Source organism: Mus caroli, unplaced genomic scaffold (genome assembly GCF_978045245.1).
Source record: "Mus caroli unplaced genomic scaffold, Mus_caroli_1 scaffold_16, whole genome shotgun sequence".
In the NCBI taxonomy this organism is placed as follows: Eukaryota; Metazoa; Chordata; class Mammalia; order Rodentia; family Muridae; genus Mus; species Mus caroli.
In genome coordinates this window covers 66,166,307-66,237,759 of record NW_028227271.1, presented here as the reverse complement: position 1 = coordinate 66,237,759, position 71,453 = coordinate 66,166,307, and the positions used below count along the sequence as shown (strand labels likewise).

The 71,453-nt window shown below is 46.2% G+C and overlaps 1 protein-coding gene, 1 long non-coding RNA gene and 2 pseudogenes across 3 annotated transcripts; 2 read left to right on the top strand and 2 right to left on the bottom strand.

Annotated features, from left to right (window-relative positions):
- Positions 1-27,653: 27,653 nt before the first annotated feature.
- Odf1 (outer dense fiber of sperm tails 1) lies at positions 27,654-34,774 on the top strand. Its single transcript, XM_085831649.1, has 3 exons — positions 27,654-28,083; positions 31,867-31,876; positions 34,279-34,774. Exons 1-3 carry the CDS (start codon positions 27,774-27,776, stop codon positions 34,736-34,738), a joined length of 780 nt encoding a protein of 259 aa, XP_085687775.1. The 5' UTR covers positions 27,654-27,773; the 3' UTR covers positions 34,739-34,774.
- A 3,391-nt stretch (positions 34,775-38,165) lies between these two features.
- Positions 38,166-59,006, bottom strand: LOC147000785 (uncharacterized). The gene is made up of 3 exons (XR_015045509.1): positions 58,890-59,006; positions 57,480-57,682; positions 38,166-38,423 (listed from the first exon to the last, which is right to left on the bottom strand). It is a non-coding gene; the product is annotated as an uncharacterized LOC147000785 (long non-coding RNA).
- LOC110310738 (ferritin light chain 1-like) lies at positions 44,212-44,775 on the top strand (annotated as a pseudogene).
- On the bottom strand, positions 46,865-52,760 carry LOC110310807 (protein SET-like; annotated as a pseudogene). Its single transcript, XR_015045619.1, has 4 exons — positions 52,726-52,760; positions 51,150-51,289; positions 47,667-48,107; positions 46,865-47,463 (listed from the first exon to the last, which is right to left on the bottom strand). The product of XR_015045619.1 is annotated as a protein SET-like (transcript).
- Positions 59,007-71,453: the final 12,447 nt, after the last annotated feature.

Genomic DNA, 71,453 nt, shown 5'->3' with positions numbered 1-71,453 from the left:
ATGACAGACTGTCACCTGGAATTACAAGCTCACCTCAGTGTTTGTCAGGCTGCCTTATCATAGCAGTCAGATGTACCACATAGTACCAGTGGGTTTTAAGGGTATGGAAGATTTTGTTTTATTTTTAGTTTATATGTATGAACATTTCCCTGCACATGTATGTGGACTATGCCCGGTGCCCACAAAGGTCAGAATATGGTGTCTGATCTGTTGGAACTGGAACTAGGCATAACCATCATATAGGATCTGGGAACCAAACCCTGATCCTCTGTAAGAGCAACAAGTGCTCTTTAATTTCTGTGTTGTATTTAATATGAAGGGACTGCATGTGCACAGACATGGATTCTTTTTTAAAGAGTGGAACTGTGATGTTCCTATTTGACCATGTTCCAGGAAAGACATAGAAGTATAAAGTATGTGCTCAATAAACTCTTGCCAGTTGAGGAAATGAGTCAGGGCCACTCTCTGCACAGTGTGTGCTATCATAGCCTCCACTGTGCTGAAGGCTCACCCAGAGCTCGAGAGTGCGCATGTGTGTGTTTGAGTTTCAGAGACAATATGGTCTCAGGACTCAGATTCTTGAATTTTGAACCTCAGCTCTACCACGTACCAGCTATGTGGCTTAGGGAAACTATGTAATTTTCGATGCCTTGAGGATCATGGCAGCACTGGCTTTGTAGGTACGTCTATAAGTTATATTCGTTCTATTTTTAGACCTGATGTAAGTTATTTAACACACAATTGAACCCCATCATCTGTCATCTCTGTTCCCTGTATGGTGTGGGTTTTGTTTTGTTTCTTAATTCATGGTGTGGGTTTTGTTGTTGTTGTTTCTTAATTCACGGACACAACACACTCCACAGTGCTTCAACCACCCCGAAAGGTGGCACACACCTATAAGAGACCATGGAACCTAAAAGGGGCGTATGCCCACTCCCACCTTCCTCCCCTGATGCCTGAGCTTAGAGCTGCCACCAGGCTACCCTTCCTTTAGAGGCCTTGCTCACCACTTTGGAATTTACCATCTGTTCTCTGTATGTAACCTGACACACATACCTGAACCTAAGGTCATACCATGTCACCACATACACACACCCAAGACTCTGCTAGAATGGTCATCTTGTGAAACAACCCTCTTGTTCTCTGTCCCACTGACCCAAGACCCAACATGCACACAGTACTTAATCACAAGAAAGTCTAAAGGCTCAAGAGAAGCCTTAAGAGCAAATTGGGGGAGGGGTGGATAACAATCTGACTTGACAAAAGCTTGTTATTTAAAGTTGGCACAGCCAGGCAGTGGTGGTGTACACCTTTAATCCTAGCACTTGGGAGGCAGATTTCTGAGTTCGAGGACAGCCTGGTCTACAAAGTGAGTTCCAGGACAGCCAGGGTTATACAGAGAAACCCTGCCTTGAAAAACAAAACAAAACAAAATGAAAGTTGGCACAATAATTAGCATCTACAAAAGAAATGCAAATTGGAAAAAAAATAGTACAAAATTCTGTAAGGTACCCTGGGATTTCAGCTGAAAGTCTGGGCAATTCATGCCCCTTCTGTGATTGGCTGATGGGTTACCCATAAAGTGGGACTTCCTAAGACTACACTGATCAGGTGGCTGTGGTTTATTACAGCGCTGGAGGTCAGAACCCAGAGAACCCTCCCCTAGCATCCTGCCTCCCCAGTTTTTGGCTTACTGCCTCTCTTTGACATTCCCTGGCTTGAAGAAGCCTCCTTCTGTTACTCACTGGGCGAGTCCTTTGTTTTGTAGGACAGAAATTATAGGTGGATGTAAGAAAGGGGGAGGAAGGAGAAAGAAAGAAAAATAGCAAATGTCTTCTCTTATACTGAAAATCTAGGTCTAAGTACATAGATGCATATACACACAAGCACATGACACTATAGTCAGTTCTGAAGGGAAAGCCTGGGGTCCAGTGGCCTCACATGCTAGGCTCAGTCACCCATCCCCAATGCCAACCAAAGAGGTGGGTGGAAATTCAGTGCGGTCACATTGGGAAGAGGTCTAATGATCCACGTCCATCTTTGGTATACTGAGGAGAGCATTAGGCTTAAATAGAGGAGGGACTGGAGGGAGCGGTGGGCGAGAGCTGTGCAGAACTGAGCAGTTCTGTCAAGGTGAGCTCCCAGTGGCCATTCCTCAGCTCTGCTTCAGTAAAGTGAGCAAAGCACTGAAGTGGTTCTCAACCTGTGGGTCGCGACCCCTGTGCAGGTCAAGTGACCTTTACACACAGGGTTAACTAAGAGTATTGGAAAATGCAGATCTTTACATTACTATTCACAACAGTAGCAGATGACAGTTCTGAAATAGCAATGGAAATAATTTGAATGTGAGGAACTGTATTAAATGTTGCAGCATTAGGGAGGTTGAGAACTTTTCTTTTCTTTTCTTTTCTTTTCTTTTTTTTTTTTTTTTTTTTTTTTTTTGGTTTTGTGAGACAGGGTTTCTCTGTGTAGCCCTGGCTGTCCTGGAACTCACTTTGTAGACCAGGCTGGCCTCGAACTCAGAGATCCTCCTGCCTCTGCCTCCCAAGTGCTGGGATGAAAGGTGTGCGCCTCCACACACGGCAGTTGAGAACTTTTCAAAGGTGCTTTATCACTCTAGTCACTTACCCGGAGCAATCTGGCTCTCAGAGGATGACTCCTCCTGGGCTGGAGAGATGACATCCACATGGCTCACAACCATCTGAAATTAGTCGCCCTCCTCTGGCCTCTGAGGGCACTGCATGCAAATGGTGCACAGACAAACATTCATACACAAAATATAATAAAATATTTTTAAAATGCCTCCCCCAAAAGAAACAAACAAACAAAAACTCTAGAGCTGGTTTATTACAGAAAAGAGGGGCAGCAGGCTAGGTCTCTCTCCCAGGCTCATTTACCTACAAGGTTTCCTGGAAAGGGAGGAGGCTTTCAGTATCATGGATGTGCCTGCCCTTGTGTTAGAAGCCCCTCTGTGTGGAGACCTCAGCATGCTAGTGGGTTCAAAGGAAAGCCTACTCACACTCAGGATTGGATCTGGGGTTTTGGTCTTTGTCTTACTTAAGATTTCATTGCTGTGAAGAGACACCATGACCATGGCAGCTCTTATAAAGGATGGCATTTAACTGGGGCTGACTTACAGGTTCAGAGGTTTAATTTAGTCCATGATCATCATGACAGAAAACACGGCAGCATGCCAGAAGACATGGTGCTAGAGAAGCAGCTGAGAGTTCTGCATCTTGATCTGAAGGCATAGCTTGAGCATAGGAGACTTCAAAGCCCACCCCCACAGTGACTTACTTCCTCCAACAAGGCCACACCCACTTTAATAAGGCCACACCTTCTAAGAGTCCCTATGAGCCAAGCATTCAAACACATGAGTCTATGGGGGCATACCTATTCAAGCCACCACAGTCGTAACCGGTGAGCCTATGCAAGAGGCTGCTGCAGCTGGCCCCATGAGCTGCATCTCCCAGTTCCAACTCTGTGTCCACACAGCCTTCCGTCTTCATCAGCAGCTTCCTTCTCTTCACAAACTTTCCCCTCTTTAATTTTATTTTTTAAGAAGATGATTTTTATTTTATGTGTATGTTTGCTGTATGTATGCAAGCATGTGTGTGCCTGTTGCCCAGGAAGACCAGAAGTCAGCAGATCCCCTGGAACTGTAGTTACAGGTCGTTGTGAGCTACCATGTGGACTCTGGGAACTGAATCTGGGTCCTTGGTAAAAGTAGTGAGTGCTCTTAAGCACGTTTATTTTATTTTTTAAGATTTATTTATTTTATTTATATGAATACACTGTAGCTCTCTTCAGACATATCAGAAGAGGGCATCGAATCCCATTACAGATGGTTGTGAGCCACCACATGGTTGCTGGGAATTGAACTCAGAACCTATGTGAGAGCAGTCAGTGCTCTTAACCACTGAGCCATCTCTCCAGCCCTCCTTACTTTTATTTTTAAAATTACATTTATGCATATATGTATGTATTTTGTATGTATGTAATATATATGTATATATAGGCATCCACATGCCCCAGCAGGCTTGTACAGGTCAGAGAACAACTTTCAGGAATTGGTTCTCCTTTTACCATGTGGACTCTGATAACTGAGCTCAGATTGTGGCGTGACGGCAGGCACCTTTACCAGTTGAGTTGGCTCCAATTTTCCCTCTTTAAAAAGGACACCAAACAGAATGGGTGACAGTCCCTTTGGATGGTTTTATAACTCGATTTGCCTGTGTCAGAGACCCTGCTTACAAATAGATCACATTTGGAATTTCACAGATATGAATTTCAACATATCTTTTGTGGGAGCACAATTTAACCCAGAGAGATGGCATTGAGCCACCATCTAAGTCTGAGTGGCCTTGAATGGAGCGGTGCTGCCTCAGCCGAGTCAAAGGAGCCTCTGGGGTGTAGTGAGGTAGTCCGGCTTGTTGATATTTTGCTTTTGTTTTTTGTTTGTTTATTTTTCAACTTGACAGAAGCTAGAATCATCTGTGTAGAAAAACTTCAATTCAGAAATGTCAGGGCTAGAGAGACAGCTCAGTAGTTAAGAACACTAACTGCTCTTTCAGAGGACCCAGGTTCAATTCCCAGCACCCACATGGCAGCTCACAACTGTTTGTAACTTTAGTTCTAGGTCATCTGACACTCTCACAGAGAATGCACATGAAAAATAAAGGGGGAGGTTCCATTATAATGCTTATAGACAAGTCTGTGGAGGATTTTCTTGATTGCTGATAGGAAAGGGCACCCTACAGGGTAGTACTAGAACCTGCTGGAGTAGTACCAGAACCGAGGTGATGGCCCTGCGTGCTATTAGGAAGTGGGTTGAGCAAACCACAAGGAGCAAGCAGGTACCCAGCTCTCCTCCACAGCCTCTGCATCAGCTCCTCCTCCAGGATCCTGCCTACCCTCAGTGATGGAGTGTGCCTTGAGATGTAAAAGCAGAAATATACCCTTTCCTCCACAAATTGGTTTGGTCATGGTGTATTATGACAGTAATTGAAACCCTGACTAGGACGCGGGCCCTGCACTTAGCTGCAGGAGAACCCAGGAAACAGCTGCTGTAGTGGTGTGAATTTGTTAGCTAATAAGGGAAGCAGGTACCCTTAGGAGCAAGCACAGTGTAGGAAGCACAGTGTAGGAGTTCTTCACAGTGTAGGAAGCGTCCCGCCCTCTGAAAGGCAGTTCACTGCACTTTATTTCTTTTTCAGCTGAAACTCTTTGGAGGAACTTATAATGAGCTAGTCAACATTACTAAGATACTCTGACTCATATCGTTTTAGTCTGGTTAGAGTAAAGTTGGCTCGTTATAATACCGAATTACACATATCTAAAACATGTGTCTTCCCCCACCCTCCGCCCCTGTACTTTCCTTTTGACCTATGACCTCAAAATGAGCATGCTCAAAGATGTACGCCTGGAATTGCGCATGCCCAGAACTGTGCCCCTCGTGCCTATGCACGCTCTTTTACATTACTCTAAATGGACCCTTCAAGCTTCTCCTCGTCAGTGTGAGCAGCGTTTGGGAAAATAGCCCCATTTCTGTCCTTACTGGCTGTAGATGAGACATCTCTCTCCTCTTTCCTGTTCTGGCTGTGCATGTGGTGTTTGTAATCACTGGGGTGGGCCCCCGACATAGCAGACACATTGTAGTACACTTGTTACTGTTTGCCACTTCACAGAGCAGAAACAGGCCTAATGGCCTGGTGAGGTCAGCAGACTAGGAATCGATCCCCCGAGGACTCCAACGGTTCTGAAAGATGGGACTTGTCTGCGTCACTGTCACCCCTGTTAGTCCTCCCTGTCCTGTAGCTGGGTAAGAACCAGCCAATCAGTGGGTATGGTGACAGTCCAGTCTCTGTGGGTCACGTGGTTTACTCAGCCTTAACTATCGTCATCACAGGAAAACAGGAGTGAAATGTCTCTCCCCTTGGTCAGACTGTTACAGTTCTTGGGTTTTGTGATGAATGCCATGGTCAATTGAGGAATGATCTGGAAACCACACTAGGGAGCCCTGTGTCAAAGATAGCAATTGCCCGCCCCCCCCCCCCCCCCCCCACTCCAGCCCTACACATCAGGACCCCAGTCTAGGCATGGGCTCCAGCTTTCTCAGTTAACTCCCAGACAATGTCTAATAGATTTTAGTATCTCCATTCTGTTTCCAGTTAAAAGAGCTGAAGCCCATGGCCTAATTGAATCTCAAGTAAGTGATGGTAAAGTCCCTGCTGCAAGACACTGCAGCCTCCCAGCACGCGCAGACACACACACACACACACACAGAGAGAGAGAGAGAGAGAGAGAGAGAGAGAGAGAGAGAGAGAGAGAGAGAGAGAGAGAGAGAGAGAGAGAGAGAGAGAAACCCTCACTCAGAGAAAAACCCTCACTCACTCAGCAGAGCTTAAGCTCAAAATAGAGCAATGGCCTTCACCTTGAGAGAGCGCCCCCTGCTCTCCAGGTACCTTGCCTCTCCCGAGTGGTACCACAGGTTTGGCTCATTGCTCACTGACCATCAAAGCAACCAACAAAGGTCCTCCCCTCTGCTTCCCTTTGTTTACCCCGGCCTCCGCCTCCGGTACTCCGCCTCCGCCACACCGCAGGCTTACCCAGCACCTTTTATTTTTAGGACCTCAAAATGTTCAGAACAAGACATTTTTTTTTCTTATTGTCTTGTGTTCATGACTGGGAAAATGGAAATCACGGACTATTATGAGCATAATGACTCCAGTGATTATGCAACAAAGAGCTCAAGATAAAGTACGGGAGGAGAGGCTCCTCCTGGCTCCGGCCGTGGGGGAGGGATCTGGCTGCCAACAAGAATAAACCCAGCTGTACTTCAGCTTCCAAAGCCACTGTCCTAGCTCCTGCAGGGGACTTGTTGGTCAACTGCTTCTTCCTAGCAGGGACCTGAGTGACAGTCAGGGAGCCATGGACTGTCTGGACTTAAGGTTCATCCATGGTAGCCATTTCATCAGTTATTTTAAAAGCATTGCAAATCAGAAGAGCAGTTCGGCACGTTCTCTGTCATTTTTTCTACCAGAGACATATTAATATGGATGTGGCTAGCAGGCTCCAAGCTTTGAATTGCTCTCATTAAATCACAGCTGGCTGGGAACACGCGGCAGTCCTGCGCCTTTATTTCTTAAGCCGATTTTATAATGAAATTAAAATGGACTCCTCCTGACATCCCTTCCCTGGAAGCCAGCAGCTTAGCCCTCTGGGGGAGTGGGTTCTGATGACGATCTATTCTCAAAAGAAATGCATATGCGATTTTAGTAATTAAAACATTTAATTTGGTGATTACCTTCACAAAAAAGAAACTGCTGGAATTGTCTCGGTAAGGGACTGTTCCATCCAGCTGTTACAGCTGGGGGGCTCTTCCGTCCCCACACTCCACTCCCTCTTCCCTTTAAGAGACCAGCCCACCGGCTTGGGATGATGTCCTGGGACCACTCACCACATCCGGGTTTTCTGTGAGGAAGTATGTCTAACCAGATAGCCCCAACACTATTATTTTCCTCTGCTGACATGCATAGTTGGTTTCTGAGACATAGTATCTATTTTTTACCAAGAGGTAAGGAAAAAGCTGATTCATTGTACCTCCAAGGGAATCCCTTCTGGGAGGATCATGCCCAGAAGGAGGATAGACATTTCACAGAACCGCTTTTGCACTTAAATAAAACTAGTGCCCTGAGGTAAATTCACCCAGGAAGCTTGTTGGATGAAGGAATACTTAGACCCCACCCTGATACGCGCTGAGCCTGCAAGAGCCTGGCCTGGGGATGGGGGGTGGGGGGTGGGGGGAGATGGGGGGGATAGAGGGAGGGGTGAGGGGGAGCGCGGGGCGGGGCGGGGGGGGGGGCGGGCGGGGAGCGGGCAGATACTCGGAACTCTGGCTACTTAACAAGCCCCTTAGTGATTCATTTGTTCCCTGTAGTTCGGGGGCCACAGACACGGGAGGCATCTACAGATCAGCAGTTAGGATGTCACCCTGAGTCACTTAGGGAATGGTGGCGCTTCACCTTTGATTAGCGGCAGCTGAGCTTATCTACCTGGAAGACTGCTTTGTTTGGAAATGACAAAGTAGAAAATGAGGTGCAATTAAGCTTTTCACAAAGCAGCTAATCATCTCATCCCTTCCAGTACCACAGAGCCAGCCTTCCTGTCCCTGGATAGTTAGGAAAGTCAGTAAGACTCCATATTGTGTGGGTTGGAGGGAGGGCGTGCAAAAGCCCCGACATTTTGCAGCCAGCCCCAGAGTAGAGCAGACCCCTTCGGGGTCTCTTAGTCTCACCTCCTGCTGTGTTCAGACTCTTAGAAACTACAGAGAAAGAGTCTGTCACGTTTGCTGGTGGTTCTTTTTTTATTCTATTTTTAAATCTTTTTTTCCCCTTCAGTAGATTCCAAATGCCAGCTCAAGGGAGACCTGGGCTGGGCTGGGCCTATCAGCCTCCCGGGAGCCAATTAAAAATATGGATACCTGCACTATTGTTAAGTGGCTTGGAAGCTGCACTCTGAAATCTGGTGCCAGTCTTGGCACTTGGGAACTGCTGTGAGCTGAGAGTACTTGTTAGGTCATGATGTTATTAGAAATAATTTCACAGAGAAACGTTGTGAAGCAAAAGGAGACTGTAGGAGGGACCTGACCCCGGGGAGGTCAACCAGCTGTACCCATAGGATATCCTTACCAATGAGAGCTCAAAGATTCGCTCTAAGGAGAGGCCGTGCAACACCTGTCTCCTATTTAGCACTGGCAGCTTCTTGATCCTAATTTCATAGGCTGCTATCTCTTTTATTTGGGGGCAGGGTGGACGGAGTCTCACCTGAGCAGAAGCTGTAATTCAGGCTGGCCTCGAACTCGTGATAATCCCCGTGCTTCTAAATTACAGATGTCCACCACCAAGTCCAGCTCCATTGGAAAAGATTTTTAAAGCAGGTTTCTTTTTTTATTCTCCTGAGCAGAGAGAACATAGACCTATTAAGGAAAAGTGAGAAAGAGCTTTAGAGAGTAGGAGAGGTGCCTACTCTTACGGAGATGTTTTTGTGTTTGGTTAGGTGAATACTCAGGTGTGGAATCAGAGAGGAAAAGAAAACAGCCCAGGTTTGTACTGGTTTTGGTTTCTTTGGGATGGATACTCCCTGTGTGGTAGATTTGCTCTCTTCTTCTTCCTTCCCTCCTGTTCCTTTTCTTTCTTTCTTCTCTGTCTTCTTCCTTTGTGTGAGTGTTGAGGCCTCCAGCTCTCTAAACAGTCCCCACCAGCCCCACCTTGGCAGGTTCATGACCACAGTTTGAGGTGGCATTGGTGGACTCTGTTTTGACACCTGTGCCTCTGCTCCCTCACAACTCTGGATAGTTCCATACTCCCAGAAGATCTTCCTGCAGTCAGTCATCTGTGTGTCACCGTGCTACCGTGGGCTGAGCACTCCCAGACTGTGAGCTCCCAAACCCTCTCTCTAGGTTTGCTGTGAGGAGGGCTCTGCCCGGGAGGCACTGTAATGGCCAACTGTTTAGCAAGCAGGGAATGCAGAAGGAGCAGGAGCTAAGAGCTTATGGCAGAGAAGGTAGACGTGAGGACACACACGTATGAGACCTGCAGTTGTGATGCAGAGGGAGGAGGGTTGCTTCCGAGGTCCAAGGCAACCCAGGCTCTGTAGTGAGAGCAGCCTGACAAGAGCCACATAGAAGACTTGGATGAGAACAAACAACAGAACTGAAAGAGGGAGAAAGGCTGTTTGTGAATTCTGCCCCTGGTGACTCAGCGAAGATGGAGTTCAGAGAAAAGGAAATGGCGATGCTGCCTGCTGCCCCAGAATGCAGGGAGCTGAGCCAGCTGCAGCCAGAAAGAAGGGGCGGGGGGTGGGGGCACACTACAGGACACAGCTAGATACCACAGGGAGAAAGAGTGCGCACACAACACCGCTAGAAACCACACTTACCCCTTGAGGTAGAGTGGAGTGGAATATATCCAATTAATCATTCAAATTTGTTCCCGAGGAACCAGGATGCTCAGATACAAATTTCAAAAACTTAAAACTGCTCTGGGATGTGAAACCTGTGGTAGATATGAAATTAACACATATTTGCCTAAGTAGATTACAGTGTGGTAGGTTAAATAATAGAAATGAAAGCAAAGGTTGCTGGGAAATAGCTCATTTGCATGAGTGAAGAAATGGGAGCAGCTGTCTACCTGAAAAAAGTAGATGCCCCAGTGTGGTGGGAAACACCTTTCTTCCCCTTAGTGGCCCTCTTAGTGGGGAACTCTTTTCCTGTGAAAGAAAAGCTAGACATTTGCACTATTGTTTTCTATGTTTTATTAGTATGTCACATAGATTTAGGACAGAAAAATAAGGACATCAGAACCCATGAACTACTCTATTTTCAAGTGACGTGGTTGCATGCATGCAGAGGATGGGGAGGGCAAGTTAGGAAAATGTGATTTTAGTATGAAAAATACCACCATGTAATGTGCTACTAAAAATGATTTGCTGCTGGCATTGACAGATGAGCAGAGTGGGTTGGAGCCAGCTTGCTTTCGATGGCAAAAGCCTATGGTAGGTTCTCAACTGGGTGTTGGGTGAGATCATACCAGGTGCTTGGTGCTGGCCCTGATGGAAGTGGCGATACCACAGAAATTGGCAATTCCAACTGATCAAACTCCGGCTCTAGAGAGCTACTCGTTAGCAATCTCTTACCACCTAACCATGGGCAAGTTTTCTTGCCAATCAATGGATCAAGACCAACCAAGAACATTCACCTACTTGGCCACCATAGTGAAACACCATGAACTGGGTGGCTGAAGCAATAGGAATCCATTGCTGACAGTTCTGCAGGCTTGAAGGTCATCATGGAGGTGTCAGCAAGTCTCCTTGGCTTATGTGTCCACCTTCTCCCAACAGCAGGTAGCCCTTACTCTGCACACATGTATCCTTGGGTGCTTTCCTCTTCTTAAATGATACCAATCATATTGGATCCGTGAGTTAATCCATATGACCTCGTTATCAAACTTGAGGCACAGCCTGTGCCCCCAAGTCAGGTCTGGCCATCTCAGTAAGACAATTAAAAGAATCAAATTAAGAGTGGAAAGTTAAAAAGAGGAAGTTTATTCAAGGTGGCCGTGTTGGGAACAGGAGCAAGGAGACCCAGCAAACCCTTCAGGTCAGTCTTGTGACAGGGTCACTAATGTGTGATCAAAGTTTAATCAGAGGCCAAGGATTTGAGCATCTAAGCAGCCCTAGTCATACTGTGGCCCTGCGCACCACTGAGCCACCATTGTTGTCTGGGCTTCAGCCCCTCATGAAAGGCAGTCAGACAACTTGCTGGCACTGAGCGAAATCTCTTTCCAGGAGACACACTCGCTCTCTGGCTGTTCTTTTAGTTTGCCCAGTATGAGATTCATATGGAAATCCCTATTTCTTTGGGGTCCATTGTTTTTATCGTCTGATAGTCAGACTGAGAGACACAGAAAAGGTCTCTTTTTATTATATCTTTATTTTTAAACGAGGCATAGTGGTACATACCTTTAATCCCATCACTTGAGAGGCAGAGGCTATGAGTTCAAGGGCACTGGTCTACATAGTGAGTTCAAAGACAAGCAGGGCTACACAGAGGGACCCTGTCTCAACAAATAAATAAACAAGAATATCTTCACTTCTGCCAGATCTATTACAACCCCATTCAACATTAATTATGTTTTTTAAGGGCACAATCCTCAAATAGCTCAAATCACACTGGGCTAGGGTTTCCGTATCAGAATTTGGAGGAATGCAATCTGGGCTGTGTACCATGAGCGACAATTTCAAGGAGAAATGTCTCTCATAGGCTCGTGCATCTGAACACTTGGTCCCCAGCTGGTGGCACTGTTTTGGGAGGTGGGGGAACTCTGGGGACAAGAGGCACTGTTGTTGGAGGTGGGTCCTTAGGAATGAGCCTTTGAGAGTTAGAGGTTTTACTGTGTTTCCCAGCTGAGTCCTCTGCCTCTCGGTTACCACAATAAAACAAACCACTCCGGGGCTGGTGAGATGGCTCAGTGGGTAAGAGCACCCGACTGCTCTTCCGAAGGTCCAGAGTTCAAATCCCAGCAACCACATGGTGGTTCACAACCATCCGTAATGAGATCTGGCGCCTCTTCTGGAGTGTCTGAAGACAGCTACAGTGTACTTACATATAATAAATAAATCTTTAAAAAAAAAAAAAACCACTCCGTAAGATTCCGCCACAGTGAAGAGACCACCTCAGCCACATGATAAAACTAGACACCCATTAAATCACAAGCCACCAAAGCTCCCACCCTTTAATTCACTTCCATTGCTCCTTTCTTAGAGCATCAATAACAGCAGTCCTCCGTGCGGCAGGCACCTGGGAAGATGCATTTTTTACTTTCAGATGTATTGATATTTCAGCTCCCAAGGAAGAGAGATTTCAAGGAATGCCAGGTTCCCCTAACACAGTGGAGAATGGGTAGGCTGTAGTTCTGTGAAGTAATGAAGTCTTGGTTCATGGGTACTGTTAGCATCATGGCTGTCATCTCCCAGGGAGCCCTGAAGACATGTGGGGCTTCATCTCACACCAACTATAACATTGTGAAGTACAATAGAAGATAAGGGGCCACAGCGACCTGACTCATCCACAGAGACAACACCACAGGGAGACTGGGGCTCTGAAATATTCTGCTCACATATTTTCTCAGGACCTGCTGAGCCCCATGATAATAGCAATAATCTTTTACAGCAATCAGGAAAGATTTTGAGATCAGCACTCTCTCTGTTTCCTTTTTCTCTTCCTCCTCCTCTTCTTCTTTCCCTTTTCTTCTCTTTTTTTTTTTTAAGATTTATTTATTTATTATATGTAAGTACACTGTAGCTGTCTTCAGACACTCCAAATGAGGAAGTCAGATCTCATTACGGATGGTTGTGAGCCACCATGTGGTTGCTGGGATTTGAACTCTGGACCTTCGGAAGAGCAGTGGGGTGCTCTTACCCACTGAGCCATCTCACCAGCCCTCTCTTTTCTTTTCTCTTCCTTTCTCTTCTTTTTCTCTTTCTTTCTTTCTTCCTTACTTTTTTTTTGGGGGGATGGGATCTTGTTATATAGTTATGTAGCCCAGGCTAGCCTCCAACTCTTGATCCTCTTCTTCACCCATTGCACCACCATCACACCCAGAAAGACAAGCTTGATAGAAGTTGCCTCTTGTCCAGATGTCATTTAGGATATAGATAACCGTGGTGACCACTGGTACCCATCCACAGGATGAGGGAAGCAAACCTGAGCAGAGACAACCCTGAGGAAGGCAGGGAAATGAAGTTCGAGTCTCCACAAAACACTGCCCACAGCCCCGGTCTGTGGTCAGGTCTATGTGTCAGTGCTGCAGCTGGGATCTGGTTTGGGTGTAGATCCCTTGAAATTCCCTGTGTTGAAATTCTATTCCTTGTGAGGGAGACTCTAAGAGGGTGGAAACTTGATTGAATCCTGAAGTTCAGAGGTGGGACCTTTAGGATCAGATGGGTCATCAGGTCAAAAATGGGGCCTCTTTGGTCAAATCTTCTTGGCTTGAAAAAAGTGCAGAAAGCCGGTGTATGTATTCTGCTTGTCATTTACCTGTCATGCTTCATGCCACCTTGGGATTCTGACAGGAAGGAAAGCATTACTCGATTCTGGCCCTCCACCTTCCCCTGTGACCCTATACCCAAAATAAATTGTGTGTGTGTGTATATGAATATGAGTGAGTGTATGCTTGTGTATAAGTGTATGTGTGAATGTATGTGAGTGAGCATATGTGTATGAATGTGTGTTTGAGTGTATGTGTGTGTGAATATATGTACAAATGTGTGTGAATATAAGTAAGTGCATGCTCGTGTGTGAGTTTATGTGTGAATGTGTGTGTGAGTGAGCATGCGTGTGAGTGTATTTATGAGTCTGTGTGTCCAGTCTGTCATACTGAGCTTTAGCAACAGAAAATGGAATATTATTAATAGTTAATGAGTTCGTTTTGTTATATAGTCCACTTTGCACTGGCTTTCTTTATAATGAAAACTCTATAACCAGGTTTTTTGATATATGCCTAAACTCACAACGCTCAGAAGATGCAGAGGCAGGAGGATTGCTGTAAGTTTGAGGAGTACTTGGTCTACATAGTGACTTCTAGAGCAGTCGGGTTATATAATTCATTATATAACAAGACCTTGTGTCAAACTGAATTTTATTTTTAGATCTATTTTATGTTATGAGTATGAGTGTTTGCTAACATGTATACCTGTGCCTGACATGTGTGTCCAGTGCATTTGGAGGTCAGAGGCTATCAGACCCCCTGGTACTGGAGTTATGGATGGTCGGGAGATACTATGTGAGGACTGGGAATTTAACCTAGTTCTTTGAGAAGAACAGGTACTTCTAACGGCTGAGCCATCTCCCCAGCCCCATCAAACTGGAAAAAGAAAAGGAAAGAAAGAAAAGGAGGGAGAAAAGAAGGGCAGGAAGATCATCTTGATGGGGAGGGCTCTGTGTGAACATTGTGGTGTGCACGGGCTGTGTGTGTCGCTGCTGTCATTACACATCTGCGTAGTCTCCCCGTTCCTGTTTCTTCATTTACAATCATGTACGAAGCCCTGACAAAGGGTGGGAGTGTAGGGCCCAGGAAATCCTGGCTGTGGTCACAGGACTGGAGAATGGCCTCCTCCGCTGGCTTGTGAAGGACCCTGGAGATCTCCACAGGATTCCCTCTCACAGGCAAGGCCTATGAGGAAGGATCTCAGACTGTGGCAGGTGTACTGATTAGCATCTGTCACCTTGAGACAAACTAGAGTCACCCGTGAAGAAGAAACCTCAATGGAGGAACTGGCCGCATTGGTTGGTCTTTGGGGTTTGTTCTGTTCTGTTTTGTTTGTTTTTTTGATTGATGGTTAATTCAGGGGTGCCTAGCCCACTGTGGACAGTGCTGCCCTCCCCCAGCAGGACCTGGGTCATAAAGAAAGGGAGCTGAGCAGGCCATGGAAGACAACAGGAAGCAGCACTCCTCCATGGTCCCCGCCTGCCTCTGCCCTGACTTCTCTCAGTGATTGACTGTGATTGGAACGTCTGAGCCGTGTAAAGCCTTTGCTTCCCAGGTTGCTTCTGGTCATGATGTTTATCACAGCAGCAACACAAACCAAGCTGGGACAGCAAGAGTAGAGCAATTCCAAGTGAGATACCAGGCAGCTGCTGAGAACACAGGGTGGGCTGTGGGCAGGAGGAAACACTCAGGAAGCTGGTCACATCCTGACAGAGACTCCAAGACTCTGTCTCCCTGGCACCCATCTCCCACCCAGCAGCATGGCCACTGGCTGTCCTGTCCCTGTCATTTTGCCATGGGCACTGTGGATGATCCAGGGACTTATAGCACAAGCCCAGTCACTCTCTATGGTAAGTTGCCCATGTAGACAAACCATTAACACCATGACAGGGACCCTGGGACATAGGTATGGTCCACTCCAGAGCATCTTTCAGGCTTATTGAAGAGGCCGTCCCCAGAGATGTGGCATTTCAACTGAGACTGAGCAATGAGTAGAAGTAGCTAAATCAAGAGGACTGAGCATGAGGCCAAGAAAGCTCTGGGATGAGGGAGCTGGGTGCACAAAGGCTCTCCCCCTGGGTGTGTCTCCTCCCACTAGAATCTGAAGTTCTGGCTTGGAGGGAGGTGGGTGACCTGAGAGAAGTGCTGGCCTTGTTCTGAGGCCAGCACCCTCCATCAGAAACAGGTCTCCAATGTTTTATCAAGGGAGGAGAAAGCTGGGGGTTGGCAGAATTCCCAAACCTAAGATAGGGGAGGGAAGCAGTTCCCAGAGGTGACAGAAACTGGGTGACCTCAGATGGGTGCCAGGATGAAGACAACTGAAGGCTAGCCATTCAAGAGGCTGAGAGCTTCAGAGACATCAGCCTGGTGGTTGGCAGGAGTCAGCAGGGAGAGAGACAGAATCACTGAAAGACTGTGTCCTAGACCCGGCTCCCCACCTGATATCATCTTATGGGTGGCTTCTCCAGCTGGGATCTATTCTTCATTTAAGGGCAGCTCTGAGGCACTTCAGGAAAACAGCACTCCAGTTTTCTTAATGTAAAAGATAGACATTGGTTTGCAGAATTAGGAGCAAATGAGATTTTAAGAGAAGCAAGAACAAGACACTTGCAAGGCCTCACATCTCTGACATTCTCAGAGGGACCTCTGAGGGGACTCTGATGTAATAAGTCACATTCTTTACAGGAGGGTTGAGAGCTCCAGTGTTCTGCTGGGGGTCCCCAGTGCTCCTGCCTCTCCCTGCTGCTCTCCCCTGAGAGCCCCCCTTTCCCAGTACATCTCCCCTGGCTGATTTTGATGATGTCCTTGCTCCAAACTCCTGGATATCCCCAGGCCACAGGGCACCTGGGTGCTGAGGGGCAGAGGGAAGGAGCTATGGGGTGCTCTTGGGAGCCTTTGGAAAACCAAGTTTCCAACTGGAGTAGGGAGACAATTTCTTCCCTCATTCCATGCAGCCCAGCATTGGCTAGAGTGTCCTAGGCCCTGGCCACTCCAAGGCAGAGCCTTCCCAGGCTCCAGGCCCTTACTGAGATCCCTGTGGGAGGAGGCCAGAGCTCTGTCTTCCTTCCACTGAGACTATCTAGCTCTCTGTTCATTGCCACTGGACACTGCCCATGTGCTATTCTTTTGCATGCTGAGAACTTCCTCTCATCCTTCCATGTCTCTTAACTAATTTCTTAGTTGATGTAGGTGATCTGTAAGGGATGCTGCTGAGTATGGAATATGGAAGGTCCTATCATAGGAGCATAAACTCAAAACAAGACTAGACCTCATTCAGACAGCAGTTCATGCTGTGGAGGTTTAATCTGTTACTATGTATTGTAATGCTAAATTCTGTACTCCAAAGGTCTAGTTGCCTACAAATGAATTCATCTACCAGTTTTTGTTGTGTAAATCTTATTCCTTAAAACTATTGGTTAAATAAAAATGACTACAGTCAACACTGGAGGGATTTTGGTAGGCGGGTTTTGAGTTAACTGGTTGGGGTTGCAGAGGAAGGAGAGAGAAGCCACCATGAGAGGAGATGGACTATGAGCACATGGCCAGGAGAAACAGCAAGTATTTGGGGTACAGTAATAGCCAGGCCAGCATTTAGAAAAGTAGATTGGGGTTACCTTCCAGCCCCCACCCCCCGGAAATTGTCAAAGCCTAGTAAAATAATCATAGTCTGAGGTTCATTCATTTGTAAACTAGATAGATGGTGATAAGTTTAAATTGGTTCAACTACACACTGCCAACTATATATGTGTGCACGATGCTTTGGAAGGCTGCTTAGCAGAGTCCATTGAAGCTGAAGTGAAAGACTCCAAGAGGAGCCCCTCGCTCAGGCCTCAGGACAATAGCGGACACCCAAGAACTCAACGATAGACCAAGCTTGATACAAACCACATGAGGCTTTATTCGGGAAAGTCAGAGCTCTGGGGACAACTCACATCCCACGCAGGGGTAGAGGAGTCGACCTTGAGGGGGAAAGAGGTCCCAGTTTTTATAGGCCCTCAGGGGGGAAAGGAGAAGGGGGGAGTAGGGGATTTCCAGATCTAAACAATATCTATTCTCAAGAAATAGGTATGGGAGGGGTACAAGGAAAGAGTCTGGGGCAGGTGTAGCAACTCAGGATTGGCTGGGCTGTGGTTGCTGGGGAGATTTTCTGACTCTTTCTTAGCAACCAATATCACACACAATATCAGTGGGCACACACATGGGTTCAAGGAATGGTCAAAACATTGGCAGACACACGGGTTCAAGGAGTGGCCAGAGCATTGTGCACCTCTATTTTTCTAAATCAGTGAAGCTAGTTCTGCTAACAGTGACATCTATCTTGACAATTTCAGGGCTTCTATGACCTTTTACATTCTGTCAGGATCTTTCAGAAGAAACTCACACCCAATGACTATGTGACTCCAGGCCAAAATAATGCTGTGATTATCCACCAAGACATGTACCAGGAAGACCCTAATAGCCTCGGTCTTCACCATATCCTCTAGTGGGACCCATCCCCTGTGGTGGGGCCCATCCCCCATGCCATCTGTGTAAATACCATGCGTGGAGTACAGTGGACTTTACTCAGCAAGATGAAAGAGTCAGATTCTACAACACAGATGGATCTCAGAATCCTGCTGCTGAGTACGGGATCAAGACACCAACATAGAGATTTCTATATATCAGCATTTATACAAAGCTGGGGACCTGTCTGAGGTTCTAGAAAACAGGTCAGTGGACCCCGTGGAGAGGTCAAGGCCTTTGAGGGTAAAAGGGCTTCTGGTGTCTTTTGCTATGAATGACAAGTCACCAGGCTATGTTTTCCTCTTTTCTGCAGATATACTATTCCTCAATAAAATTTAGATTAAAACAAACAAACAAAGCAAAGCAAAAAGCAATCCTACCGTGGGAGCATTTTTTAGGATTGAGAATAAACACCAAGCCACAAAAGGTGTACTATACCCAGAGTCCAGATGGCCTTCCACCCATACTTTGCGCTCCTTCCTAGAACCTCCTTAGCTAGAACCACCAGTCAAGTTCACATAATGAGTCAGGCTCAGATCAGTCACAAAGGGGTCACTGCTTGGCTGGGGATGGGACCTTGCTACCTCATGGTTTTTATTGCTATTTGATGATTGATGTATAGTCATAGAACAAGTCACATGTTCTGCCATTGACTCTTGCAGTTTTACTTGTTTGTTTTTGAGTCAGAGTCACAAGTAGGTCAAGTTGGCCTTGAACTCACTTTGTAGCAGAGCAGGACCTTGAACTCCGGATCTTCCTCTTAAATGCTGTGATTACAGTCGGATGTTGTCATACCGTTTATGCAAAGCTAAAGATCAAACCCAGGACTTTGGGCATGGTAGATAAAGACTCCACTAACTGAGCTACATCCCCAGCCATAAACATAAGCACTTAGCCTCCTATCCTCCAGAATCATGTGGATTCTGGGACTCAAACTCAGGTTCTCTGGAAAAGCAGTAGCCAGTGTTCCTCACTCCTGAGCCACGGCTCCAGCCTTCACCCCTTTTTGAGACAGGGTTTCATATAGCCTAGGTTCTCAAAGTTGGTGAATATTTGAGGATGACTTTGAACTTCTGGTCCTCCTACCTTTATATCCTGAGTGTTGTAGACACACACAAGTTGACTTATGCAGGGCTTGAACCTAGGACTTTATACATGCTGGTCAAGCATTGTACCTACTGAGTCACATCCCCAGCCAAGGAGGTTCTAGGAAGGAGGGCAAAGTATGGGTGGAAGGCCATCTGGACTCTGGGTATAGTACACCTTTTGTGGCTTGGTGTTTATTCTCAATCCTAAATAATTACAGCTTCTATTTCCTTTTCTTTTCAGATTCATACTTTGGTATCAACCTTTGTGGCATTTGCTAAGCCAGAAAATGGATGGAGGCATTCATGAATAGACTGCTCAAGCAAGAGAGTCTTCATCTTGGACTTTGAAGCCAGGAGTTGCCCAGCCAAAGAACTTGCTCCCACATACAGCAGCCTCAGTAGCTGGGAGGTGGTCTGTCCCTGTAACTCCACCCCCACACTCCATGTCAAATTCCTACAGGGGAGAACCCAGCAGACCCAGCTGTGCTTGGAGTCTTCTCTGGGTGCAGAAACTTACACTCCTAGTGGGCGGGGGGGGCGGGGGGGGGCAGGTCATGTCTTAGAAGAGGTTCTGGGAGAGTTCTTCCTGAGGTTCAGTTTTCAGAGAAAGGGATCAGTCAGTGAACAGACTTCCCAAAAGTTCTATAACCAAGATGTGAGACTTATTTCCATGTTCCTGAAATGATATATGTCTTAGGGTTTTACTGCTGTGAACAGACACTATGACAGAGGCAACTTTTATAAAGACAACATTTAATTGAGGCTGGCTTACACCCACAGAGGTTCAGTCCATTATCATAAAGGTAGGAACATGGCAGCATCCAGGCAGGCATGGTGCAGGAGGATCTGAGAGTTCAACATCTTGTTCCAAAGGCAAACGGGAGAAGACTGGCTTCCAGTCAGCTAGGATGAGGTTATTAAAGCTGACAGCCCACAGTGACACACCTATTCCAACAAAGCCACACCTCCTAATAGTGCCACTCCCTGGGCTAAGCATATACAAACCATCACAGTATGGCTATCATGCTACTGGGAGTTTCCAGAACGTTGAACTAAAGCAGCCATCTTTGACATTAAATGGCCATGACCATCAGGAGTCTGAGAAGTCCTTCCTTTGTAAAATTCACATCTGAGCACACCTGGGTTTTCTTCTCCATTTAAATAATGTGTTGCAATGGATTGGAGGAAGGCGAGATACTTCAGCTATTCTGCATTATTCCAGACATTAGGAAATGAGATTTGTAAGTCAGTGCCCTTGTGTGCTAATGGTTTTAGTTGTTTTTGTCTTGGCTGTCCCAGAACTTATTATATAGACCAGGCTAGCCTCAAACTCACAGAGATCCTCTTGCCTCTGCCTCCCATGTGTTGGAATTAAAGGTGTTTGCTGGCCTCTTCTGCTACATAAAATAAAATAAAATAAAATAAAACCTATTAAAAATGTCTTTTGTGGCCAAATGGGGTGGCTTAGATCTAAGTTTGGAACCCTTAGCACTCATGTAAAAACTGGGTGCAGTGGTGTATAGCTGTAACTCCCATGCAGGGGGAGGGGTGGGATCAGGAGATCAGCTTTCCAGTCAAAGCGTTGATCCAGGGTTCCTGTGGGAGGTGTCAGCTCAAAAACCAAGCTGGAGAGCTTTCCTGAGGAAAAGCACCCAACCAATACATGTGCATATGCATACATGAACATACACACAGAGCACAGAGCTGCTCAACATGGGACAGACTCCAGGTTCAACGCCCAGAACTGAAAAAAATGTACAAAGAGAAAGAATTAAATTAAAATACAGTTGGCACTAACATTGCAAGGGTCCTTTATTCACCAAAGAATGATACCCTAGACTCAAACAGTATGTAAATGCAAAGAGTGTTTTATTCTGCAGAAGTCCAGCATGCTGGGGTCTCTCATTACCAGAATAGAGAGACACCCAAGTGAGCCTGCAGGCCCGATTTAAAGCACAGTCGGAATTCCTGGGTAGGTGACCTCTATGTTAATCTGTTGGGTCCAACTCTAGGGACATTTCATTACCAGGGTGTTGGGGCTGGAAACTTGCTGGGGAGGTCTGGAAACTGTTACTGAGGAAGTAGCTGAGGAAGTCTAGAAACTGATGCTGACCCATCATCCTGGCCTCAGGGCAGGTGGCAGGGCAACTTCCAGGCCTGGACTTGCCTGGAATTGCCCAGTTCTTGGAGACAGAGATTTAGGCCTAGTCTCCTGAACTGTTCATTTGAAGCCTGTCAAGGAATCAGCCTAGCCTTCTCAACATGTAGTAGGGTTACTATTGTTAGAGCTTCTCTCTCTCTCTCTCTCTCTCTCTCGATCGATTTCTTTCATCTTTAAGTGTGTGTGTGTGTGCATGAACAGTGCGTGTAGTCACCCTAAGATGTCAGAATGTCACATCCTCTGAGCTGGAATTCAGATGGTCCCGAGACCTTGGATGTGGGCGCTGGAACCAAACTGTCCCATCAGTGTGCCTGCTTAACTGCTGAGCCATCTCTCTAGCCCTTCTTTGTTCTGTGTTTTGAGACCTACTCCCTGTAATTCAGGCTTTAAGTAAATAAATCTTTCTTTTATCAGGTCCTCATGGGGCTGAAATATTAAAGGGAGGTAAAGCACGTGAGCTGATGCATTCATAAGAACACTGTCATTCAAGCCAATGAGGGCAGCTGAGTACCTATGTGCCTGGTGTGCAGGCTCACTTGCCCCAAGATTTTCTGCCAAATGGGAGGCAGATGTGGATGAGAGCTTTTCCAGAGCTGAAGTGCTGAGATTCCAGCCCCATGGAAATGACTCTTGCCCTAGGAATGCTGTTCTTGGATAGTCTTCCTGGCATTTCTGATCATTTTCCCTTAACATGAGTCACCATCTTTGTTCCACACCCAAAGGCCTTCAGTGTGACAGCTGCTCTTGATGCACCAAGATCTATTCTGGGGGAACATCACGGCTCACATGAGATCTTGTCCTCTGGGACAGCAGCTACCTCACCTCCAAGCTCAGCCTGGAGTGGTCTCTGAGAGTAGGTCAAAGGCGGGTCTGCTTTTGGTTGTTGTTGTTTTTCTCTTCCAGCTCTTTATTTTTCTGGTCCTGGGGATAGAATTCAATCAGGGCCTCCACGATAGATAAGCAAGTGTTCTACTAACGAGCTGTGCCCCAGCTCTTTATTTTTTCAGTTGCCCTTGGACTTGGCCCTCCTCCTGAGTAGCTACAATCACAGGCCGAAGCCATTGAGCTGTAGGCTTGTCTTGGTCTTTTTGTTGTTGTTATTGTTGTTGTTTTGTTTTGTTTTGCTTTTCAATCTTCTATGTAGCCCAGGCTGGTCTCAGACTTGAGATCCTTCTACAGTTGCCTGTTAAGAGCTGTAATCCCAGTACATATCACCATTCATGCCCAGCACTTCAGTTGCCCTCTTTAAATAGAAGAATCAGAGGGTTTTGAGGCAGGCTCTGTGGCACATGTTGTCTTCCCAGCATGGGAGACTTCAGCTGAAGCAGGAGAATTGCCTAGAGGTCAAGATCAATCCGGGCAACATCATATAGTAAGTTCTGGGCCAGCCTGAGCTATATAGTGAAATCCTGTCTAAAAAAAAACAAAAGAAGGAAAAAAGAAGAGAAAAAAAAAAAGACAAGGTTATTGGAAATAGCTGAGGAGATGGCAGACCCAAAGAGCAGCTGAGGACCAATTTAGGAATATGAGCTATTTTCAGGACAGTGGTTTGGCCAGCTTAGGCACCCATACTTTGGCTAGGCAACTTCATTGATTGTACCTAATGGTGGGAGTGGGAGAGAGTTTTCCACCTAAAAGAAGGTTTCCTGGGTGATGGTCAGGCTAAAGATGTGTCTTACTAGACTTTCCAGTGGCCTGCCCAGACGGATGTAGTTATCTACATATGTGTGACACTGTGTAACCTCCTCAATCACTCTCCCCTGTTCTGAGGCAGGGTCTGCCACTGAACCTGGAACTCATTCATTTGACTAATCTAGCTAGCTTCTCAGGGAGTTCACTGACTCTGCCTTCTAAACAGCAGGATAACAAGTGTGTTCTCATCCCCGTCATCCCTGTCATCCTCATCATCTCTGTCATCCCTGTCATTCTCATCATCCCTGTCATTTCTGCCATCCCCGCCAACCCCATCATCCCCGTCCTCCCTATCATCCTCGCCCTCCTCATTGGCTTTATGTGTGAGCTGAAGTTCCCAGCCTTGAACCTCAAGCTTTGACAGAAGCACTTTATCCATGTGCCATCTCCATAGCCTTTTACCTGGATTTTTCAGATGGGGCCAGAGGTGAGCCTTGAGTAGATAAAGAATGCTAGTTATAAGATAGCAGAAGTATTTCAGGACTGGTGAGATGGCTCAGTGGGTAAAAGCACTTGCCGTGTAAGCCTGGTGATGTGAGTTCAATTCCCAGAACACACGTAAAGATGGAAAGAGAGAACTGACTTCACAAAGTTGTCTTCTGACCTCTCCATGTGTGTAACACATACACATTATATCATGCACACACACATATAATAATGATGATGATAATAGTAATAATAAATGCATTTATGTTTGTTTATGTGGGAAAGATCCCAGGGCCTTTCACGATTCTACTGCTAGGTTATACTCCCAGCCCTAGAAGAGAGACTTTTAAAAGTCTCCTATATCCTACATCTCAGAGATAACCACAGTCATTTTTAAAGTTCATTCTCTCCTTCAATGGATTCTTTTCAACTGAATTAAAGCCATGCTGAGGGCATAATTTTGGGTTTAATATTTACACACTGGGTGTTGGTCCCAAAGGTATCCTCTAGATGGATACCTTTGTAACACACTGGCTTGGTGAATGGACTTGTCCTGTACCTGTCTCAGTTGGTGGAGGAAGCCACAGAGTCTGCCTCTGGCATATATTACTGCTGACACTGGGGACCAGGTAGGGACTGCGTGGCTTGGGAAGTTGCTACCTCCTGACTTCTGTCAGAAGAAGAGTTTCTGTCTGGGTACCAGCCACGGTGAGTAGGTATTCCCATGACTGTAATCTTGGGTAAGGAATGACCCCACCTCTGCGAGAGCCAATGTATACTTGTGTTAATGGGTCAAGGGGTTGTGCCTGCAGCTTGTCATTAAGGGATTTTAGAAGACTCTAATGATTTTCAGCCTTCTGGTGTGAATGGACCACAATTCCACCAAATATTTACCTATCTCTGCCTCCCAGCTACTGGGATTAAAGATTTGTATCACCACACCCAGCAAAAAATGTAGCCCAAATTGGCCTTGAACTCATGATCCTTCTACATACATTCTCTTCAACATATCCTACCAGTACTGCCAGCATGACTGCTCCATCAAACTGTTAAATATACATATCCAGTCTCTGACAGCATGTAAAAACTGTATTTTGCGATGGAAGAGTAAAATTACTAGGGAAGGTGGGAAAATGGGGAAATCCTAGTTGAAACGAAGCCAGGAGTATCTTAATAACATGCTATAGAGATTTAGACGTGTGTTTAAGCTCTGAAAAAAATGTGTATTTAATAAGTTAAAACTGCCAGCTGCCTGATCAAACCTCTGCTGACATTTGCTAAGCAAGGAGTTCATAGGGGTATGCACACTCAGTAGTCTTTCACTTGGAGCTAGAGAAATCCAGACACTTCCACAGGTCTCGGCCCTGGTGATGGAGGCCACCTACCCCTCAGAAATGTACAGAGCCATCTGCGAAGGGCATTAGCTTGTGTCCCTAGAAAAGTATAGCTCAACCGCGCTGTTTGATTCATCCCACATGACCCAGGTGGCCAGCTTCTCCTCCAGACGCCTCTGTGGATTCTGGCTAAGCATCCCCAACACTTCATCTTCACAGAGGGGGAGGGGCCCGTCTAGGTCAAGGCTGGGGAGTGCTGAGCACTAATTGGGAAAGCCAGGCTGATAACACACAGCACCTTGGGCCTAGGGGCTATGGCCTCTCTGGTGAGAGACTTTGATGGGCTCCCTCACTCTACTTCTGCTGCTTTTACCGCCATAGTTTGTCTCCGCCCTGTTCTCCTGTGAGCTATTCATGGCATCTGTTTCCCTGGTTTGCATCTCCTTTGTCTCTCTGAGTTGTAGGTCACTATGCACAGGCCTCCTCCACAGCTCCTCCCCGAGGTTGCCACTACTCTCCTGTTTTCTACATTCCACCCCTAGCTCTTTCCCATTCCCGTGATTCATGCCTCAGTGACCCCATGAGCATGCCCAGCTGCAGACTTGGGAGTCATTACTGACTCCTCCTGTCTTCCGTTTTCGTTCTGTCCTCTGAGTTCTGCTTAGTCTGTTCATTGGGTAGTTCGATGTGTAAATGCTAACAATGTACCAGTCATCAAGTTGGGTAGTTACTGGGGAGCAAAACCAGTCACTATGCCGTTTAGTCTAATATTAGAAATAGAAAACCTATGTCATATAGGCAATGTGTCGGGGCTGAATAGAGCTTGTCAGGCATGCGTGCGGCTAGCTCAGATCCTAGCACCTCAGTACTGAGGCATGGTGGTGCACACCTGTAATCTCAGACTCAGGAGGCAGAGACAGGAGGATCAGAAAATCAAGGTCCTTCTCAGCTGTGCAGTGAGTTGAAGGCTAACCTGAGCTATATGAGACCTTGTCAGGAGAGAGGGGAGGGGGACATGTTATAAATGTTTGGTGATGGGACAGAGAAGGCTTCCCCAAGGAGAGCCATGTGAGATAGCCCAGTAATGAACTAGATCCAAGACTAGGTCAGAGATATCAACTTCTAAGTAGGCAAAACAACTGGGTTTACCTCCAAATGAGATAGATAGAATGGGGCATGTCCCCCGCCCCCTGCCCCCAGAGTGAGTGGGAAGGCCACTTCTCTTTGGGAAGGCCATTGTGGCTGGGGGGGGACAAATGCCATGGTAATATGGGCAGGGAGAGTAGGCAGAGGTCCTGTTGTCAGACCCTTGAAAGAAGCTTAATACTTCTTTCAACAGGCTAAAGCAAACTGGGTGTGGTGCTGTCTGCCTTTCAACTCAGCACTTGGGAGACAGAGGCAGGCACATTTCTTTGAGTTCAAAGCTAGCCGGCTATACACAGAAAGTTCCAGGCCAGCTAGGGCCACCTAGTGAAACCATGTCTCCAAAAACAAGAACAAAAAAATTAGGGAAGACCGATGTTTAAGGTGAGAAGTAGGTAGGACAAATTTATATCTGAAATCACTTTGGCTACCTTGTGGAAAGGACAGAGTGGGTGGAGCTTGAGTGTGGGACAATGAGCCCATGGGCTTCTTTGCTTTTTAAATTTTGATTTATCTTATGTGTGTGTTGCCTGCGTGTATGTATGTGCAAGATGTTCGTGCTTGGGGCCTGTGGTGGTCAAAAGAGGGTATCAGATCCCTGTTTGTGGATCTGATGTTACGGTGGAACTGGAGTTACAGATGGCTGTGAACTACCTCGTCAGGATTGAATATCCAGCCCTCCTCTCTAAGAGCACAAAAGCTCTTATCTCTGAACCATCTTGCCAGCTTCCCTTTTATGCTCCCTTGAGCTGTGACCACCAGCCCGGACCCTCCTTGCCTCTTCACTGGGTCTGGCTCACATTTAACATTTATCAATAGGGGAGGAGGAATAATCAATGATCCTTTGTTGAAATGAAAATAAAAGGTCAAACCCCTAACTGTGGCCTTCAAGCCCAGCTCTTAGTTGCCTCTCTGGTGTCGCATCCATTTGTCCTCATGTGCCCTCCCTAGGATTTAGTCTAGGAAGAAGGGACTAGAGGCTTGAGAGATAGAAGTAGATTAAGAAGGACAAGTCAAATCTGAGGTGAGTTTGCGGTCTTGGAGGTTGATCCATGTTAGAGAATGGGGCATGGCTGAAGCAAAGGGTTCCGGATAGTGGAAGAGGGTCAGGGACCAATGCTTGGGGACACTTGGAGGCTTAGAAACAAGACCTCAGGTCCTTGTTGTGGGGTGATGACTGTAGACAGAAACCCTGAGCAGTAGAAGCCGAGAGCTTCTGGGCTCCAGCTAGTGGAGAACTGATGTTCCTGGCTAGCTAGAACCCTAGCTGGTAGAGGACGGGCAGTTGTCTGTGATGTATGAGACCCTGGGTTTGATCCCTGGCACCAGGAAATAATAATAATAATAATAATAATAATAAATAATAATGGGTGGGACTCAGAGATGTGGGACTGAGAAAGCCAATGACAAAGGCAGACTTGAGACTGACTTGGTAGGAGAGAAGGGCCAACAGCCAAAAAGAATCTTACAACAAGGCTCAGGCCTATAATGGGGACACAGAGACTAGAGCCAAGTGGCTCCTGCCCTTTCCACAGTGACAGCCATGACTGTCTTAACTCCTACAAGTCAAGGACACTCAAGGGAAGTCCTCAAGGTGCACCAGCACCCAGGGTGAGCGAGCTCTTGGTAGGAATACCTTCCTGGGAGAAACCCTGAGGAGGGTCTCAGGGGACCATAACTGTTTGTGGTTGGCATGGTAACCAAGAGACTATGACATACTTAGAGGGTGGGTGAGGTCACAGAACACAAGCTTTAAAGTAAGTGAATCATGTGTGGCTCATTTAATTTTAAAGGAGGCCTCTGAGAAGAGCTTAGAACAATTTTTTCCTCTGAGTGCCATTTCCCAAAGGTACTCACAGAACAATAAGGTGTGACCATAATGGCCGCACTGAGTTGTCTTTTGGACAGTGTTAGGAGGGACATAAAGAAGGTGGACAGAGAATTAAGACAATTGAGATGTATCGACGAAATCAGCTCCCGCTGCCTGTGTGACTTATACATGCACCCGTACTGCTGCTGCGACCTGCATCCCTATCCCTACTGCCTCTGCTACTCCAAGCGATCCCGCTCCTGTGGCCTGTGTGACCTCTACTACCCGTGCTGCCTGTGTGACTACAAGCTGTACTGCCTTCGCCCATCGCTCCGCAGTTTAGAGAGGAAAGCAATCTGCGCCGTTGATAAGAAAGAGTGTTGGCTGAGGGAAAGGGTGTGACCTGAGAGTCAGTGTAGCTGCCACATGGTGGGAAGAGGCAGGGACATGGGGAAAGTGACAGATGAATGGATGTGAAAAGGGATCCAGATAGTGACTCAGGTGACCAGGAGAGGCTTAAGAAGAGACTAGTAGGTGGGCCAACAGTGGGAATAGAGAGGCGAGAGGGGCAGTGTGGTAAATAGGGTAGCCTTAATGAAGGTAAAATAGGGGTGTCATTAAAAAGCTGTTGGAAACAGCAAACTCAACCAATCTTCTGGGAATGACTGAGGTGATCTGGGTGTATTTGGGCTTGCAGAAATGACTGCAGGAGAAGAAAGTCAAAATCAGTCAAATCCTTACTGTGGGCCAGAAGCCTCCACAGCAGAGGCTGAACACTGAAGGCGTTTCCCCAGTGTGTGGGAATCGTTCTCCCACCCAGTCTCAGGCAGAGTTGATTTAGAGCTAGGGCTGCTGTGCTGGCCTCCCCTCCAACCTTAGAAGGGATTTGCAACATCACAGGTTGCAGTCAGCATAGTAGATTGGGATCTCAATGGAATTGGATAATATAATGGGGGGGGGGTATTTCTTTAGTTTCTTTTCCTATCCTTTCCTAACTTTAATATATACCCACAGTCTGTATACAGGGGAGAAATGGTGGAAGTGGGCATTGTCCCCTGGTTATATAAATGACTGTACACCCATCCAGTGGATTAGAGAACTGAGTGTAGTAGCTGACTCTGAGGTGGAGGCAGGAGGCTCACAGGTTCTGATACAGAATGAGTCTGAGGCCAGCTTGTGCTCTGTGAGACTGTCTCAAAAGGGGGATTGAAAAGTTGGAAAGTTCTTTTATGTATGATATGTTCAATGAAAAGATCAGCAGCAGATAAGCCAGACACAAATTCGATGGATGGGAGGATGGCCAGGCAGATAGATGGATGAATGGAAGAATTATTGGGTGAGTGGGTTGATGGGCAAAGTCCCTTGACAACAGTGATGTTTCACTGAGAAGGATAATGGGACAATTACTGACGATGTCACTAAGGGTCAGGGTCAGACCTGCCTGACAGTCTGGAATGAAGAAGTCACCGACGAATTCATCTATATTTTGAACCAATGTTTATTTTTACTCCCTTAGGATGTCAAGTTTATCTAACTTACACTGTGAAATAACAATTAATACTTGGTTCAAATATTAAGTGTCTTTGGGAGCAGGTCTGTGTCCTCTCTCCGTGGCTCTAAATTCTAACATGGTCACCTGGTGCCTCCCACTTCTCCACTTCGCAGGGAAGATGTTTTTCTCTCTGTCTGTATCCTCCTGCCTCCTGCCACAAGGCCACAGTAGACTCGACTTCATGCCTTATTCCCATATAAGTTCAGAAAGAGCACTGCTTCCTCTGGTCTGTGGTACCCTTCCTGGTAGTGTCTAGGTCTCCTGAGTCCCGGCCTTAGTGTGTGAGGTGGACAGTGTCCTTAATTTCTGCATCTGCGAATCTCAGACCCCCCTGCTCTTTATCTCTTCCCCAGCACTTTTCTTCCAATTCATACCATCTTACCAAGTGTCTGCACTCTATTGCCAACAGCCTGACACTGTCACTGTCTGAAAGGGCTCAGTGTCATGTGTAAAACTACAGCTTTAGTTTTCCTGAATAGGAGTGGAAAACGCTAAGCCTAGATCTGAGCTCTAATCCCAAAGGACTCATGACTAATTTTTTCTTTCAATTAAATGCTTTCTTTTTTTTCTTATCTTTAATCTAGCATCTGACACTTGACTGAATAGATCTAGAAATAATCTCCATTCCGTTTTTTTTTTTTTTTTTTTTTAAACACCATCTTTAGAATGAAACTGTACTCAAGGCTTTCTGAGTTTCAAATTCCTATCTTCATGACCTTTCATTCCTTTAAAGAATGTCTGGGCACTGGTCTTTTCAAGTGTTGCCCAGACTTTAGTAACAAATTTTAAATTCCCTCCACGAGTGTCTGTGGTTTGACTGATTGATATGTGTGCACACTGGGCTTTTTTAGACTCGGATTAAAAAGTCCGACCCACTAGCATTTTGCTTAAGTAGCTGCTTCAAAAAGTTAAGCCTGAGTCTTCCTTAGTGGTGCCAGACTTAGCTCTTCTGTTTCCTTAGCTGCTTCAGTTTTCTCCTTTTCTTCTTACCTTTGCAACTGCAAGCTCCAGCAGCCGCCTGACTTTTCCCTTACTTTTGGATTCAAAGGGATGGAGAGGGTAGAATCAGTTTTCTCTCATGAAGCCACACAGCCAGTCCAAGTTACGCTCATACACCCACACGTCACAGGCTTCCCTGACTCTTGTACTAAAGCTAGAAAACTAACAAAACTCTGTCCTTCCTCAGTCCTGTCTACGTAATGGATGCCCATGGCGACATTGACGTCTGCTCGACTCCTTGCAACCAGCTGCATCTTAGTTTGCAGTTATACCCTTGAGCTGCACTGAGCTCAGCCTCTCTCTGTACCTTTTACTGGTACCCAGCAACCAATCTCAAGACTGGCTTCCATCCTCTCACCCAAGAGTCTGTGGTTAGCTTGACTCTTAATAAGAAATTCCCTGGGAAATCTCTCTCTCTCTCTCTCTCTCTCTCTCTCTCTCTCTCTCTCTCTCACACACACACACACACACACACACACACACACACACACACACACACACAAGACGCCATCTTAAAACCTCAAGTAGTCTCTTCTCATTTGCTTTCATGCTATGAGTCTGAGATTTTCAGTGAATCTACTCAATCAGCCAGGCTGATGTAGGGCAGAGGTTTTTATGGCTACCAAAAAAGCTGTTTTTTCCCACAGATGAGAACTTCTAGCTTCTTCTGGATCCACTGAATGGTAGAAGTAAGCTGCCTCTTTGATGTCTTTTATACCCATTCAAACCCATGGGTCTTAGGGTCCACCATCACTGAACACAGTTGATGTACCCAAGTATTTCAATTGAATTTTTGTTTTGTTTTTTTGTTTTTATTTTAGAGACAGGGTAGCCTTAGCTGCCCTGGAACTCAAACAGATCCATCTGCCTAGGCAAGAGGCTCAATGAAAATGCTCAAACGCATTTTTATTTTATTGTTAGTGCTAGAAATAAAACTCAGATCCTTGCTATGCTGAATAAGTACTCTGTCACCAAATTACACCTCTGGTCTCAGGTGTGTGTTTGTTAATTGGTTTAATCTTTTTGTTTAATGGATTTACACTTGTTCACTAAAGGTCTCAAACTTAGGGTACGCCTGTTTAAGGTAGAGCCTACATAGCCTTATAAAGATGACTTGCGGCTCATAGAGTAAAAACTAGACATCTAGCAATTCCCATCGAATATCCCAGTAACCTGTCTTAGTCATTTATGACAGTGAAGCATTAAAGAGCAATGTTCCTGTTGACTAGGAGATGATAGAGCAAAGCAACATTTGCCCAAGTCTAAAGGACATGTGCACATCCGTGTAGTTCTCAGTGTGGCCCCTGAACCAGTGGAGTAGCATCACCTGGCACTTACTAGAAAGGCAAAGTCTCAGCTTTACACCAACCTAGTGAATCTAGAAATGGGAACCAGATGCCTGTGTCTCACACACCCCACAACCTGGTCCCTGTTGCCAAGTGACATTTGCCTACTCTAAAAGTCTGAGGAAAAGAGAGAGCAAGAAAAGAAGGCAGGAAGGGGGCTGAGGAGTTGGCTTGGTTGTTCAAGCGCTTACCCCACAAGCATGAAGATCTGAGTTTAGATCCCCGGTACCCACATAAAGAAGTTGGGTGCTGTGGCATCTATCAGCACTGGGAAGGTGGAGATGGGGGATCTCGGGTTTGCTGGCAGCTGGTGTAGTCTAATTGATGAGGTCCAGGTTCAGAGAGTGACCCTGTCTCAAGAGCTAAGGTTGCCTGATGTGCCCTCCATTCACTCATACATGTATAGCTAGGCAAACATACACTGAGCAGGGTAGAAGGCAGTAAATGAAGATAAATATGTGTTGGTGAGCAGTGAAGTTTAGCCAGCTCTTTGAAATTGAAATTGAAGAGAAAAAGAATATCCCCATGAAGTCTAGAGGGTGGGCCACCTGTCTGCAGTTCAGAGTCTTGTCTGTGTTACTTTCTTCCTCACAGCTTGAACTTTATCTTTGTGAAAACAGCTGGATCTATAACTCGTTACAGGGCAGGCAGGGTGCTTGGACATGGGAGTGAGCACAGCTCTGTCCAGGAGAGGAATAGGAAACTGGGCACAGGCACAGTCTCTACCATAGCTGGCCAGCTTCCCTCAACTCCAAGGGACTGAGACACAGGAAGCCATTTTTCTTGGCTCAGAACCTTGTAGCCATGGAGAAACCCATTTGGGGTTGTGGGTAACCCATCAGGCAAAAGGCAAAAGTTCCAAGTTCAGAGTTGTTTGACGAGTCAAATATGGTCCCAACAAGTTCTTCTACAACTACATATTCTTGCTCATAGCTATTAATGTAGAAGGGATAAGAAATCTGACCTGGATGAGAGCTTTAGGCATGAATCTTCTGAAGATTCATGGTGTGGGCCCCCTGGACAGAGTGGGACCCCTGAGCAGTGTGAAGACCCTTAAATGAGCTAATGCAGGACCCAAGGAGCCAAGATGACAGGAACAGAGGAAGATGAGGAGGGGCTAGCAATAGAATACATTTGACTGTACCTGAGACTCAGGTGTCTAAGAGAAAGTGGATTTGAAGGATGGCTTTGATTGATAAATCAGGTTCCCAGGCTAGTCTCTAGCTCCTGTGGAGAACAGTCTAGGCTTTTCCCGGAAGAATCAGCAGCAGGGATCCTGCTTGAGCTTCTGTGCCTTTTGCTAGTTTCCGTCCATCCTTGCTATCTTTAATGTCAGGATTTAATGTTTCTCATGCGAACAAGATTTTGACTCTCCCGTGTTGTGTGTCTGTACTCACAACCCCTCCCCCAACACACACACCATAAGGGAGTTTGGGGAGGTCTTTCACACATGCCTTTGCCTGCTTCTTCAAGTCATGATCCATCTAGAGTGAGCTGGTGTCTAGTTCTCCACGCCTTTGTGAGTTCTTCTCTGCCCACACTCTTTGAGACAGGGCTAAGTCTACTTCCAACAGAGCCAGTGTTTTTAAAGACTCCAGTTCTCTTTCTTTCTTTTTGGTATGACCTAAGGTACCCCAGCACAAACAGAGAAAGGAGGACTACCCCACTACTCTGTTTCCCCAGGGCCAGGGTAGAACAAGGCTCAAGATCTCTTACTGCATCATCTGATCCATTGCTCAGGTTGTCTCTGTTTGCCTCAGTGTCTTCTAGGACTGAGTTCTACTGGCCATTGTTTAATTGGCCAACTCATAGTTTGTAATTTTTAATACAAGGGTAGTAATTCACATTTTAAAGCTAGTCCCATAAAGTCTTATCAAATGAGACATACAAATTAAAAGTACCATATATAGCATGATAAACATGTTATAGGTCTACCTACATGTATGAGGAAATCACACACACACACACAGACAGAATAAAAAAACCTCATATCTTCAGCAATGTACTTAGGTAACTTAAGAACATGTTTCAATAAAATTCAGCATAAAGAGATGATCTGGGGGCTAATAAGATAACTCGGCAGTAAGAACACTTGCTGTCCTCCTGGAGTTCAGTTCCCAGCACCCATTTCAGGCTACTTGAAATTATTCCTGGCTTTGGTACCTGTCTTTAAGATGCAGAGTTCAAATGCTAGCTTGTTGGTTGTGTCTGAGTTAAAAAAGAAGAGAAGCCTCGAGAAGGGACTGTAACCTAGTCATGTACTTCCCTGAGTTCCTGAGGCTCTAGGTTCAAACGTCAACATCAGAAAACAAACGAAAACAAAACTGGCTCCATATGATGATAGTAAAAGTAATGCTAATGGTAGTAATTAAGCTAGATTTATAATGAACCAACATAGTATTGAGTAAAACATCGTCTCCTCTAACCATCCACCAGTGCTGTGATGTCGTATCACCATTATGACAGGTAAGGAAACTGAGTCACAGGTTAAGGAACATGCCAAGTTTCCATAACTAAACAGGAGATGCTGGACTTAAACCTGAGAAAGACTTGAAAGGCCAGCAGACTTTGATCAGTTTGAGGCACCGTGACTGGCACGGGGTGGAGTGGGGGCGGGGCTCTTTTAGTCTTGCTAAGGTCTAATCTCTTTTCTCCCTTCCTCCCTTTTCAACTACAGACTCAGAAGGACGACAAATAGAATTCTGGCCTCCTCTTGCTGCAGCAGTAACATATTGGGATCGGTGAATGTGTGCGGCTTTGAACCTGATCAAGTCAAAGTGCGCGTGAAAGATGGGAAGGTCTGCGTGTCGGCCGAGAGGGAAAACAGGTACGACTGCCTCGGATCCAAAAAGTACAGTTACATGAACATCTGCAAAGAGTTCAGTCTGCCGCCATGTGTGGATGAGAAGGACGTGACGTACTCCTACGGGCTCGGCAGCTGCGTCAAGATCGAGTCTCCATGTTACCCTTGCACGTCTCCCTGTAATCCCTGCAACCCATGTAGCCCCTGCAGCCCCTGTGGCCCCTGCGGCCCTTGCGGCCCCTGTGGCCCCTGTGGTCCCTGCGGCCCCTGCGACCCTTGCAACCCCTGCTATCCCTGTGGAAGCCGATTCTCCTGTAGGAAGATGATCTTGTAAGGTGTATGTAAGAACTTGTCTTAGCAGAAGTCAGTACTCCAGCCAGGCAGCTCTTCAGCATTTCTCGTCCCCTTCCCAGAGCCCGTGTAGTTCCAGTGTGTAGGAAACATAATACAGAACTGCATCTGATGACATTGTGTCCTTTGGTTTGACTCCCTACAGAGTTAGCTAATTTAAGAATTAAGGGATAGGGGTGGGATATTAGATGTCCTCCATACCCAACCATCTCCAAGCCCCCAGAAGCATTCCAGGACACTAAGTGACTCTGTGAAATGGCCCAGCCTAGAAACCACTCTGTCAGAGGAGTTTAGGTGGAAGATAATACTGTAGTGGCAATGCCGATCCAAGAAGACTGGATTTTACTGGGGGATCAAAAAATCCTTAAAAGAATGGGGCAGTGACCGTGTTCACAGCCCCAAGGACGGGACAGCCAGAAAGAACAGGACAGCATTCCTGTGATTTTGACTCTCCATCTCTGGCCCAGGGTACTTTGCAGCTTCTTGGGTTTTTTTTTTTTTTTTCAATTATCTCCCCTTTTCCAACTCTTGAAACAGGTTTTCTGCACAGAAGGTCAGTGCAGATATAGTGTAGGAAACTGCAGCTTCCACAAATTGATAGTGTAGTTCACTTGAATTTGGATTTTCCTGTTTGTTTTTGAGGTTGGGTCTCACTATGTACATAAGGCTGGCCTCAAACTCACAGAAATCTACGTCTTCTGCCTCCAGAGTGCTGAGATTAAAGGCAAGGCATATGCCACCATGCCTGTCCTCCAGAATGGCTCTTGATTGCCAGGGAAAAAAGCAAGGAGGTATACAGGCAAAATGAAGGGATGCTGGGAACTGACCGGCTGCAGCTGGTCTCAGACTCTTTGAGGACAGAACTCTTGTTTGCATAGTTAAGCCCTTTCTTTGGTCTTAGCTATGTGTGGATTAGGTTTTCTCAGTATGGGCAGCATTTGGGAATTGAACTCTATACATATGGATGCTAGGCTGAGAGGACGGTTCAGAGGGTAGGAATGATGATGTCTGTGCAAGTGTGAGGACTCAAGTTCAAATTCCCTGTACCAGTAAAAGTCGGGCATGACTGCTCACACTTGTAGCCCCAGCGTTGAGGATGGAGATGGTGGGTCCTGGGCCTTGCTGGCCAGCTAGCCTAGTCGAAACAATTAAAGATTCTGTGGCTCACACAATACAGTCTGGGTTGTCCAACAGAAAGGACAGAACACCTGGTAGTTTCTCAGTCCACACGATTTGGTGTGTTAGTAGTCCCAGTCTGATGCCAAAGGCCAGGAGGGCTCCACTTGTCTTCAGTCCGGGTTGGAAGGTCCCCAGGGCCGGATTCTGACGTGTGATGGAGCACAGCAATGACAGCAGCCACCGAATGACTTTGCTGCCCAGAGCAAAAGCGAGCATGTGAAAGCAGAGCATCTTTGTTGGACCTTTCATCTGGGCTGCACCACCATCTGGATTGCACCATGTAGGGAGGGCTCCCATTTCATATAACAGATCAAGAAAAGCCCTTGCAAGTGAGCCCAGACACTCGCCTTTCAAGTGATAAGATGCCCATCATCTTCCTCTGGCTTCTGTATATATAGACACCCATCACTACACCCATATGTGTGCACAATACACACCACACCATACCATATGCAGCACCACAATACACACACACACACACACTGCAGCTATATGTACTCCAGGGTAGAAGTAGGGTGCTTGCCTCTCATGTTCACATGTTCAAAGCCCAGGATTCAGTCTGTATAATCTTTCTCATCGAGTCGTGTCTCTAGAGATTATAATAATCAACTTATAAGGCATCCCGGGCAGCAAGATTTTAAAAGCTTTCCTAGGTAATTCAAACATATAGCTTACAGCTAGACGTTCTGGGTATTCATAAAGCTCTCTGATCCCATCTTTCTAAGACTCAAGTTCAAGGTTTGAGAACACTGATAGTGCTATCAGTGATGGCAGACACACTTGGCTTTTAACTGAGGGAAGTATTGATCCTCTAATATAGATGCCAAGTAAAAGCATTGAGCCATTTCCAAAATGAATTACCTAGCATCTAGCTATTTGGGTCTTACACCAAACTGTTTCTTCACCTGTACGGATAACCCATCCTGACACAAGTTGTAAGGTAAGTCCCTGTGTTCTGAGTTGTTAATTGCTGGGTTGGTGGCACCAGGCTGGCAGGACATGCAAATGTTTGTGTCTTCCTCACTGCTCAGAGAGAAACGTAAGCTGTCAGGGGGAGGGTCCTGTAGTCCCCAAGGCCAACTGCAGGAGTTCAGAGTGTGGCTGGAGCTGGGGCTGGAAGGAAGGACAGAGACTAGCTGCTGCAGAAGTACGGACAGGAACCAAACGGGGTCGGGGGTGGGGGGGTGGAGCCGGGAGGGAGGCAGGGACACAATGGTGGAAAAGTCGGGTTAAGATTAAGATTAGCTGGTGTAGCTGAGGAACTGCTCCAGCAGACAAATTACACAGATGCCTCCATGTCTTCATTTTTTGAGCTCAAGTGGATCCCCCAAAACCTTACATTTCTCACCTCTTTGTCTGGCCAAGTTTTCACTACATGCTGATACATGTAGTGAAAACTACATGTTTCACTACATTCTAGTTTCTAAGTTATAAACTTTGAAAATGACTTTGAAAAGAGATGAACCCTATCAAACCTACCCCATGGAATCTTGAACAATTAGGGACCTTGGGCCTCCCAAGGGCACCATTTCCAGAGCCCCTAGGTACCAGTCATGTTTTCATCCCTCTACTCGTGTAGTAGTCCACCCATGCATCCACCAACCCAACAGCTGGACATTCATATTGAAACACGAGGTACTGCTCCACAGTGAATGGAGACTCTTTCATAGGTCTGTTAAATTCAACTCAAGGAGGGCTGATAAGGAAGAATGCACAGAGGGGAATGAGGGAGATGGCAACGAAATTAAACTTCCGGTGAGTAGAAAAGGCCAGAGTGGCCATCCAGACTGGTCCTCCACATTGCTGTGGTCAGGTAGGAGCTTGCATGCTTGGCCTTAGGAGAACTGGATGTTTTTGTTTGCCTACCACATGCAAGGGGAAATAACCTGATAAACAAGGCTGAGTCGGGCATGATGGTTCAGTGGATAGAGAAATTTACCACCAAGTCTGACAGCCTGAGTTCAATCCCCGAGAGACACATGTACCATGGAGTGCACACATACTAAATGAGTGTAATGAAACAAATTGTTAAAATGACAAGTGTTTATTGACGGAGTACTTGCCGTATGCATAGGTACATTGTCAGGAGCTACTGTCAATAGAGAACTTTCCAGAAATTTCTGTGGAGGAAGGCAAGACTGATGCTCACAGTATAATTTTAAATTGCTTGACAGTGTATAGTCAGAAATTCATTATCTCTGTACCTCTGATATCAGAGAAGAATGTATGAGGTGAAGTCAGAGGAGGAGGAGGAGAAAAGTATGAGCCTCATCTGGGGCTTCAGGGAAAGGCACACAGTGGGGTCTTTTCCATTCATTAGTGGAGACCAGAGAGGAAATGAATAATGGAGAAAAGAAGAAAAACACTTGCCACTTCCAAAGTCGTATTTGGAGGTTGTACGAATCCCTGTGCTTGGACAGCTCTCCCATGACCTTGAATGAAGTTTTGAAGATCAGAGTGCAATCTTAAATACTCGACTCCTCCTCTACCTGGAGGGGAGATGAGAACAAAGAAGACTCTTATGGACAGAGGAAGAAAGAAGCATGGACAGTATGTTAGTTTCTTGTTTTGTTGTTTCTGTGATAAAGTACTCAGATAGAGGTACCTTAAGGGGAAAAGGTTTATTTCAACTCAAACTTCAAGGATACAGTTCATCATAGATGAAAACTCCAGGCAATAGGAGCTTAAAACCTCTGGTCATATCACACTCACAATCAGGAAGTAGAGAAAGATGAATGCATGCTTCCGGGTAGGTTCCCCTTCTCCACTTACACAGCCCAGGATCCCAGCCAGGGAATGGTGGTGCCCACAGTGGACATATTTTCCCATCTCAATGAGCACAACTCTCCAAAGGCATGGCCAAGAGGCCCAGCTTCCAGATGACTCAAGATTCTGTCAAATTCACTACAGGAATGGTCACAGATGAAAGTGAAAGATGAGAGAGGTTCTAGTTCTGTGTGTGTGCAGTGAGTGGATGTATGAATCAGGGAAACATGCTATTTTATGTTTTAATAAACAAAGGTCTCTGTCTTAGCTAGGGTTTTACTGTTGTGAAGAGACACCATGACCCAAGCAACTCTTATAAAGGCAAACATTTCATTGGAGCTGGCTTTCAGTTTCAGAGGTCTAGTCCATTATCATCATGGCAGGGCGCATGGCAGACATGGTGCTGGAGCAGAAGCTGAGAGCTCTGCATCTTGATCTGACTGCAGCCAGGAGAAACTGTCTCTTCTGGACTGGGCAGAGCTTCAAAATCCAACCCACAGTGAAGCACTTCCTCCAACAAGGTCACACCTACTCCAACAAGGCTACCCCTCCTAATAGTGCCACTTCCCATGGACCAAAAGGAACACTATGGAAGCCATGCCTAGCCATCACATAGCACAAAACACATTTAGTTCAACTTCATTGGTTTTTTTTTTTTTTTTTTTTTTTTTTTGGTTTTTCGAGACAGGGTTTCTCTGTATAGCTCTGGCTGTCCTGGAACTCACTTTGTAGACCAGGCTGGCCTTGAACTCAGAAATCCGCCTGCCTCTGCCTCCCGAGTGCTGGGATTAAAGGCGTGTGCCACCACGCCCGGCATTTTTTTTTCATGCAATATCTTAATTGTATTCTCTATAAAATCAAAATAAAAAAGCAGATCACATTCTTCCAACATCAAAGGATGGATATTATCATTCCAAAATGTCATAGTTAAGAAATACTGAACCAAAGCAAGACCAAAAATCATCTGGCAAACTCCAAACTCTGTCACCCTGTCTAATGTCCAACTGCTTTCAGCTTTGTTGACTGCAAACCAATTCTTTCTCTTAGGATGGTTCTACTTTGTTTTAGTAGCTTTCCTCAGCAGGTATCCCATGGCTCTGGCATCTCAAACATCTTGGGGTCCCCAAGGCAACCTTAATATTACAGCTTCTTGTTCCAATGTCTGGGATCCATGCATGATCTTCTGAGCTTCCAAAGGGGTTGTAAAGGTCACATCTTCAGCTCTGCTCTCTGTAGCACTCCATGGTCTGGTTGACCCCACTGCTGCTGCTGTTCTTGATGGTCAGACTATGGGCAGACTACCAACCACCACACTCACTAAATATTGTCAAGGTTAGAGATAAAGGTGCTTGAACTGCCCAGTGTCCATGGAATATATTCTAGAGCCAAAAGAGTGTTTTAACTTTTGTTTAACTGAATCATACATAAGAATCTTCACAGGCATGGTACTGAAGGAAACCAGTGACCATCAGGGACTGCTTGATTTCTTTCAGAACTTACATAGTTTTATAAAATGTCTTAAATATCAAAGGGCCAGAGGATGGCTTAGCCATTTAGAACACTTTCTGCTCATTCAGAAGACGGGTTCAATTCCCAGCACTCACATGGGCAGTGTACAATTGTTAACTCCAGTTGCATGAGGTCCATCAGCCTTTCCTGGCCTCTCAAAGCATTGCACAGGTATGCACATACATACATGAAGTAAACAAGTGTGGGTGGGAGAGACCCAGATTAACTCCATGACTCCCCTGGGCCTTCAGAGGCTTGTTGTTACATGACTGTGGTCATGAGAAGAATGAACATGACCCCCTAGGGCATAACTGCACGGCTATGCTGGAAATACATCTTTCCAGTTTGGAGAAGTTTGGTAAGTACGAGCCAGACATGGGGTACTCCCAGCAAGCCCAGCCATTAAAGACCAAGTCAGTGTTTGTGTACACAGTGAAGTGTACACAAGGACCAAGATCCAGCTTTCATGACCAGCCTGAGCTATATATGGAAACCCATTCAATAAAACAATATACAACACAAAGCCAGAACACATCTGTTTCATAGGTGTCTAAACAATATGCACAATTTATCAGATTTAAATATTCTTCCCTCTAAGCTACAAGAAGCCCTTGTGCTAGCATTAGGTGCACAAACACCAGCAAACATGGCTCACATCCCACCACACACTGGCAGCTCAGAAGCCTGGCCTTCAGCCAGGGCAATGCCTGTGATCGGCACAAGTCCTCAAGTGTGCTTCAAAGTGTCTGTGTCAGAGGGTCTGTACACAGCAGAGAGCAGCCCCCGTGATTGGAACAAGTTCCACTCTTGGACTGGGGACCACCAAGCTGTAATGTTATGGTTCTGGGAAGCACCCTGTTAAATTCGAGTAGAAACTGCATTTTCATACATCAAGCTTAGTAAAGCCACATAAACAGCATTTTGCTCTGGTCGGTTACTTTGTATCCTTTAAAGGTAGATTTGGGTACCTAGGCAACATCTTCTCTATCTGGCCCCTGCTTGTATCTGAGATGTTCTTTGGCTTGAGACTTTCAATGAAGAAATCTAACCATGGTACAAAAACAAGCAACAACCACAGACTTCACTGTGTACACAAACACTGACTTTTGCTGGGTATAGGGGTTTGTGTGTGTAATCCTATACTTGGGAAACCTGAAGCAGGAGAATTCAACTTCAAGGCCAACCTGGTCTACAAAGTCCTGTTGAAAAGCAAAATGAGAGAGAGACACAGAGAGAGCACATTTTTATTTAAGATAGAAAATAGAATCACAACAAACACTCAGTATTAAAACCACTTTCACTAACAATCTTCAAAGTTAATATCTCTTTAGAAGGAAAATGGCTACCAGGCTTGTTGAAATAATTACACACAAACTTTGTTCTTTAAAACTACGTTTATAGTTATTAAATCCATTTTCATTGAGATGGTTTTATAGATCCAATGAACATCCCAGATTTTCTGGAATGACTCAGATTTCCGTGGCATAGTGATTAGGGACAAGAACCTGGGGTCCATATGTCAACTGTGGAGGTCAGGATTGTCTGAGGGAGGCAGTATGGAGCTAACACAGATTCATCATTGAGTTCTGAGAGCAACAGGGGGAAGGGGAGTCCCCATTTGGACAAAAGACACTTGAGATTCTCCGGCAGCTGAAAGTAGCTGTCAGAATCATCAAAGCAAAACTACTTGAGGGTGGCTTAGGCTGTGGCTCGGAAGGAGGTTTCCTGTGTTTGATGCTCTGCATCGGTTACTTGTTGCTACAATAAAATCCCTGATAAAAACAAGTGAAGGAAGAAGTCTTCGTTTTACCTCACAGTTGAGTATGCAGTCAGTCCTGGTGGGGCCGTGTGAAGCAGGAGCCTGAAGCAGCTGCTTACGTTGTGTCCATGGTTGAAGCAGTGAGTGGTGGATTCATTTTCTCCTTGTCAATCAGCTCAGGCCTGCAGCCCACAGAACGGTGCCACGTACAGTGAAGGGAGCTCTTTCCACCTCAACTAACCTAGGTGATGCACTCGCTCACACAGATGCTCAGAGGCTTAGCTCCTTCCTGGGTGATTCTAGATTCTGTCCAGTTAATATTAACAACAACAGCTTGGTTTTTGTTTTGCTTTAAGGTGTGTGTGTGAGAGAGAGAGTATATAGCTCAAATTGGGCTCTAATTCACTGTCCTCCTGTCTCAACATCCCAAGTAGTTGCAATTATAGGTGTATACCATCCATTATACCCAGTGAAGAAGTCTTGTGTCCCTACCTTCCTGCATCGTCAGTGTCAAGGACCTGCTAGCCTCTATGGCCTCATTGTGGGCCTCTGAGGAGGTTCTGTATCCTAATAAGAATGTGGATTCTAAAAGGGCTGGCACAGACAACTCATCTGTGGGAGAAAGTTTCATTCCTTCCTGCCATATGTTAGGCCCAAAGCAGGCCCCCAAATGGCAGTGCTTGGGACAGTATCCTAAACAGAAAGAGCCTGGCCAGGTAAACAGAAGGATGGTTACTGAGTAAACAGAAGGAAGTCAAATTTCTGTTTACCAGAAAAGCCACCACTTCCTTTACCCACCCACAGTGATCAATTACCATTGCCAGGGCATCTAGTCTGTGAACAGCCTGCTATAGACCAAAGCGCCCATGATAAATCCCAGGCTGTTCTGGCCTGCACCCCCTCCTCCACACCCCTTCCGCCTAACTTACCTGTCCCCTTAAAACTGACAAGACTTTCCATGCTACCTGATTGGTGCTCTGTGCTCCCCTGAGAGAGAGCCTGGCAGTTTGATTCCCCAAAGAAACTTTTCTTTCCACCCACTGAGATGTCCAGTGCTGTCCTGCTAAGGTTGAAGTCTGCCATTGTCCGGATAGCCTTCTGGGGCTCGGTGCAATATGGAGGACAATATGGGGACACTCCCCTCCAACACACACACACACACACACATGTCTCTACCTGTTTCCTGCCTTTTAATTTTCACTGGCAGAGAAAACAAACATTTGCATACTCAGTGCACACACAAAGTCATTTTAGGAGGTTCGGGTACCACCATGTAGGGGTCTTGGTTGGGTTTGTTTTCTCTGCCAGTGAAAATTAAAAGGCAGGAAACAGTGTGATGGGCAGCTTCTGGAGATGGAGAACACAGCCAAGAGGGGCCTGGGAGATGGAGAACACAGCCAAGGGGGGGCTAACAGAATGAGCAGTTGAAGGAAACCTTTTGCTGAGGTGAGGGACACACGCAGTAGGCCCACAGAGAGAGAGTCTCCACAAGGCGGGTGGGGACTTGGGAAGCTGAAATCTTCTTGAGGGATGGGGTTTTTAAGTCTCTGAAGGGTCTTCCTTCCCTAATTTAGAGCTGGTCAGTTTGAAGAAAGACAGGATGGCTCATTGGCCTGTAAGTGTTGTGAAAATGCGCCCTAACCCAGCCTTGAATTTACTGGGCCCATTAATCAGCCGGGAACCTTACTGCATGGAGAAAAGAAGCCTATCCAGGCCCTGTTGTAAGCTGCCAGGCTTTGTCTCAGGTAAGGAGGAGAAGAAAGATAAGGGTAAGAAAAATAAGGGGGTAAGTGGACATTTTTGTTACTTAGTTGTGGCTGGTCTCCCTATCTGCCTGTCAGAGGGTCTGTATGACTCCCTCGCAGGGCTGTTAAGATAATGTCTACATTACAAATTATCAAAATGCCTCCCTGAATAGACAGACTCACAGGAGCAAAGGCGAGAAACACCAGGTGCCGATCCAGCTCACAGACAGACCCAAGTCCCTCCTCCAAGATGCCCACATCCTAGTTGAAGGATTTTAAGACTGAGGGCGGAGCAGCGCCTTGGAGGTCCCTTGGATCTGTGTCTTGTTTCAACAGTCTTTGAAAGGAACAGACCCGGGGATTCCTACCGTACTGGCTTCCAGCCGCCTTACAAGTCTCTCCAGTCGCAGTCCCCGGGACCAGCTCCTTGCTGCCTTCAGCTCCTAGGACCAGTCTGCAACCATCTATTCACGGTTAGCTCACACTCCCAGATCAGCCATGACCTCTCAGATTCGTCAGAATTATTCCACCTAAGTGAAAGCTGCCTTGAACCGCCTGGCCAACCTGCACCTGCGGGCCTCCTCCACCTACAGATCTCTGGGCTTCATTTTTGATCAGGATGACGTGGCTCTGGAGGGCCGCTTCTGTGAATTGGCTGAGAAGAGTGAGGGTACCTAGCGGCTTCTCAAGTTGCAGATTGCGGAGTGGGAGAAGGGGTGTGCACTCTTCAGGAAGTGCAGAAGCCGGCTCAAGGTGAATGGGGTAAAACCGAGGAGGCATGGAAGCTGCCTTGGCCCTGGAGAAGAACCTGAACCAGGCCTTCTTGGATCTGCATGCCCTGGGTTCTGCCCGCACAGACCGTCATCTCTGTGACTTCTTGGAAAGCCATTTCCTGGATATGGGGGTGAAGCGCATCAAGAAGATGGGTAACCACCTGACCAACCTCCGTAGGCTGGCAGGACCACAACCAGCGCAGACTGGCGCGCCCCAGGGATCTCTGAGTGAGTATCTCTCTGAGGGCCTCACTCTCAAGCACGACTAGGAGGCCTCTGTGCCTTCCAAGGGGCTCAGAGGAGAAGGAGAAAGGAAAAAGGATCAATGCATATCTCAGATATGTATCAAATCCATGGAGCTCCCCACAGCGGAGGACTAAGAGTGAAGATGAGGACAAAAGAGAGAGAAGCTGGGCGCGGTGGTGAACGCCTTTAATCCCAGCACTCAGGAGGCAGAGGCAGGCAGATTTCTGAGTTCGAGGCCAGCCTGGTCTACAAAGTGAGTTCCAGGACAGCCAGGGCTATACAGAGAAACCCTGTCTGGGGGGAGGGATTGGGGGAGAGAGAGAGAGAGTAAATAATCCGTAAAGTAAGGAGCCAGGCACTTCAAAAAGCCCTGGGCATCCCAGTCCAGAAATCTGAGCCACGCAGTTCTGCACTGGGCCTACCAAAAGGAAAGATGTGTTTCTCTATGTGTATAAGTGTTTTGCCTAATTGTGTGTATACAAACCACATTCGTGCCTGGTGCCTGCAGAGGTCAGAAGAGGGTGTCTGGTTACCTGGTATTATGGTTATGACCCCCCATGTGGGTACTGGGGAACTGAACCTGGGTCCTCTGCAAGAACAGCCAGTGCTCTTAACAGCTGAGCCAACTCTCCAGCCAAAAACATGCATCACTCAGGTTGGGAACTCAGATGTTTTTAAATCCTCAGAAGGTGACACACCAAGGCTGAAAGCCAGTGCCTCAGGCCTATCACTGACAGATATTAACCAACCTTCTCACCTGGGCATGGTGGTACCATACCCCATAAGAGTTCATTGTTGCTTTGTTTTTGTTGGGTTTTCTTTTTGGGTTGGGTTGGGTTGAGTTGGATTTTGGAGACAGCATTTCTCTTTGTAGTCCTCTATTACCTGATATTCAAGACCAGACTGGTCTTGAACTCACAGAGATCCACCTGCCTCTGCCTCTCGAGTGCTGTGAATATAGGTGTGTGCTCCAGCACCACCTGGCTAAGAGTTATAATTTCCTAAGATATTCTTATAACAAGGTCAGGGTGGAGCTCGGTTGGTAGAGTTTCCCTAACCTGCTCAGAGTTCAACCCCAGCACAGCATAAACCAGGTGCGGCAGCTCAAGCTGGAACCACAGAACTTTGGAAGTGGAGGAAGAAAGATCATGGGCGTTATCATTGGTTACACTGATGTGTTTACAACCGGCCAAAATAAATTGTACAAAAAAAAAAAAGAAAGAAAGAAACATTTCTTATCTGGTGTTTACATCAGGAAGCAAGCAGTTAGCTATCTTTTATGTTACTTTTAGGAGACATGGAATAGAGAGCAGATCAGACCTAGATGTAGGTGTGACATGCATGAGCAGGGCATTCAGAGTGGAGCCTGGGAGGCAGGCAAGGCTGAGCGAGGATGCTGGGCAGGACCAGGAAGTTCCTCATTGTCTGTCACCTCCATAACTCTGCATGTGGCCTCAGTGTAAAAGTGTCAGCCGGTGGGGGGGGGGTGCGGTGGGGTGGTGTAGATGCTATAACTCTCAGCTCTGCCAACTAGAGACATCTCTTATCTGGTGAGAGGATAAGAAGTAAGTGGGGGTGGGGTGGAGAGTAAACAGGACAGGTGTTAAGGCTTCTCTAGCACTCTTCAGAAAGTTGGACTAAACTCCTCTCAGTTTCTGTGTGATAAGGTCAAGGCATGAGGAAGATAGAGAATAAACTTCAATGAGTAGAAAGATCTTCACAGGTAACAGTAACCAAACAGGCTTGCTGGTCTTGGCTACCCACACGGCTGTTTATTACCCCTGGAACAGGTCATCTGCTCTCACTGCTTTGCTCCAAAAGAGCCTTATGCTGCTAGAGTAGAAGCTGTTCACCAAGGCTGCTTTACCATCTTTTGTTATTCCAAAAGATGTAGGATGCTCTCTGACCAATGCTCAGACTGGGCAGGAGGGGTGTGTGTGTGTGTGTTTGTCTTAAAGTGGTAGGTTTCCCAAGTAGTCAGGAACTGGACAGATTCTTAGCATTGACCTAAAATAAAGCAGAGTGAAGAACCGTGTTGGCTCCTTCAGGTGGTCAGTCTGCCTGTCTGTCCTGATCACAAGACAGGCCTGCCCGCATTTGAAACATAAGACATAGAGGACAGGAGGCTGCACTCTTTTTTTATTTTAGATTCTTCTCCTGTTGTATTTTGCTCAAGATGTTTTCCCCAAAATTAGTTGAGAATCATGATGTTGAGACCTCAAAAACAAGGTGACTGACCATAGAAGGACAGGGAGGAAAGGACTGCAACTTGTTCCTAGGGACTGGAGAAAATTTAAAAAAATAAATAAAAAGAAAAAAGAAGGTTGGAGTCCATCAGTGCTAGCCATCCTCTCCTCCCCTTCATCCTCATCATCTTCACCTTCATCCTCAACTCCTTCATCAATATCTTCCAACCCTTCCTCTCCACCATCATCATCATCATCATCCTCTGCCTCTCCTTCTTCATCATCCATATTAGGAACCAAATAGTCCTGCAAGGGATTTGGTCAAATGTCATCTCTGATGACCTCTGCTAACTCGTCAGCACCTGCGTCAGAATGGTCAGTAAACCAGGTAAAGAAGCTCTCTGGCTCTTCGTGCTGCCCCTTCCTGCTGGCCCTGCGCTGCATTCGACTTGAGCGCTTTGTCAAATCCTTTCCAGATTGCCATTTGATTTCGGTGGACGTTGAAGATGGACACTGTCATTCGGACGAAGTTCTTTGGAGAGAACCTTGTTTTCTTTTTTTCTTTTTAAGATTTATTTATTTATACTGTAAGTACACTGTAGCTGTCTTCAGACACTCCAGAAGAGGGAGTCAGATCTCATTACGGATGGTTGTGAGCCACCATGTGGTTGCTGGGATTTGAACTCTGGACCTTCGGAAAAGCAGTCGGGTGCTCTTACCCACTGAGCCATCTCTCCAGCCCCCGAACCTTGTTTTCAGAGTAAGGATTTTCATCAAAATAAAAATCTATTCTGTAACCTGATTTAATGTCTTCAAATTCTGTCGCTTCAACTCTGGTCACCAATGCAGAGCCTCCTCGTCCTCCTCCCCCAGCAGTGCAGACACTCGTGGATGGTTGACGAATGTTGTTACCAAAAATTTGAGATTTTGGAGATCCATTCTGACCTCTTCTGAAAAAATGGTTGGCGGAGTTTGTTATATTTTTGTTCTATTTTCAACATTCCCTCGCTGGCTTGTTCATTAAGTATGTCTATTTTATTTTGTACTTCATCAATACGTTCAGTTACTTCTTGCTGTTCCTTTTCTCCTTTTGGCAGGCCGAGAGAGGCCGACTTGTCCTCCAGCTTCGGGGCAGCAGCCAGTATGGGTTTCTTGGGCTGAGGCAGGATTGCAGATTACTGCTTCAGGGCTATGGAGTGAGGGAGGTGGCCGGTAGACAGAGGCCAGTGCAACCCCCTCCCCCGCCCCCCGAATGTTCACAGCAGGAAGAAACTCGCAGGAACTCGGAGGCAGCACCCTTAACTCTGAGACTAGCATCCTATTGACTTGTCAGGGTGGAGAGCTGGAGACTAGCGTAATCTTAAACAAGTACAAATAAATGCTGCTGTCGGCATTCCTACCGAGCCCCAGTCATTTCAAACCTAGTTGTGAGAGTGTGGCAGTAAGAACGGTTTCAGCCATTTTCAGGGTACCTTTCTCTTAGGGTCGTATTAAGATTCTGGGGTCACAGTTAGGCAGCTCTGCCCATCCCGGGAAATGGAACTATGTCATGGGTCACCACTATCCAGTGTCCTGCCAAGGTCAGGGAGACTCTTCAGGCCGGGCCCACCGACAGCTGCCCTGTGTCCACTCATTGACAGTCGCGTGCTATTTGTCAAGTTTCGAGCCCATGAGGTCGGATTGTTATGGTAACCCCTACCTGTTGCCGTCATTAAACTATATTTTCAGTGGCTTGAGAAATAATTCGTGTTCCTTGCTCATGCACAAACCCAGAGCAGGTCTTCTTAATTGGTGTCTTTCTGTGGTCCAGGTGCCTTTTAATCTTGTGACTCCTTCCTCGAGTCTCGAAATGCTTTAAGCTCAGAAAGAGAAGCGTCTTGCTAGGCTCCCTGCCTAGGAAATGCCTTGGTTTGCTCCTCCCCTACCCTATTGGCAAGAACCACTCACGTGGTGCCCCAGGTATGAGGAATTCTGGGAAATGTAGTTCCTGGCCGGGTCACTCCATAAACTGGAAAAGGAACCCCAGGAAATGTGGCTTTGTGTTTCAGTTTGCAATCTTTGCCACACCCTTGATGACTCAATTCTAGCTAGCAACCACAATTCCGGGTTCACTGCCAAGTCTGTCAAGCTGTGAGCCCACACTCTTTCTTCTCTCTTGCTAGTGCAATGGAATGGTACAGGCTCCTTCTTAATCCTCTGTTTTGATTGAAGATGCCAAAACTAAGCTTAGCGCTAAGCGAGCTAAGGAGCCCCTAAGAAGGATGCTAGACTGCTCTGCTGGGGAGCCCCTCTGGCTAGCACCCAGGGATCAGAGTTGTCTACAAGTTGTGTGTGCACGCACGGGCATGGGTGTGTGTGTGCAGTTCTCGTGTGTAGGCTGAGCCTCTTGATTTGCCTCTACTGAGTGGAATACCCCAAATATCATGGCTGGGTTATAAGAAGATTGGGCTGCAGTTGGTTCTGTAGCTCGGTTGTATTTGCCCAGCATGCACAAGTCCATACTCAGCTCATAAAATAAATAAGGAATAAAAAATTTAAAGGCTGTGTTCCACTGAGCCCATCTGTTCCTTGCTCACTGTGAAGTCAGCCACCCCACCAAGAATTGCCCCATGGAAACACTCAATGGTGAGGAAGTGACATCACCTCTACCCACCCATCAGTGGGGGCCACCAATGACAGCCACAGGGTGAGCTTGGGAGTAGATTCTCTTCAGGGGGATTTCCAGGCTCAGCTTGGCCAGGAGTTCCAGGACAACCTGGGCTACATCAGATCTTGTCTCAAAGAGCGGGGGTGGGGTGGGGGTAGAGCTTATCTTCAAAACCAGTTATATTTTGAAATATTAGGAGTTTGGATTTGAATATGTGAGTTGGGGTGAGGTATAATTCATTTCATAATCACACAAAACTAAAACAGTAAGCAACAGCCTAGGATAAAGCGGGGGACTCGCAGAAGAGAACTAGGCAAAACTCTGAGAGGGTGGGGCATAGCCAATGAAGCATTTGCCACTCAAGCATAAGGACCTAAATTCCCCAGGACATTGTTGTTGTTTGTTTGTTTGTGTTTGTTTGTTTGTTTGTTTGTTTGTTTCAAGCTGTAGAGGTGACACACATGTGGCTGAAAGGCCAAGGAGCCACGGCTGCCCATAACCCTCATGCAAGGAGGACTCTGGTAGAAGTGGCTAGTGGTGATCTGAAACACTCTCTCGGCAGCACATCAGCGGGCCAAGGAAGCTTTCAATGCTCTGAGGGCTTGAACTGTGGGAGAATGGCGCTGCTTTCAAACAGCCCCATTTCCAACAGGCAAGAGTGCCTGAGAGTGCCTCCTCTCTACCAGGGGCCAGAGGGGTTAGGTAGTGTGTCTGCCAAGCAAGCCAGAACCATAGGATTCAAGCAAGGCCTTTTCTGCTCACCTATCACCCATCATCACCTTCTCCCTGCACATAGAAGCAGCGTGTGGTATAAGACAGAGAGGTGCGAGGGGAAAGAAAAGACAGGACTCAGATTGCCTGTGTCCAGGCAGGCCCTCATAGAGACAGGAAGAGCTTTTTGGTTTTTGTTTGTTTTTTTGGTTTTTGTTTTGGTTTTTTGAGACAGGGTTTCTCTTTTAGCCCTGGCTGTCCTGGAACTCACTCTGTAGACCAGACTGGCCTTGAACTCAGAAATCCGCCTGCCTCTGCCTCCCAAGTGCTGGGATTAAAGGGGTGCACCACCACGCCCGGTGAGTTTTTTGTTTTGTTTTGTTTTTTGTTTTTTTTAAATGAACCACCACCATTCCTGGCTCGATATGAAAACACACGGAATATTTTAGTTTTTGAAGACGAGATAAATCGAATGCCTCGAGCAGTGAACGGAAAGATCTGAGAAATCCAAGGAAAGTGGGGGCATTTTTGATTCCGATAAAGCCTTGCCAAAGGCTTTAGCTGTCATAGCGCAGGCAGTGGCTCCGCCACTAGGGGGCACCACTGTGCGGGAACGCAGAGGGCTTCCGAGAGCAGGAAGCCATTCTAATTGTCAAGAAGTAAGCCAGTGACTGCATTTCTATTTCTTAATTTAGACCTTAAAGCATGTGACAAATACAATAAAAAAGAGACTGTCAAGTGGAGTTAGAAAAGGCCGCAGTTTTTTGTTTTGTTTTGTCAAATGCCTCCTAGAGAATAGCGGGCCCATTATTAGAGGAGTATTTTAATGCAGAGTAATGCAGAACAGACTATAACAGAGGCACCATTTCTCACCTTTGCGGTGGGAGTTCTGCTTTGATTTCTTTTTTGGTTCACCCTGCCTGGAAATGGGTGCAAACCCTGCTATCTGGAATGTCAGTGCTATCTGCACGGTTTGCTTTCCTTCCTGAATGTTTCTTGTGTTGTTTTTGACGCTGTGGGGGATGGAGCAAAGAGAGACCTGGGAGCTCTCAGCCTCTCTGGCTTTATTTAGAATTTAAAGGAGGGCTCCATCACCCCCTAGCGGCGAGCCCAGGTCTCCTTCGGGCCAGGCACCACGCTGGCGAACGGGAGGTGTGCTGCAACACCCGGGGACAGACAGCAGGCAGGTTATCTGCACCCCAACCTCTGATTCAAGAAAGAACCCAGGAGGCCTTGGTTAGGTCATTGTGCAAGAGAGGGATGGGTCCCGATAAGAGCAGGAGGAATATTGTCCCCAGCGATCTAAATCCTTCCACAGGCCACCCCCTACATACTTCTCTTCTCATGGAAACGGCTACAACAACTGTAGTTAGTGTATTTTGCTTGGTTGCTTTTGTTTTGTTCTTTGTTGCTTGAACAGGTTCTTATGTAGTCCAAGTAAGCTAGGAACTCCCAGTGATTCTCCTGCCTCAGCCTCCAGAGTATTCACATTAGATGTGTGAGCCACGATGCTCATTTTGAAGGCCACCATGAAATGGAATTTGTTACAGTGACACAAACAATCTGTGTCTGTGTCTTAGGGTCTTACTGCTGTGAAGAGACACCATGACCAAGGCAACTCTTCCAAAGAAAAATTTATTTGGGGCTGGTTTACAGTTTCAGAGATTTAGTTCATTATCCTCTTGGTGGGCAGCACGGCAGCGTCCAGGCAGGTATGATGCTTGAGAAGAGGAGCTGAGAGTTCTACATCTTGATCCATAGGTATCAAAAGGGGATTGTGGCCCACACTGGATGTAGCTTGAGTATATATGACCTCAAAGCCTGCCTCACAGAGACACACTTCTGCCAACAAGGCCACGCCTCCTAACAGTGCCCCTTCCTCCTTTATTGTCAAGCATTCAGACACGTCAGTCAGGACCATTCCTATGAAACCACCGCAGGCTGTGTCATCCAATGTCATTGCCATATGCGGTGATCATAAACCTCTCCCAGCTCTGGAGACTTTCCAGTGCCTACTTTTTCCTATTGTTGGCTACTGCAGCTAAGTGACAGCGCGTAGGACACTGAGACATGAGGATCATAAGTTCAAGGCCAGCTAAGTTTACAAGGTGAGCCTGAGGTCAACCTTGGCTACATAGGAAGACCTTATCTTGGAAGAAAAGAAGAACAGAAAGAAGGAAGGAAGGAAGGAATTTGTTTTTATTTAATTGTCTCTTTCTTATTTAGAAGTGCATGTGTATCTGTTGTTTGCAGCACCGAGCAGTACAATTCTAGAAAGACACTGAACGGGAGGCCTTTGTAACTCTGGCATGGCACCTGGGAAAGGATACTGCCTTAGATAAGATGCAAATCAGTACTGTGTATAATTTTATTTTGTAGGTAGGCATCAAACCACACTTAATCAGATACACACTCATTATCCGTCCTTCAGTAAGTCTTCTCTTCTCACCTTTTTATTATGTCCACTGAGGGGTTTGAGGTCATGCCTGGAGAGCTAAGATCCTGTCCTGCTTGCCTTGCTCTGGCCAGCACCACACATAAATCCTTATGTGTCAGAGAGGCTCGTGAATCATTTCCTTGGATGAACCTAGGAAGAACTACACCTTTGAAGAACTACACCGAAAACCACCTCTGAATCCTACTCTCAAGGAATGCTTTATGGTGGAATCATAAATGCTTAGAAAACTAGATGAAGAAGCTTGGAAGAAAGCCTTGTTTCGCCAGATACAAAGTAGTCTCACAGTAAATATCAATTTCTTTTCTTCTCTTCAGAACCCTCCCCAAAGATTTCCATCAAATGATTAAAGTACTTGAGAGTTTACAGGATGAAAACTCACTTTCATCTGGAGAACCAGTGAGGGCTTCCTGGAGGAGGTGTCACTCAATTTAGCTCAGTATGAACTCTGAACAACATGAACAATAGCATAGATGGGAAGAGTGCGGAGGAAAGAAAAAGCCCGACTTAATCTGAGGGAAGGTGTGAGGCACAGTTTATAATTCTGAATGTCAGCTGAGCACGGAGGCTCACACTTTGAATCTCAGTATTTTTGAAGCTGAGGTAGGAGGGTTGTAGGGAGTCTGAGGCCACCCTGTGCTAAATAATGAGTTTCAGGACAGTCTGGGCTACAACACAAGGGCCTGTCCTCTCTCCAAAAAGCCACCAGTTACAGGGAAATGGTCCTACGCAGTCAAAGTCATTGCCCCCATCTTCACATTAACATATGCTTTTCATATTAGCATATGCTTTCATAGTAGCACATCATCTCACATTAGCATATGTGTTCACATTAGCATATCATTTTGCACTAGCATATCTTTCATATTAGCATATCTTCTCATTAGCCTTTGCTTTCATATTAGCATGTGTTCACATTAGCATATCATTTTATATTAGCATATTCTTTCATATTAGCATATCTTCTCATTAGCATATGCTTTCACATTAGCATGCGCTTTCCATATTAAATGAAGAAAGTCAGTCCCTGACCTGACCAGTGGATGTGATCACACTGGAACTAGCCAAGCCTCCATCACGGATGTACAGTTACTTGTAATTTTATTTGTTTTTTTTTTTTACATAAATCTATCTATAGGATAAAATTCTAAATGTCTCTGCTAAATCAACAGTGTATGAAATTTAGGTTTTGAGACTTACCAAAGTGCCCTCTATAAAAACTGGTTTTCATTTCCAACCTAGTATGAAAAAAATGTATGCCTCTGGACTTCACATTTGGTATAACCAAATTTAGGGTCTTTGTCAATTTGAAGATTGTAGGTGGTTTTATTTTTACATTTATTTATTTATTTATTTTATGTACATGTGTGTTTATGTATGTGGATTTGTATAAGAGCATGCATGTGGAGGTCAGAAAACAATTTGTGGGAAATTGGTCTCTTCTGCCACATAGGTCCTAGGAATTGAACTCTGGTCGACAGGTTTGGTGATAAACTTTTATCCACTAGCTGTTTCACTGGTCCCAGATATGGAAGGATTGATATCTGCCCTAGTCAACTTTAACTATAAACTTGACACAGCCTAGAGACACCCAAGAAGGGAGTCTCAATCGCAGAATCGCCCAGATCAAATTGGCTTATGGACAGGTGTGATGGGTGGGGGGGAGGAGGACAGGTGTGAGGGGCAGGGGGGGAGAACAGGTGTGAGGGGCGGGGGGGGGAGAACAGGTGTGAGGGGCGGGGGGGGGGAGGGACGGGTGTGAGGGGCAGGGGGGCGGGGGGAGGACAGGTGTGAGGGGGGAGGACGGGGGAGGGGCAGGGGGAAGACAGGTGTGAGGGGCGGGGGAGGGGGAGGATAGGTGTGGGGGGGAGGACAGGTGTGAGGGGTGGGGGGAGGACAGGTGTGAGGGGCAGGGGGAGGACAGGTGTAGGGGGGGAGACAGGTGTGAGAGGTGGGGGAGCATCTTTTTTTTTTTTTTTTAAAGATTTATTTATTTATTACATGTAAGTACACTGTAGCTGTCTTCAGACACTCCAGAAGAGGGTGCCAGATCTTGTTACGGATGGTTGTGAGCCACCATGTGGTTGCTGGGATTAGAACTCTGGACCTTCAGAAGAGCAGTCGGGTGCTCTTACCCACTGAGCCATCTCACCAGCCCCGTGGGGGAGCATCTTGATTGTTCATTAATGGAGGAGGGCCCAGCCTATTGTGGCCAGCACTGATTTGGGATGATGCAAAGAACTCTAGCTGAGCATAAGCTGTTCTGTGAGCCAGCTCATAAGCAGCACCCTATGATTCCTACTGTATCTCTCAGTCAGGGAAGTAATGCATGTGGAATAGCAAGCAAGCCTGCCTCCAAGTCCCTGCTTGAGTTCCTTCCCTGACTTCCTTCAGTGATGGAGTCCTACCTGTAAGCTTGTAGTGGTTTGACTATGTTTGGCCCATGGGAAGTGTCACTATTAGCAGGTGTAGCCTTGTTGGAATAGTTGTAGCCTTGCTGGAGAAATTGTGTCCCTGTATAGGCGGGCTTCGGATGCTGCTCCTATGCTAAAGCTCTGCCCAGTGTTGAAAGAGAGGCTCCTCCCGCTGCCTTTGGATCGAGATGTAGAACTCTCAGCTGTCCTGCATCATGTCTGCCTGCATGCTGGCATGCTTCCTGTGATGATGATGGACTGAACCTCTGAACCTGAAAGCCAGCCCCAGCTAAATGTTTGCCTTTATAAGAGTTGCCTTGGGCATGGTGTCTGCTCACAGCAGTGGAAACCCTAACTAACACAGAGCTGAGATAAACCCTTTCTTCCCCTGTTGCTTTTGGCTATCGTGTCTTAGCACAGCGATGGAAAGAACCAGGGCAACAGCACATTGTAGTTTCCGTTGTCTGCTTTTATTTTCAGGCAGGGGCTACAGGATGGCCCAGAGCTTCCGAGCGCCCCCTTACCTCCTGAGTGTTTTAGGTCGTTCCCTTATTGCTGTATAGTGATTCTTTATTTGTTAAGGAAATCATCTATTCGGGATATAGTTGTGGATGTGACACTGTGTGCTTGCTGGGGTTTTTGTTTTGTTTTGTTTTGTTTGTTTTTTGTTTTATTTAAACCAAAAGCCCCCAGCACTCAGGAGGCAGAGGCAGGCAGATTCCTGAGTTCAAGGCCAGCCTGGTCTACAAAGTGAGTTCCAGGACAGCCAGGGCTATATAGAGAAATCCTGTCTTGAAAAACAAACAAACAAAAAAAAGCCCAAATGTTCAATTTACCAAATGATGACTCAGGAGCCAGACACTGGGGTGAAAGCCTGCTGGCTCAGAGAGGCAGAGAAAGCACCCAGCCCACCTTCCCCCTCTACTGATGTCCCAGAAGGAAAACACCTTTATCCTTCTCCATGCTGTCTTAAGCATCCTTCAACTCGAAGACCCTCCTTTCTCCTTCCTGGGTTTTCCTAATTTCACTCCCTGTCAACTGGTTGCTTGCTCTGCCTCTTGACCTATGGTTGTCTATTTAACCCTGTTTACAAAAAGCTCTTGGGTTAAAGGTGTGTGCTAGGGCTGAGCCACACCACAACAAGAAATTTTTTTTTCTAGTTTTTAGGATTCAACGTGATTAAATATCCTACAACATAGAACAAAAAGTAATTACTCTGGTTTGGCCTGGTGGCGCACGCCTTTACTCCTAGCACTGGTGGCGCACGCCTTTAATCCTAGCACTCAGGAGGCAGAGGAAGGTCTCTGAGTTTGAGGCTATCCTGGTGTATATAATGAGTTCCAAGCCACTCAGGGATACACAATAAGACTGTGTCTTGAAGAAATAGAAGAAGGAAGAGGAGCAGGAGGAGGAAGGGGAGGAAAGGAAAGAAGGAGGAAGAAGGAGAAAAAGGAGGAGGAACAGAAGGAGAAGGGGAAGAGGAGGAGGAAGAATGAAAAGGAGGAAGAGAAGGAGAGGAAGAAGAAGGAGGAGGACGACGAGGAGGAGGAGAAAGAGGAGGAGGGGGAGGGGAGGGGGAGGGAAGGGGGAAGGGGGAAGGGGAGGGGGAGGGGGGAGGGGAAGGAAGGGGGAGGAGGGGGAGGAGGAAGAGGAAGGGGAGAAGGAAGAAGAAGAAAAAGAAGAAGGAGGAGGAGGAGGAAGAGGAAGAGGAGGAGGGGGAGGAGAAAGAGGAGGGGGAGGAGGAAGAGGAGGGGGAGAAGGAAGAAGAAGAAGAAGAAGAAGAAGAAGAAGAAGAAGAAGAAGAAGAAGAAGAAGAAGAAGAAGAAGAAGAAGAAGAAGAAGGAAGAAGGAAGAAGGAAGAAGGAAGAAGAAAATATATTCTGGAGCTGGGGCAACAGCTCAGAAGGCTCAGTGGTTAACAAGAGTGCATGAACCTGGAGATGATCTATATGTAAAGCCTGCGAGGTGACCCACACTGTAGTCAGCCTGGCTGTAACCGAGAGCTGTAGGTTCAGTGAGGGACCCTGCTCAGAACATGAGGTGGAGGGGGACAGAGGAGATACTTGATAAGACCTGTTCTCTCTGAGCATGCATGCATGCATGTTCCACAAGCACTCACACACCGGAAAATAAATATGCCCACTCTGCATTGGGCTATAGGAAGAAGATGACAGAAGGACAAGGAGAGAGCCAGATGTCAGGGAATTTTCAGAAATGCTGGTCCCTTCTCCCTTTACAGCTCCAGGGCCCACCTAGGGCGGTTTCTACAGGCTGAAAGTGACTAATCCCCGCTCCCCCCAAGTCTTTGGGCAGGACACAGAATCAGCAACTTACTGAGGTGTTACTGAAGTTACTGTCTCAGACATCCAGCTATTGTTACCCTTATCAGCCAGGAATGAATCCACAGCCTGGAGCCTGGAGGAGCCTGGAGGAGCCTGGAGGAGCCTGGAGGAGCCTGGAGGAGCCTGGAGGAGCCTGGAGGAGCCTGGAGCTGGCACAACAGCATTCTGTCACAGCATTATGGACTGCCGTTGAGTCTGACCGAACAAGAGAAAGATTGCCCCATCTTAGAAATAGTGGAGAGGTAGTGGTGGCACCGGAGAAAAATGAGAGATATCCCAGAGGAAGCCTCGCAGTCTACTGGGGAGCACAAAGGGCTTTGCAGGAAAAGAACAGTGGCTGAAATCACTGTTATGTTAGGGCGCAATACCCACGCTCCTCCAGATGAGGGCAACCGCAGGGAGGCCCGAGTGACTCGGTGCTGACCTCTCCTGACCTCTCCTGAGTGACCACTGACAGATCTCAGGCAGCCTCTAGTCTGCCTCTTAAACGCTGATTCCCCTCCTCCCTTGGCACTGCCCAGATGCTTTGAAAACAGACACCCTGCCTACTTCTGGCTCTGGTCAGCATCTTTCCTACAGCTCTGCCAAGGGACCCCTCTCCAGGGACTGTGGCTTTTTCCCTGTGTTCTCTAAACTAGTCCAGAACTTCTGGGCTCAGTGAGTGCCATCTCTCGGTAGGACTACTGATGTGGCCACTGTGCATGTGGGTTTTTGTTTGATTGTTTTTTTTTTTAACTTCCAATTTAAATAAAACCTTTTGAGATTATAATTACATCATCTTTCCTCCTTCCAAAATTTTTCATGTACTACCACTTTCATTCATGGTCTCGTTTATGTAACATAATAAATATACTATCATATATTATGATAGGACATAATATGTGCCTTGATTATTTATTATAATAAACTACAAAATAATAAATATAATAAATAGGAATAAATATAATAATAACTATAATAACTTAAAAATAATAAATATAATAATATATAATATACATTTAGTATAAGATACTTTTTATTGTATTATATTCCTAAATACATGAATATAACTGTCTTAGTCTATATAATGTTACACCTCTATACCCAAGTTTTCAGGGCTGACCATTTGGTATTGGATAATCAATTATTGTGTTCTTTCCAAGGGGAGACATCTCCCCTGCTCTCAGCTTTCCTTAGCTACCAACTGTAGTTCTCTGTCTAATGTTAAGGCTCCACCCGCCATTGGTATTGGAGTCATTCCTGTCAGGCCATGGTTAGGCAGTCATGTTGGTGAGACAATGGGTGTAGTTCCAAACATTTCTAGGAGACAAAACCTTACCACAATCTCCCTGTTCCTCTGTCTCTTACTGTCTTTGCACACGCTCTTCCACCATGATCCCTGAGTGCTGGGCTCAGGAGTTACCTAGTAGATGTATCAGTTGGCTCTGGACTCTACAACTCTGTTTCAATTGCTTGTAGTCTTTTGTAACTGATGGTTTTTGTCTGTTGCAAACAAAAGGCCTTAAGGAGCAGTGATGACAACACCTGTCTGTGGACATGAGGGCAAATATTTAGAATGCAGTTAGGAGTTCAGTAAAGTGACAGTTGTAGATTCTCCTTCAAGATCCCTGGCATCACTAGCCCTGGGTTGGCTAGGTGAATGGGTCTTAGGTCCTGTTTCCTATCAAGGTGTGTGTTCCCCCGCTGTACCTGAAGGGTTCCTGTGCCATGGTGGATATTGTTTCTAGTTCATGGGTGTCGTAGCTGAGTAGGACTGTGGGTTGCTTTCTCCTTTGAAACCCTGCAAGGCGCCTTTTGTACACTGAGAGGTAGTCCTCAGGGAGGGGGTTTTCAGGCCAGACCCAGTTTGGGGTGGGGTTGAGGTGCTCAGGGCCCTATGTCCAAAGTGCACGGTATCTTCAGCAATAAGGACTTTCCTTCTGCCTTTAGTGGGCAGCCAAGGTCGATAACAATAGTCTGTAATGTTTGGAGAGTCTCTTGAACTACACAGGTCAACAATGTTGGGATTATTGCTAGGTGGCCTTTGGCTCTTAGAGGAAGCATTGTCGGCCCAGATGAGAACATTTCATTTAAACTATGTGTGTATGTATGTTTATATACCAATTTGCATGTATTATATTTTTAGGTAGTTAGTTGTAATGCTGCCATGTACCTGCCTTGATGATAATGGACTGAACCTCTGAACCTGTAAGCCAGCCCCAATTAAATGTTGTCCTTATAAGAGTTGCCTTGGTCATGGTGCCTGTTCACAACAGTAAAACCCTAACTAAGACATTAGTAGTATGTTTCTGACTTCTTCAGGCAATCTTACCATTATTTTACCTCCTTTGTGTATCTGTCTTCCTCTACCATCACTAGAGGCCCCCAGATTTTCCTGTCTCCCCTTTCCAATCACATACATTCTGCTCTTTCCCTCTCTATCACCCCACCCCCGCCCCACATAGTTCCTTTGCACTCTCCTCGTTTCTGCAGTTACTCCAGATTATAAACTCATACCCAAAGATTTGAAGCTAAGAGCCATAGGAGAGAGAGAACACGCAACATTTGTCTTCCTGCGTCTGGATTCCCTCATTCAATATGATCTTTCCTAGGTCTGTCCACTCGCCAGCAAAGTTTATGATTTTATTTTTCTTTCAGCTGCACACTGTTCCACGAGGTATACATACCACATCTTCATCATCCATTTGTCAGCTGAGGAGCACTTACGTTGTTTCCACTTCCTAGTATGAATAAAGCAATGATGACTTTGGCTGACTGAAGAGCTGTAGAAACCTTTGAGCATATGTAAATGAGTAGGTCAGGTGTAGATTTATTTTAGCTTTTTGAAGATTTGCCACACTGATTTTCAGAGTGTCTGTACCAGTTGTTCAATCCTGATTAAGGGCTGGAGAATTGGCTCAGCAGTTAAGAGCTGATTGTTCTTCCAAAGTTCCTGAGTTCAATTCCCAGCAACCACATGGTGGCTCAAAGCCATCTGTAATGGAATCCAATGCCCTCTTCTGGTGTGTCTGAAGACAGAGATAGTGTACTCACATACATAAAAAAATAAATAGCCGGGCAGTGGTGGCACATGACTCCCAGCACTTGGGAGGCAGAGAGAGGTGGATTTCTGAGTTCGAGGCCAGCCTGGTCTACAGAGTGAGTTCCAGGACAACCAGGGCTACACAGAAAAACCCTGTCTCAAAAAATAAAATAAATAAATAAATCTTTTTAAAAATCCTGATTAAGCCCACATTTCTCACAGTAGCATGAACTTGTGCACCCAGTAGTGTGTACATATAATAAATAAAGGTTTAAAAAAGTTTAAAGTAAAAAATAAGACAAATAAAAAATTAACAATGTTTTAAGTATTACTATTCCAGATCTCAAGATACATTACAAAGCCATAATAATAAAAACAATATGGTACTGGCACAAAAATAGGCATGTAGGAATAGAGGTACAAGCCAACTCTAAATGAGAGTTCTCGTCTCCCCACGTCCTCTCCAACTCTAAGTGTCAGTTGTTTTGTTGATCTTTACCATTATGATTGGGGTAAGAAGTGTGGAGTCCTGCTGGCCATGTAAGGGATAGAGTGATGTGGTTCCTGCCCCTGGAACAGAGCCAGCAGGACGTGGGCCTTCACGCGTGTTGAGGGTTGTTGTGGGCGTGAGGCTTGTTTGTATAAATGTGTGTGTGTGTGTGTGTGTGTGTGTGGTAGGACACTGACCTTCAGGACAGCCCCTGAGTCTACGGGAAGGTGTCAATGTCTAACGCGTTGGGGCCCCAAGAGCAGAGCCACATTAACCACAGGGGTCCACAGCCAAATTAACCAACACACAGCTTATTCAGCATCAGCTTCTTTTTTTATTTTTATTTTTTTAAGATTTATTTATTTATTGTATGTAAGTACACTGTAGCTATCTTCAGACACTCCAGAAGAGGGCACCAGATCTTGTAACGGATGGTTGTGAGCCACCATGTGGTTGCTGGGATTTGAACTCTGGACCTTCGGAAGAGCAGTCGGGTGCTCTTACCCACTGAGCCATCTCACCAGCCCCCATCAGCTTCTTTTAAAGGCAAAGCAGAATAAAGATTTCCCACATCTGGTTCCCACCACGTGCTGTTTCCCTAGCACAGCCTATCTGGGATCAGAGTGACCCAAACCTTCTTGCAGACTGAGAAATCTGTCTACAGTCCAACGCTTAAATATATCACTTCTTATAATTAAAAACAAGATTACCTTCTCATGAGAAAAGGATCATGAAGGCCACCTCCTCAGGTCTGTGCTTACTTGGCAGAACATCGGGATTCTCTGAAGAGAAAGTATGCTGGGATTCTCAGCTATCCTTCAGCCACCTTGAAGCTGGCAGGCTGGGAGCAGTCTCTCATGCCATTTCTCTGCAGGAAGGAATGCTGAAAACATGAATTCAAAAATACATAATTTCTCAACTCTGCAAAATATGAGGATGCAATATGAATTGTATAAGGAGCTTCACAGATCTAAAGGAGCAGAGGCAGCTGCCCTATGAGCCTGCTTGTCAGAAGATACTAAGGAAGGAGATAAAGAGATTTAGGGAGTGGCGATAACGTGGCAAGATCCCACAGAGCTAAGTTTTTTATTTATGCTAATGCAGGCAGGCAGATTCCTGAGTTCAAGGTCAGCCTAGAGCAGAGGGAGTTTAGGTCCAGGCCCAGGCATGGTGGGAATCTTATAGTCTGTGCTAGTATTGTGCTTGCTGTCTCTTTCTAAGAATCAAGGAGCTGGGGTCATGGGATACTGATTCATGAGATAATCAGAAGGGAACCTGGGGTAAATGACTAAATTGGTATGTAAATAAGAGACAGAGATGAGCTATGCAGAGTTTTTTAGAATGGCAAGAGAAAGCAGAACATAGCTCAGGGTCTGTTGGTAATCCAGGATTTGTTTTGCCACTCCCAGACAGCCCTTCCTCCGAACCCCTCTCCAAGCCAAGTCTGGTCCTTGGCAAAGAAGACATCTCGAAGTTGTTTTGATTTGCATTTCCCTTTTTGCTAGGGACAATGAACATTTTAAAAGATATTCCTGAGCCACGGTTTTCTTCTTCTTTTGAGAACTCTCTGATCAAATCCTAAGCCCAGTTTTTGACTAAGTCATTTGATTTGTTTGTGTTTCGATTTCTTTGTATATTCTAGATCTAAACTCTCCATCAGGTGATGGCTATCATAGATTCTCCCTCGTCCTGTGGGCTTCCTCTTTACCTGGCTGCTTTTTGTTTGTTTGTTTGTTTTATGTATAGGAGTACAGTGTAGCTGTCTTCAGACACACCAGAAAAGGCCATTGGATCCTATTGCAGACAGTTGTGAGGCACTGTGTGGTCGCTGGGAATTGAACTCAGGACCTCTGGAAGAGCAGTCAGTGCTCTTAACCACTAAGCCATCTGTCCAGCCTGCTGACTATTATTATTATTTTTTAAATAATTTTAAAGCTGTGTAGTCCATTGTTGGCCTTGATTCTGGGGCAAATGGAGTCATAAAGTCTTTTTCCTCACCCGTCACGAAAGGCACTGTCTGTGTTCTCTTCTGGCAGTTTCAGTGTCTCAGGTTGTTTGTTTAACTCATTAGCTCATTTGGAGTTAGTTTTTAGGCAGAGGTGACAGGGACACTGGCTTGGGTGGTGTATTGGCTAGTTTTGTGTCAACTTGACACAGCTGGAGTTATCACAGAGAAAGAAGCTTGAGTTGAGGAAATGCCTCCATGAGATACAACTGTCAGGCATTTTCTCAATTAGTGATTAAGGGGGAAAGACCCCTGTGGGTGGGACCATCTCTGGGCTGGTAGCCTTGGTTCTATAAGAGAGCAGCCTGAGCAAGCCAGGGGAAGCAAGCCAGTAAAGAACATCCCTCCATGGCCTCTGCATCAGCTCCTGCTTCCTGACCTGTTTGAGTTCCAGTCCTGACTTCTTTCAGTGATGAACAGCAATGTGGAAATGTAAGCTGAATAAACCCTTTCCTCCCCAACTTGCTTCTTGGTCGTGATGTTTTGTCCAGGAATAGAAACCCTGATTAAGACAGGTGGATTAGAACCATTGTTGATGATGCTTTTCTTTCCTCAGTTTATGTTCTTGGCATCTTTGTTAAATAGTAAGTGGTTGAAGTTTTATACACATGTTTTGGCCTTTAGTTTTGTTTAGTTGGTCGACATGTCTATTTTTGTGACAGTGCCATGTTGTTTTATTACTATGGCTCTATAATGAGATCTGGGATAGTGTAATCTTTCCAACATCTTTCTTTTTGCTTATTTGTTTTGTTTGTTTGTTTTCTACTTTAAACTTTTGTTTTTACATTTATTTATTGTGTGTGCATGCTCATAGGTGTACGAGCTCATGCCACTGTCTTTGTGAGGAAGTCCGTCTCTGTTCTCTCCTTCTACAGAATGGTTCTTGGAGCTTGAATGGAGCCCAGGCCATCAGGCTTGGGAGCAAGTGCCTTTACCTTGACATATTTAACCAGCCTGATTTTTGTTTTTTGAGACAAGGTCTCATGTAGCCCAGGATAACTTCAGACTCAACATGTAGCCAAAGATAGTCCCAACTCCACCTTCCACCATTCCTAGACCATAACTTCCTTTAACACGTCTTCATTCGTATCTGACCCTCTTTATCAGATGGTGAGGTTCTGGGAAGCAGGGATCTTTCTCCATCAATTCCAGATGCCCAGCCTTCCCACAGGCTGGCCAGAAGGCGAGAGCTAGGGGGTTCAGATGAAATCTTCCTTCTCAGCCAAAGTGGAGTATTTCCAACTGATGTGAGAAAATCAAACACCTAATCTGATAAAACTGAACCTCAGGACTCTACAATGGTTTACAGCTTTCACAGGAGAAACCGAGGTCCCAGGAATGACATAGTTTCCTGGAGCAGAGTAGCTTGCCAGAAGCCAGTCAAGACCCGACTGTGCTTTTATCAGAGGCAACAGGACACCTGGCCCAGCTGAGGCAGCGTCACGTGCTTAGGTACTGTATCCTTTGGCCCCAAAGTCTTAAAATTAAAAAAAAAAAAAAAGCATCTGTATTCTCTCTTCATTTCAACTCTGTATTTCTTTTTGAAAAATTGCCTTCCATTAAATTTTTGACTAAAAGTATATGTGCTTGGCCAGCCATGGGGGGGGGGGGGCATGCACATCTAATTCCAGCACTTGGGAGATAATCAAAGTTATGCTAGGCTGTTTGAAAGTCTCTCTCTCTCTCTCTCTCTCTCTCTCTCTCTCTCTCTCTCTCTTTCTCTTCTCTCTGTCTCTTTGTTTCTCCTAAAGTGTTCAGAAAAGTTAAAAATTATTTAAATCCCACAAACCATAGCTAATTTATTACCACTAATAAGAATAAGTAACTGTGACCAAGGCATATGTTGAACTTCATTCTCTTTATTAAGCAGGGACAGGTGCTAGGGCACCTCCCAGCACTGGGGAGGTAGAGGTAGGCAGATCTCTGAGTTCAAGGTCAGCCTGGTCTATAGAGCAAGAATTCCAGGACAGCCAGAGCTGCAAAGAGAAACCCTGTTTCAACATCCCCCACCCCAAAGAATATATTACTACTATACAATAATACAGATTATGTATATAGTAGAGTGTGATATTTCAGCCTGTGCATATAATGTATACTTATGAAATCAAGGCAGTTAGATGCACTCTGAACTATAATCACTCCACTGTGTTGTAGAGATAAAATATATTTTAAACAAAATAGATACTAAAATAAAGTCTAAGTATGACACACTGAAAATACGAGCAATTAATAAAAGAAGCCCGGGTGCCTTTGTTTTGGGGTGTCAGTGTGTTTGTATTGTGAAAATCATACAGATACTAGATTTGCTTGACTCTCATCCTTTTATTGCACATGGGGAAGCCAACGTTCTGGATTTAAGTGTGAGGTGAACGTCAAAACCAATGTCATTGTGAGATGAACAACAAACTAATGTTGCACAGATGGGCAATGCCCCTCAGAAGGGCTCTGTGTGCCGCTTTCTGACCGCTTTAGTCATTAGAGGAAAAAGCTGCTTAACAACAGGTTAATGATGGACAAACAAGCTCAGTAAGGACATGATTCTGAGGCTACAAAACAGTCTGAATCCACAGGAGACAAACCCAAGAAACTCTTCAAAACAAGGAGTCCCTCGTTTCAAGAGACAGCTCCCCAGGGAGAGAACTGCCACAAGGTGTCCCCACACACAGAGTTTTCATGTGTCAGAAATGGATGATGACTGGTGACTTGGTATGTACTAAGGAAGGCCTGGAATGTTTGGTGAGCACCTTTTCACTGATACCTGCACAGTCCCAAAGAGTATAAAACAAGGACATCTTTGACATACAGGGGCACAGGTGTCAAGGGGACTAGACCCTTTCCCCAAAGTCCCAATTAGGGCCTGCAACTCAGCGGAGGTGTGTGTCCTTACAACCCAGTAGGCAAGAAATAACAGATGGAAGGGACAAATAAGAACAGGAAAGGAGATGAGTCCCTCCGATTGGATTTCTAAACTAAGGTGCAAGCGAGTCATGGTTTTTCAGTGGAATGTGATGCCTGATGGCACACACCTATAGTCCCCAGGCCACGAGAGACTGAGCCAGAAGGATTGCTGCCAGTGTGAGTATGACCAATGCACATGCATGAAAATATTGCAGTAAGTTAAATATGTTATCTCAGCCTATGATCCCAGGACTTGGAAAGTGGAGAGCAAGAAGGGAGGGAGGGAGGGAAGGAGGGAGGGAGGAGGAGGAGGAGGAGGGGAGAGAGCTCATAATAAATTCCATACTTTTGTGATTGGTAAATGCTAATAAGAACCTGGGCCGTGGAGATGGCTCAGCTGGGGACCTGCATTCTGATCACCAGCACCCACATAAAACGCAAGGCACACTTACAGTCCAGTGGAGGGGAGCAGAGACAGGAGGAACCCTTGAGCTTGCTGACCAGCCAGTCTAGCCAAGACAGTGAGTTCTAGGATCAGTGATAGAGTGGAGAATAACATAAGACACCTAACATTGATCTCTGGCCTTCAAAGGGTCACGCATGCATGAGCATCTACACATATACACACATGCTCAAGCACACACACACACACACACACACACACACACACACACAGATGCACACATACAGACATGCCTATACATACACACAATTACAACAAAGGATTTTAAAAAGAAACCAAAAAAATGAATCATAGGGTCTCAGCATGAGATTGGGGCTCAGAAAATAACACCCCAACATTTAATAGCTGACATGCTAAGTGAAAGGAAACTCAAGGCTTGGGGAGCTGAGAGTCAAGTGACCCCCAGTCTTCCCAGTTCTCACCTTCCCCCACATAGGAAGAGGCTCCCTGAGATTCCCATCCAAGGCTTCGGAAGACTCTTCAAAGAAATGCCTTGGTCGTAGACTCATTCCCTAGTGTCCTGTTAATGAGGGGAAATTAATCACAAAGAGACTGAGACCAAACAGACTTTTCCCTTCTATTCTGGAGCAGCCCCAGGGATGTTCTAAGAGGCTTTGTGACCAACTTTGTCCCCACACAGCCCATCCTCTCTGTCCTATAACTTGTCACAGCCTTCACAGAGCACAGAAGAGCCATATCCCAGATACTGCCAGACCCCAGACCCAGTCATTCCCCCATAAGTCACAGACAAATCCCTCTAAATTGAATACAGCCCCATTTCACTCTCCCTCTGAGGAGAAAGGGGCCAAAGAAGTTTCTGAATGTCCCTGGGTATCGGATAATCCCCTCTACTACTTTTTAAAAAAAAAATTAAAATTTATTTATTTTACTTATATGAGTACACTGTAGCTGTCTTCAGACACACCAGAAGAGAGCATCAGATCCCATTACAGATGGTTGTGAGCCACCATGTGGTTGCTGGGAATTGAACTCAGGACCTCTGGAAGAGCAGTCAGTGCTCTCCAGCCCCCTTCTACTACTTCTTGCACAAAATAAACACAAATGTTTTTGTTCCTGATAATCTAGTGCCATTTTGTTTCCAAACCTGAGATCTGATTGTCCCTAGCTTCTGTGAGTTGGCTGCCTGGTTTTGTAGGAATGCCTAGAAAAGGATCCACTCTGTGCCAGGAGCGCTGGTGCCCATCAGAGTCAGGGTACAGTGTCTGTCCCACCTGCTTCTCCCACAGGGATCCTCAGAATTGCCACAGGCTGCTCTCTGGGATAACTGTTTTTCTTTTCACTTACCTCACCTCCCTCACGAAAGGCTTTATTGTCAGCACAGCTGCGAGCATTAGGATGAGGACAATTTAGGACACGTTTAGCTGCAGTATTAAAATCCCCGTCTTTGGATTAACAGCAGCAAGTTCAAGAGGAACATTTGCTGTCTTTGGTAGTCTAAAGCTGGGGAGAGAGCACATACTCTGTCTGGGCTCATGGGTCTCTTAGATGTGCAATGTTTAGGTCTTGCCCCCACCATTCTTGAGACGATCTTCACTTTCATATGCATAGCTGGCTCCTCCCCCACAGTGTCACTCAGCCTGTTGCCTCTATAGCAGTGGCTCTCAGCCTTCCTAATATTACTCTTCATGCTCCTCATGTTGTGGTGACCCCAAACTATGAAATTATCTTCATTGCTATTTCATAACTGCAATTTTGCTACTGTTGAGAATCATAATGAAAATATCTGAGGTTTTTGATGGTCTTAGGTGACCCTTGTGCAAGACTTGTTTGAACCCCCAAAAGGGGTCACGACCCACAGGTTGAGAACTGCTGTGCTAGAGGGAAAGGGACTATGGCCAGAACCCAGCTTCCTTTCAAAGCTGTGAGCACCATCCTTCCGCTCATGCTTTATTGGCCGGAACTTGACCACATGTGCTGATCAAGACTGCAAGGAGCCACGAAACACGATCCGAAGCCGGGAGCTCATACGCCTGTTTTAAATAGGAAAGCCTGTTAGTTAAGGGCCCGTAGGGACAGTGAGAAGCCCTTCCCTGGGTCTTCTGCACTCCTCCCACATCCGGTTGTGTCCCTGTCAGCTCCACACAAGACTGCCAAGTCTCCAACCTGACCACATCCTGGATGGCTCACCGTGCCAACCTGGATGGTCTCCCAAAGCCTCCATGGCTTTCCCTGTCCTTTTGAGGAGGGTCAACATCCATCCTTCCATCCATTCAGTCCCCAAATTCTGCATCATCATGAACTCTCGCTTTATCTCCTGTTCCCTAGCATGTAATAAACAACCTTCCCTTTCTTCCCAGGCCAGGGGCTGCTGTTAAGCACCCCTGACTCACTCTGCTTCCCTTATAGCCACACTTTTGAAAGTCACACTAGGTCACGTGGCTTTCACTTGCTTTGATGCAGGTTAGTGTCTGAACTCAGAGATTGTGGTCACAATGTGGGCATGCCACATCATGAGGGTACCTTGATTACACTGGTCTCTCCGCATCTGGCTCAGGCTATTTTCTCTGCTGTTCTTCCCCTTCTCATCTGTGCCACAAATTCCATCCATCCTGCAGTCTACTCTAGGACTTCCACAGGGAGACTTGCAGGCTTCCAGCTTCCACAGCCTGGCTTTTAAACTGTTTGGGTCTTAGTTCCAGGCCCTAGCTCTGAACCCCTGCTATACGCACCCAGATGCTTTCTCCCGGAGGGACAAGCCTGAGCCAAGTTCCCTGGTGCAGGGTCCACTTCAGAGTCTGGTGCTGCTCGCTCCTCCCAGACATTCACTACGTCCTATGTTAGACAGCTCTACTCTGTGTGGCCTCTCTTACTACAACACGAACTTCGAGAGGGTAAAGTGTTTCTGAGGAGGAGGCAGCACCCAGGGTGGTGACTGGAGTCCATGACCTGGGTTATGTGGTACTTTACCCCCCTCCCTCCCACACACAATGGCTGTCAGCATGACCCAGAGTCATCTCACACCAGTTCCTGCCTCACAGAGATGCTACCACCCTGTACTATGGGATCAATATCTACAACCTGATCCAGCTTTAAAAATAACTCAGAGGTCTGACCCACTAAAAGCCTTCCCTCTCTAGCTGTATATATAGCCTAGTCGGTCATCAATGGGAGGAGAGGCCCTTGGTCCTGTGAAGGCTCTATGTCCCAGTATAGGGGAATGCCAGGATCAGGAATGGGAGTGGGTGGGTTGGGGAGTGGGGGTGGGGAAGGGATAGGGTATTTTCAGAGGGGAAATTAGGAAAGGGGATAACATTTGAAATGTAAATAAAGAAAATATCTAATTTTTAAAAGAAATAAGTAGGAGGATGATAGAAGAAAAAAAAAAGCCTTTCCAGGACCTTCCATATGGGCAAACTCTTCCAGACAGAACCTATGTGTATTTAAAGACTTCAGAAAACAGCCCCTCCTGCCACTCCCTGCCACCAGAGCTGGCTGGGGACTTTCCTCGAAAAATCAAGCCTCTTTTGGCTGGCTTTCTGTCTCTCTGCAGGGCTATTAGTGTAATGGGTGCCACTTTTCCTTCTGCTGCTTAAGCAGGCATTGGACTGTTGAGGTCACAGCCAGGAGCTGCCTGAAGATGAAGGTCAGGGCCCCTGAAAGCTCTCTGGCTGAGCACCCCTTCACCCCGCCTTCCAGCCTCATCTCCCAGGATGCAGCTGACAGCTAAGGCCCCGTGGACCCTTCCATCATCACCATCTCTCTGCTTTCCAACTCATCTTTCCTCTCAAAGTCAGGGCTAGGTGGGCAGTACCAGATACTGTTTCTTCTGGGATGCGGGATGCTGCCCTTGGAGGCATAGTTGGGTACACAGGGGACCTTGCACCGGGGCCAGGGTCAGAGCCTCGTCTTCAATCAAAAGGAGATTTTCAGCTTCAGTGTTTGGAGCATGAGCAGCTCAGGACTGGATAGGGAGTGGGGACAGAGAAGGGGTGGGGCTTAATGGTAAAGCTGATGTGGGGGAGGGGTGGATCACCAACACCTAGGACGGAGGATAGGAAGATGTAGCTCTGATGGTAGAGTGCTTGCCTAGTACACACACAGCCCTGGGTTTGATTCTCCAGCACTGCATAAGACCAGATATGGTGCTACATGCCTGCAATCCCAGCAGGTGGAGATGGAGATGGGAGGGTCAGAAATGGGCTACATGAGACTCTCAAACAGAATGGAGGGAGGGAGGGAGGGAGAGAGGGAGGGAGGGAGGGAGGTAGTCTGGCAGACCTTGGGTCCTCTTCACGCCAGGATGGGAGAAGAAAATCCAGTAGCCAGACTGTGGGTGGAGTCAGTTTATCCCAAAGAGGAACCTAAGGCAGGTTCTGTGTGTCTGATTCTCCTCCTCCTGAGTCTATCAGGGCGACCGGGGACCGAGACAGCATTTAGAGCCAGGTCCCAGGTGTTCCTCCTGCCAGCAGTGCCTCTGCCTGACTGTGCTACGAATCCACTCATCATCACTGGGCTCTTTGCTAATTGCCGTAAAAGGAAATGATAACTCTGTCTTCTAGTTGCTCTCCCTGCCTCCAACCCACCCTCCAAATAACTTCCAGACTGATCTAGCCTCTGTCTTTATTGATTTTTTGGTTAGCAGACAAGCAATGGGTTTTATTGTCACATTTTTGTTTTTTGAGAGGGGTTGTTTGATGGTTTAATTATTTTGAGACAAGATCGGATTCTATAGCCCAGACTGGTATGGCACTTACTGTGTAACTAGATTGATCTCCTACTCAAGGTAATTTCCCTGTCTCAACCTCGTGAGCGATGTAAAGGTGTATAGCATGAATTTTGCTTTGAAAGCACAGACATGGTAGAGGGATGTGTTTTCATTTGAATCCCAGGTGTGGGATATGGGGCTGCTTCATATTGTCCACACAGCTGATTATGATTTGCCTCATGCTCTAGCAGGGCTGTGATTTTGCCAGCTGGGGACTTTTGAGAGGGTATAAAAATGCTGGAGCCCCGAGAGGGGCATGGTGGCTCCTCCTCCTCTTCCTCTTCCTCTTCCGCTTCCTCTTCCTCTTCCTCCTCCTCTGCTGCTGCTGCTACTGGTTGCTGGTTTCTGGCTTCTGGCTGCTG

What these genes read in the sequence shown, in the direction of transcription:
- Odf1 (XM_085831649.1), top strand. Translation starts at nt 27,774, where the DNA reads ATGGCCGCACTGAGTTGTCTTTTGGACAGTGTTAGGAGGGACATAAAG.